The sequence below is a fragment of the Chiloscyllium plagiosum genome, chromosome 15, assembly GCF_004010195.1.
Source record: "Chiloscyllium plagiosum isolate BGI_BamShark_2017 chromosome 15, ASM401019v2, whole genome shotgun sequence".
Classification (NCBI taxonomy): Eukaryota; Metazoa; Chordata; class Chondrichthyes; order Orectolobiformes; family Hemiscylliidae; genus Chiloscyllium; species Chiloscyllium plagiosum.
The window spans coordinates 14,020,940-14,089,170 of record NC_057724.1 but is presented as its reverse complement, the minus strand read 5'-3'; the positions used below and the strand labels follow the sequence as shown (position 1 = coordinate 14,089,170).

Genomic DNA, 68,231 nt, shown 5'->3' with positions numbered 1-68,231 from the left:
AGATGTTGTGAAACTTGAAAGGGTTCAGAAAAGATTTACAAGGATGTTGCCAGGGTTGGAGGATTTGAGCTACAGGGAGAGGCTGAACAGGCTGGGGCTGTTTTCCCTGGAGGCTGAGGGGTGACCTTACAGAGGTATGTCATGAGGGGCATAGAAAGGATAAATAGACAAAGTCTTTTCCCTGGGGTCGGGGAGTCCAGAACTAGAGGGCATAGGTTTAGGGTGAGAGGGGAAAGATATAAAAGAGACCTAAGGGGCAACTTTTTCACACAGAGGGTGGTACGTGTATGGAATGAGCTGCCAGAGGAAGTGATGGAGGTTGGTACAAATGCAACATTTAAGAGGCATTTGGATTGGTATATGAATAGGAAGGGTTTGGAGGGATATGGGCCAGGTGCTGGCAGATGGGACTAGATTGGGTTGCGATATCTGGTCGGCATGGATGGGTTGGACTGAAGGGTCTGTTTCCATGCTGTACATCTCTATGAGTCTATGGCTATGACTCAATGCCCACATACCATGAAGGGACAAAGAAAGAGGAATTCCTCTGCTACTCCTAACATTGATGACATAGAGAAAATGGCTAGAGCATGTAAGCACACTAAAATGAATGAGAGGATTTTAATCTGAATAGCTCATGACTCAGTTCATCCTTCACATGCATTGATAGAATATCGCACAGAGGAGATGCTGGAGAAGGGATGGGTCTAACGGTGCCTTCTTCTCAGATCAGAACCTGCAAATATTGGTGGAAGATATGCAGAAGGGGAGAGTTGTCCTGAACCCTGCAAAAACGGTCTGGATTCAAACAACTATCGGGGTCAGCATAGCAGGAAGCCATGAGAGATTGTAGATACAGTCCTGGAAAAGATTCAATGACCTGCTTCACATTGGCTCATTCACAGAGAAATCCATGGAAATTGTTACATTCCAATTCTGAGCTAAGGTGAGAGATCTGACACATAATTTCCTATAGCATATCCCAGTCTGACCTAGTCCCATTTGTTAGCATTTAGCCCATATCCCTCTAAACCCATATTCACACACCCATCCAGATGTCTTTTAAATATCGTAATTGTATACACCTCCATCACTTTTTTTGGCAACTTCTCCTCAAGGTCCTGCCAATTTCAAGTACTGACAGTTTATTCAATGCCACCAACATATAAATTTTGAACACTTCACACGACCGACTTTCCTCCTTCACCTTGGTCAAAACAGCTGCAAAGAATTAATCAAACACCACAGCCAATACTGCCTGCCTCCACATGTAAATCCTCTTGTTGAAGATATGATGAGGAGATGCTGGTGTTGCACTGGGGTGAACAAAATCAAAGATCACACGACACTGGGTTATAGTCCAACAGGTTTATTTGAAACTGCAAGCTTTTGGAGCGCTGTCCCTCCCTCAGGCAGCTAGTGAGAGAGAATACATTGGACACAGAATTTATAGTAAAAGCTCAAAGGGTCATACGACTTATGCAAATGTATTGAACAAACCTAGATGGCTATTAAGTCTTTAATCAATTATAATGGAGGTGCAGGTTTCGATTGATTAATATGTAAATCTCTGCCCTTTGATAACTTTAGGTTTTATCGGAATAAAGGTGACACCTTCGGTCAGACAATACATTTTAGGTGTGAGGCCATGCGTCGAGTCTGTTTGTATTCAACCTGGAGTCAGACAGGTTTATATACAAAGAAGGAATTTATAAAATGCCACATTGAGTGACTATCTACAGATTGTGTGCTTTTTGAACAAAATAGAATGTACCTGAAAATTCAAATCCGCAGATGCGGATTTATATATGTGTGTATGTCTGTGAGGGAGAAGAGAGAGAGAGTGTGTGTGTGTATGTGTGTGTGTGTGCGTGTTTGTGTGTGTTCACGCATGCGCGTGCTTGAGAGGGAGTACATGTGTGTGTGAGGGAGTATATGTCTGTGAGAGCATGCATGTGAGTGTGTGCGAGAGTATGTGTGCTTGAGGGAGAGTGTGCGTGAGTGTATGCCTGTGAATGAATGTGTGTGTCTGAGAGAGGGTTTGTGTGGGTGTGATTGTGTGAGAGAGTGTGAGTGTGTGGGAGTTTGAGGGAATTTATGCATGTGAGTGAGTGTAAGTGTGTGTAAGAAAGAAAGAGAATGTATGAGAGAGGGTCTGTGGAAGTGTGAGAGTGTGTTTGTGTGAGTGTGTATATGCCGGTGTGTATGAGTGTGTTTGCGTGTGAGAGACAGTGTATAGTGTGGTGGGGTCACCTGTAGTATGACATGAACCCAAGATCCTGGTTGAGGCCATCCTCATGGGTACCGAACTTGGCTATCAGCCTCTGATAGGCCACTCTGTGTTGGTGCATATCCAAAAGTCTGCCTTGGAGGACGGTCACCCAAAGATCTGAGGTCGAATGTCTCTGACTGCTAAAGTGTTCCCCGACAGGGTGGGAACAGTCCTATCTGGCGATTGTTGCGCAGCAACCTTTCATCCGTTGTCATAGTGTCTGTTTGGTCTCATCAATGTACCACGCCTCTGGGCATCCTTTCGTACAATGTATGAGATAGACAACATTGGCCAAGTCACATGAGTACCTGCCGTGTACATGGTGGTTGGTGTCCTCATGTGTCAACACTCTGACATGTCTTGCAGTGGTTGCCATGACAAGGTCGTACTGTGTTGTGGTCGATGTTGTCCTGAAGGCTGGGCAGTTTGCTGTAAACAATGGTCTGTTTAAGGTTTGGAGGTTGTTTAAAGGTGAGAAGTGGAGGCCTAGGGCAGATCCTGACGAGGTGTTCATCCTCATCAATAAAATGTTGAAGGCTGTGAAGAACATGGTGTAGCCTCTCTGCTCCCGGAAAGTACTGGGCAATGAAGGGTATCCTATCGGTTGCATCCAGTGTCTGTGTCCTGAGGAGGTCATTATGGTTTCTCACTGTGGCACTTTGAAACTGGCGATCGATGAGTTGAGCATTGTGTCCTGTTCTTATGAGGTCATCCTTCAACACCTTCAGGTGTTCGTCGCATTCCCTCTCATTTGAGCAGATCCTGTGTATGGATAGGGCTATCTGTCAGGGGTGGCTATTTTAACATGTTTAGGATGGAAGCTCAAGAAGTGCATCATCGGGAGATTATTCACATTTGCTCTCTCTCTCTCTCACACACACACACTCACATACACTTACATACACACAGACACTCAGACAGGCAAGTACAGACATGCAAACACAGACATGCACACACAAACATGCACACATGAACACGCACATGCAGATGCTCATACATAGATATACACAGACACACACAGGTACGGACATGCATTTACAGGCATGCATACAGAGACATGCACACACAGATATGCAGTAACAGACATGCGCACACAGACACACACACAGGCACGCACACACAGACATGCACCGCACACATGAGAACACAGATATGCATACACGGGCAGGCACAAACAGACATGCACACACAGACACACCCACACATGGAAATGAAAAAACAGACATGCAAACACAGACAAGCCCACGCAGACATGCATACATGGACACATGTGCACACACACACACAGATATGCACACAGCCACACAGACGCACACACTCTCTCTCTCTCTCACACACGCATTTTTTCTCTCTCTCTCTCTCACCCAACTAGAACCACCCTCTACCTTATTTTTGCATTTCCAATGACTAATCACCTCGCCAGCACATCACTATGAGCAATTTAGCATGGCCAATCCACCTAACCTCTACATCTTTGGACTTTGTCGGAAGTGTTTCCAGGTGTGGTAGCACAGCTCCACCCTAACTCCCAGTGCACATACCACGTCCTCAACATAACCAAGATCCTGTTATGTCACTTTTCCTTGAGGAAGATTTAGTGTACTGGGAAGTTCCCCAACTCCAGTTTTGGAGCGAAAACTGAAGTTTATGTGTTATGAGCAGCTTATCAGCAAGAATAGAGATGCTAAAAATGATTGAACTCGAAAAGACCACAGAAAGCTGCGGAATAGTGTGATCTGGGAGTCCTCATCTATGAACCATAAAAAGCTAGCATCCAAGTTCAGTGGATAATAGGAAAGGCAAATGGAGTGTTGGACTTTATTTCAAAGAAAATGGACTGTAAAGTAGGGATGTTTTGCCAAAATTGTACAAGGCACTAATCGAAACACAGCTGGAATACTACAAGATACAAGACACTTAGGGGACTTGACAGGAGAGATGCAAAAAGGTTGTTTCCTCTTGTGGAAGAGTCTAGGACCAGAGGGCATAATCTCAACATAAAGGGCCACAAGTTTAAGACAGAGACTAGGAGGATTTCTTTTCTCTGAGACGGTATTGGATCTGTGGAATTCTTTACCACAGAGAGCTATGGAAGCTTGTTCATTAAGTACATACAAGGCTGCGGCAGACAGATTTTTAATCAGGAAGGGAATCATGATTAATGTGGAAAAGGCAGGAATTGGAATTGAGGATTATCAGATCAGTCATGACCTCATTGAATGGCACAGCAGACTCGATAGGTTGAGTGGCCTTTTCCTAAGTCTTATGATCTTATGGTCCCTGGAATTAGAAACAGCAAACAGTCAGTGGTAGGTTGTTGCCTGTGTTAAGTGTGGCCTGTGTATGTGATGGGCATTGTTCCCACTTACAAAATACCGTGGCCACTAAATTGCTTGTAGTGGCCAAATTAATGTCGCTTTGGATTCAAGAATCAGATTGAACAACAACTTTTAACATAATGAAACATCCCCAGATGCTTCACAGGAACATTATAAAACAAAATATTACACACAGCTACATAAGATAATAAAGATTTTGGCCCTGAACTCACAATGCACAGTTGTAGCATCTGAGGAGGAGCAGTACATCCACACAAAGCAAAGAATGTTCAAGTCTTATCTTGTTTTATTTTGTCTCATCTTGGCTATTTGTTCCATCTGAGCGAAAAGCATGATATATTTGCATAGGGTTTCATGACATCAGGATATCTTAAAGCCCTTTACAGTCAATGAAGTACTCATTGTGACATGTCATTACTGTTGTAGAGCAAAATACGTGGCAGCCAATTTCCGCACAGCAAGATTCTATAAAGAAGAATAATAAGCAGGTAATCCATAGCTGCGATATGGGTTGACTGTTAATTGTTGGCTCAGACACTGAGGAGAAAACACCATACTGTTCATTAAAATAGTGTCAGTGAGTATTTTAGGTTTAACTGAGAAGGCAAAGCAGGCAGTAGTGCAACATGCCTGTTCAAATGGCAGCACCTTCCCCTGTAATGAGCAAGAGTGTGAGCCGAGATTGCACATCCAAGCCACTGGAATCAAATTGGAACCCACAAGCGTCTGACTCAGAAGCAAGAGCACTCCCAGCTGAACAGTGGTTAGCAATGTGGCATAAATTAGATCTGTAGACATCCCACGTGATCACTGGCGCACGATGCCGTTAGTCCTGTGGTACACTGTCCCACTCACGATATGCAAACGGTTGCAGTTTCAATTAACAGCTCAGTTGAGAGCTGCCTTTGTGTTGTGAGCACCGATTGAGTAGGCTGGAGGAGGAGGTTTGAATTGCAACAAAAAAGCAGTTGGTTGATTATCATTTTTGCATATGCTGGGTCAACTAAATGACAGTCGTGAGTGTATTTAGTAAGGTTCTGAATCACAGATGTTTGTGATTTGGGAGATAAAAAAACTGTCAATAATTCTTGCTACTCTATTACAGTAATAGAGAATGAGGTTCACTACATTTTAAAAAAAACACACAGATTACAAATAAGGAACATCTTGTGCTTTACTTGGCCTGATATATCATGTTCCCTTACCAGAGATAAAGGCCCCTCTGCTAAAGAGTAAGGGGGGGCCCATTCAGTAATTGGGCCCCACTGTTGCCTCAGCTATAGGACAAGAGGTCGTCTTTAAATATAGAGTATGGTGGACATCAAAGACTTAATTTGTTGTCTGTCAGTAAAAAGTGTATAGATCTGAGCGGGTTCATTAACTGTCCATGTACCAAAGATTTATTTTCTATGAATAAAGTATATTTTTGAAATTTAAAAAAAGTTCCCATACCAGAGATTTGAACATAAAATTTCAGTTGACGCTGTTGTGCAGTACATAAACTAATGCTTCCCAGAATTCTTCCCACAATGACCCCCTTTTTAATTCTTTAAAACTAGCTCTAGAGTGAGAGCAATTGTTGGGAAGGGTGATTGAGTGGAGTGGGATGAGCAGGGTTGAGGAGTGTTGGTGCAAGAGGATTTGTTGAGTGAGAGGACTGGGTATTCTTAAGCAGAGGTATTTTCAGGCAGAGACAGTTGCTGAGTTGGGGAAAGTGGGGGAATTATTGAGGATGTTTAAGACAGAGATAGATCAGTTCTTGAGCAAGGGTTACAGGGAGAGTGGGGTTGAGAAACTTATCAGCCATGACTTAATGGCAGAGCAGACTCAATGGGCCGAATGGCCTAATTTATGCTCCCAAGTTTCGTGTTCTTGTACCCGGGCACCATTCTGAAAACAGTCACGGGGTATTGGGGCTAGGCATTGTGGCTAGGTTGTGATTGCAACGGAGTCTCAGTGTCCACCTCAGAGCTGACCCAATAAGGACATTGAAAAAAAAAGTGCAATCAGGGCAGCAGGATGCTATCTGTTGACTGGCTATTTGGGATAATATAACTGCATCCTGGCCACATTTTCTGGTCAACAGCTACCATTGCCGCGTCAGAACTCATGCCCTTAAATAATTGATAGACCTGTGACCCTAAGGGGGGAGTCCCAACTCACAGTTTGGAAACCCCTGCCTTACACTAGGGACCCATGTGCTCTCTCAGATGTATGCAGAAGATCCTGCCACCCTACCGAAGAAGAATAAATCTGTTTCCTGTCTCTTCAACCAGTGCCAGATGATCTGCTCAATGCCAAAGGACCGTGAACTGTACATGACAGAGATTACTCAGGAGGGGCACTGCTGATATGCCAGTTTAGGCACACCTCTGGAACAAATGGGTCTTGAACCAGGACCTCCTTGCCTCACTACCATTACGTCACTACAGCTCTTGAATTTGCTAATGTGGTGAGATTCAAACCTAGAACATTAACCTCCTGGATATTAGTCCCGCGACATTACCGCTATTTCTTCATCCCCCCCCCCCCCTACAGAGAGAAGCTATATCAATAGGCAGACTTTCACGCAAGCTCCCGCACTCATCTCTCCCCTTGGCTACTCTGTAGTGAGCTGAGTAGAGCTGATTTCTGCCTTTTCCAGGATAACGAGTTGCCACTTGGGGGTTAAAAGAATTAGATAATCTAAATCCAAGTCCTTTTCCCTCTCTCTCTCTCTCTCTCTGAGCGCCCATGTGTTCACAATGTGCCTTGAGGGAATTAATTGCCTTTTGGATTCAAAGAGGTCCATTTTAGCCCTCGTCTGAAACTTCCTCATTGCTTTTGATCAGAAGTTTGTTTGCTTACTGGCTGGCGGTTATCTAGTCCGCAGTAAATCCAGTTGGCGATTGACTGGAAGCGAGGGTTCTCTCCTGAGAGTAGGGTCTGAGCTACTGAGCAGGGACGCAGCAATGAGATATTGATCAGTCACAGTCTCGCACGCATTCACATGTGTGACACACACACACACAGAAAGAACAGAAAGCGTAAGGTGCCCACAAATATCAGATACTGGGGAAGTATGAAACACGTCACAGTCAATTTGACAGTTAATTTGTCAAAGCCCAATCGTGGTGCTTTATCGTTAGGCAACTTCCCCTTCTTTGATTAAGGAAATATGATCGTGTTGTGTGTGTGTGTGTCTGGGAATTCATTTGGTGATCAGCAGGGGAATCCGGACAACGCGTGGCCCGCAGGTAAGAATGCCACACTGTTCTCACAACATTTCCAGCGGCATGTTGCAGCAAGGCTGAATGGGGAGAGACTACCTGCAGAATTTGCAAATGCAGCATCTTCAGCCGTCAGTCGTAACGTGAGTGGGTATATATTATATATATGAAGTACATTCAGTATAAATGGTGACAGTAGTGGATAGATCTCCTTTTTGAATGTGAAATCGGGCGCAGTTCTCGAAGTGAATCAAGTGCCTTTTGTTTTCAAACGCACATCAGTTTTCGAAATCTCACTTTGCTAAAGGTTACACGTGAATGTGGAGCAGGGCGTGGTACAATAGGCGATAGATGAGGGTGGGGCGAAAGTGCAGTAAAATTAATACTGCAGAGAAATGGTGTCTGCGGCTTGTAACCAGACCCATCGTGAAGGATGCAAAGGGGATAGCTGAAGATCGCTCCAACGGTAAAGGTAGACAGGCAGGAGGCTGGAAGAACGCAGCAAGCCAGGCAGCCAGCGTCAGGAGCTGCAGAAGGCGACGTTACGGGTGTAGCCTGATGCTGCCTGGCTTGCCGTGTTCTTCCACCCCCCGCCTGTCTGCTCCGGATTCCAGCATCTGCCGTTTTCTTTGTTTGCCTCTAACCACGGTGAAAGTGGCGGGAAACTCCCTCAGTAGGGAAAAGTAGGAACTGAGTTGTCCGCAGGTGGAAAGCCTTGCAACAGATCGAAGCTGCCCGATAAAATTTCTTCCAGCTCTCAACAATGCAACTGGCGTCAATCTGAACTTTTAACAGCCCAACATACAGTACACAAGCCGAATACATTGTACACCTGCATCAGAGTTTTCTTTAGTCACCCCATGTCTGGCCTCCCCTTTGTACCCACGTGAATCACAAAATACATATCCCTGGTTCAGCTTGTAAAAGAACATTTGGAAAGGGGGGGGTGGAGGTGATGTTTTCGGGTGGGACTCTTCCTCAAGGAGCTGGTTACAAGAGTCCGAGACTGATATTGAGCTGGCTAATAGGTGTGCTGCCTGACTTGTCCTTCTTTTCCCGCGACTTTCTGTCTCTAAAGCTGCTCTTGAAGTATTTCTCTTTTATTTTCCTGTGTCACCGACTGTAATTGTCATCGGGGGTGGAGTAATCCTGCAATCTGACAGCTGGTAGTACCATCAACTTCTCCTGATGCATTTTCTATTTACACATTTATTTATATGGACCACACCCAGCGTCCTGCTCCCATTAGCCACCCTGTAATCACAGAGCGCCTTATTAGACGCTGGCTTTTCGCAGCCCAGGCTCCATATTTTTATTCAGTACATGGTTTGGAAATAACCGAAAGAAATGTTTATTCACTTTTTTGATTTGTGTTTAAGTTGACTATTTCTTGAGGAAACATTTAGTCTCTCTAAAAAAGCACAGAACTTTTCTCACAGAAATTTGTGTCTTTATATGCTTCTTGTAACTTCCACACATCCTACTGTGTGCAAACTAGAACCTAAATGGTTCGGTATTTACAAAGGTTTGAAGGCACCCAGTATTTTGCTTAAAAAAACATGCCCTTTACTCTCACAACACGTATACGTTCATTACTTCACTCTGGGTTGGAGAATATATTGCTTGTTTGCTGGATGGGATTGAGAGGGATACTAATTTGCTGTTGATTTCAACCATCATTGGATCCAGTCAGGAGAAGCTATGGTCCTGAAATTCTGCTGCTGACTCTCTGAAAGCCCTCTCCATGCTATTAAAGAGCATATCTTGGATATTTTAGATTATTCTTTGAGTGTGGGATGAGGGATTTACACAAACTCAATTTGTGTCACCATTGTGTCATCACACGCACTTACTGAGACAGAGGTCACAGCATGTTGAAGTTAAATGAATTAACACTCAATGAATGCATGGCCCATGTGTGCTCCCAGATTGGTTTGGATTGCCTGAGGGAGCTGGAGAGGAATTTTCAAGAGCTTCCAGAGTGTTGTCTTGTTGGGCATGGACTTTTTCTGTCATTTCTGTACCTCTACCAGAAGATTACATGGTTATGGGATGTGACAGGCTGGCAAGTTGGAGGAAATGTAATCACAATGCTCCAGCTATTATAAATGAAGGGCTGGTATGATGGAGCAGCTCGGTTCTTGCTGCCTGTCATTGTGCACATGAGAGTGATTGAACTGCAAGATAATTAAGTTACACATTTAATAAAGTGACTGTCTCTAACCAGCCAGCAAAAAAAAACAAGCGCCATAGTAAACTCACAACAAGGCAATTATGTCAGAGACAAAGCTTTAGTCTGGATTTATGTTGCACCTTGTTGCCATTATCTTCCTACCAGCTCTGTCTCCTGGAGTAAGTAATTAGGAATGCTAATAGAATATTATTATTAATTGCGGGATAATTGAATACAAAATTGGGAAGATTATGTTTCTGTTATGAAGGGTATTGGTGCAATCCCATCCAGAATATTTTGTAAAGTACTGGGTCACCTTATTTAAAGAAAGATGTAAATGAATTGGGAGCAGTTCTGCTTTGGTGACAAAGTTCACTAGACTAGTATCTGGAATGGAGAAAGTGAGGACTGCAGATGCTGGAGATCAGAGCTGAAAATGTGTTGCTGGAAAAGCGCAGCAGGTCAGGCAGCATCCAAGGAGCAGGAGAATCGACGTTTCGGGCATAAGACCTTCCTGAAGAAACGTCGATTCTCCTGCTCCTTGGATGCTGTCTGACCTGCTGCGCTTTTCCAGCAACACATTTTCAGCTAGTATCTGGAATGGGTGAGATGTCTTCTAAGGAAAGATTGGAGAGGCTAGGTTTATACCCACCAGAGGGCAGAAGTGTAAGAGGCAACTTGGTTGAAATATATAACATTTTGAGAGATATGAATGCAAAAACCAGGTGTCTGCCTTTTGGAGAATATAGAACTATGGGTAACTATTACAAAACAAAGAGTCACCCATATAGGGCTGAGACAAGGAGAATTTATTTCTTACAGTGGGTGGTGAATTTTTATAACTACTTCTGCAAAGGCAGTGGAAACAGAAACCAGGAACATTTTTGAGGCTGAGTTCAATAGATCTTTGCAAACAAAGAGGGCAAAGGTTATTGGAAGTATATGGAAATGTGTAATAACCAGCTCAGGTGACACAGGCTTAAAAGGCTGATTGCCTACTCCTGCTCCTAATTCATTGTTCATAAGTTTGATTCTGTTGTGCTGTAAGATATGTGATTTATAGATATTTTAATATCATTTAGAATTTGGATTTTTTTGCATTTGTGTTTTTGGCTGTGTTTGTGAAGTGGTTTAATGAATGAGTTGTCAGTGTTTCTGGAGTCATTGTTTTTCAATTGGTATGAGAGAGAGAGATGTCCTGGGATAGCAGTGGGAAAATTTTTGTATTCTCAGAGTTTTCTGATTTTTCAGAGTAAACATTGTAAAGAATTTATTTCTCTTCAGCTTAGAAGGATCGGGAATTGATTTTTTTTTTATTTTGCTGAGTGGACAAACCTACAGCTTAGTTTCAGTTTGAGAAGTCCTGGTTGAAGTTTGACATATGAACAGTTTCTCTGAGAGAAAGGAGTTAGTCAAGAACAGTTAGGAAATATGTTATCTCAGTGTAAGGGTTTCAGTTGGGAATTGCAGACCAGAAGTGTGTAATTAGAACCAGAATTGATTATATGAAGCTAAGAAAATTTAAGCTCAATTATGTGACTATTTCAAGAAAAGGCTATCTACCTTTAAGACCGGGAATTGGAAAAGAAGATAAATCAAACATATAGATGTGTTGAAGAAGAGAATCCTCGTTCTTATGTTTGAGTACTGTAAAGTGATGGCGTTGGGATAGGTGAGATTGTGTTTTTACTCTGATTCAAAATCTTGCAAATTGTGAAAAATGTAAATATTTGGTTTATTGTATTTTCTTTTCTGTGTCTTGTTTTAAAAAAGTAGCCAATATGTGGTGGCAATGGACATAAAGTGGCTGTATTGTGAAAATTATTTCATGGAATTTGAAGATGGCTTTGGAGTTTCCTAGAAGTGAAAGATTTAACAGTGGATTATTTGAAATCTTTGATTAAAACTAGAGAGAGATAGCAGGCAAATTGAAAGTTGGAGTAGAAGCAGGATTTCATAAGAGTCAGGTACTTAAAGTGATTATGTAATACAGAACAACCTCTGTTATCCGAATGTCAATTATCTGAATTTCAAATTATCCGTAAAAGATCTCAAGGTCCCTTAAAAATGTTATCCGTTATTTGAACAATCAGTTATCCAAACAAAAATACACTCCGCCTGTCTCATTCGGATAATTGAGGTTGTTCTGTATTTAGAACTGGAGAAAGGGAAATCTGAAATTCAGGTGTCAGAGCTGGAATTAGGAAAGATACAGTTAGAAATTAAAAACATAGACTTAGAGAGAGAGAGAGAGAGGAATGAAACAACTTAGAGTTATAGAGTCATAGAGATGTATAGCATGGAAACAGACCGGTCCAACTTGTCCACGTCAACCAGATATCCCAACCCAATCTAGTCCCACCTGCCAGCACCTGGCCCAATTCCTTCCAAACCCTTCCTATTCATATACCCATCCAGATGCCTTTTAAATGTTGCAATTGTACCAGCCTCTGTTAGAACAGAGATAAAAATGGACAGATAGGGATTTAAAGAATCTTGAAATGGAAATTGAGAAAAACAAGCAAGGGAGATGGAAAGTGAAGAAAATAAAAGCAGAGGGAGATGGATTTTCTTTTAAAAGCTTGAGCCTTTAAGAAGTTTGGGGTGTGTGTTGACCCAAAAGAGCTGACAGCAAGGAAAGAAGGAGGAGGTAGCAGTTTGAAGGATTATTTTGATTCCAAGGATAGATTTGATTTAACTAAGAATCTGCACTTGGTGCCAAAATTTATGGAGAATGGAGTTGAAAAGTGTTGCACATCATTTGAGGAGGTAGCATGACAGCTGATGCAGTCAAACAGTGATTAGACCTTAATGTTAGAATGTTTTGATGGGTATAGGTATAACAGTGTATATGTGGCAGTTTGGCAGGAAGATAATCTGTAGAGTACAAAGCTGACAAAAAGGCAGTTCTCAATGCTTTTGAGCTTGTGCTGAAGCTTACCAATTAAAATTTAGGACTGTAAGACAAAAACCTATGGACATTTGTAGAATTTGCAACGAAGGAAGAAATGCTGTGTCATCAGTGATTTAGATCACTAAAGATAGCGAATATTTCTGAGAATAGAGTCATAGAGGTGTACAGCGCAGAAACAGACTCTTAAGACCAACTCGTCCACGCCGACCAGATATTCTAAATTAATCTCGTCCCATTTGCCAGCATTTGGCCCATAATCCCTCGAAATCCTTCCTGTTCATAGACCCATCCAGGTGCCTTTTAAATGTACCCGAAATTCTGGTAACGGAGGAATTCAGAAGAAGCATTCCTCCAAACATAAAGGCTGAGTTAGATGAGCATCAGTTATTAAAGATGAGATAAACAGCAGCTCTGGCAAATACTGATCTTGCACACACAATGATAAGTGAGGAAATGCACAGGAAATTGGAGGAAGAGGATCTTTTCCACCCATGGAATTTCTAATGTTGGAGAATTGTTAGAAGGATGCTAAAATAATAAAGGAGAAAAGCTGGAGCCAAACAGTTGTAGAAAGAAAGTAATATACTTCTATTGTAATAAGATGCGACATACGAAACTCAGTAATTGCTCAAGTTTAGCGATTGTAAGGGAGATAAATGGAGACTAATTGCAGTAGTCGGAATATCTAAGGAATCTTCATAAAATGATGCATCAGAAAATGGGTATTAAAATTGTATGCAGAGAACATGTTTCCTTAGAATGCAGTAAGAAGGGAGAGATGACTCAGTCATTCTTTGAAAATTGACAAAGAGAATCAGACCATTTGAGTTTTTGAGTATTTTGACTCAGAAGAAGATGTACTTTCTTATGCTTTGAATTTAGGTGCTAAACCATTAAAGATATTGACAGACACTGGAGCAAATTGGTCACTGATGCTGGCTGGTATGATTTGTTCCAGTCAAGAGTGTGGTGTTGGAAAAGCACAGCAGGTCAGGCAGCATCCAAGGAGCTGAAAAATCGATGTTTTGGGCAAAAGGCCTTCATCAGGAGTGGCTTTTGCCAGAAACATTGATTTTCCTGCTCCTTGGATGCTGCCTGACCTGCTGTGCTTTTCCAGCAACACAGTCTTGACTCTAATCTCCAGCATCTGCAATACTCACTTTCGCCTGATTTGATTTGTTTTCCAGAGGGGTTAACAAAGGAGAAAATATTGACCAGAGGTAAACATGGAGGTCACAAACCTCTCATTATATGTACAGATTAAAGAATGTTTTAATAAATGGAGAAATTGTCATTAAGTGCCTTCCTATAGAAGGAATTGGTTTTATTTTGGAAATGATCTGGCAAGTGCAGGAATATTGGTTTTGCAAAGGATGCTGGAACAACTTGTGGAAGTAAAATAAACTGAAATTTTACAAAAGGAACATTCTGGGTTGTTCCCTGGCTCTGTTATGACTAGTCTCAGTCCCATTGAATTAGACAGGAAGAAACAATGTATAGAACAAGGGAAGTATTTAAAAATGCAGTTATCTGACACAATTTTCAGTGATATAACTAAAAAGGATGAAGATAAAGAGAATAAAAATGTAACAGAATTATTCAGAATGAAGAGTCATCCAAAGGCCTACTCTGAATCAGAACCAATGTCAGAGATATTGATTGAAAGACAAAACTTTTATGAGGAAATGGAGACCACCTTACATACCAACTAATGAAGAATGGGTAGTAGTCAATCAGGTGGAATTTTGTCTGAGTTTCACAACTACATTTGAGTTGCTCATTAAATTCCACTGGCAGGCAAATTGGGTATTAGGAAAATGGCAGCTATGGTATTAAAACATTTTATTATGCAGGATGAAACAAAGATATTGCCTTAAATGTCACATGTGTAGGCTAGTGGGGAAGCCCTCAACCCTCAATTAAACCTATGCTTTTACTTCCAGCTTTTTATTTGTTTTTAAAGAACCATTTGGCAGGGCCTTAACAGTTTGTGTGGGATGTAGACCTAAAACCAGCAATGTGAATCAATATCTTTTAGTGATTGTGGATGTTTCCACAGGATTACCTGAGGCAATGCCTCAAGGAAAAGTCACTGCAAAAGTGTCAGTGGAAAAGTTAATACAACTTGTTTACAAGATATAGATTACTAAGAGAAATACAACCAGATCAACGTTCACATTTTATATTGCAAATATACAAATAAATGATGTATAGTTTGGGAATAAACAATTTATATCTTCTGCTTATCACTCACAATCTCAAGATGCTATGGAAAGATGGTATTAAATGTTGAACACTGTGATTAGAGCTTTTTGTAGGTACTAATGATGGGGTAAGACAGTTTTTTTGTTGCTGTTTGCCTTTAGGGATAATCCTAATGAGGCCGCAAGGATTTAGTTCTTTTGAACTAATATATGCACAAGAGTTAGGAATATTAATTAAATTTAATTCATAATTAATTCTTCCAGCCAATGTTTTTAGTTTCAGAGAGAAACTAACAGCTGGCCAAAAAGCATTTGAATGATGCTCACCAAACAATGAAAACTAGAGCAGATAAAAAGTCAAAAAATTCAAAAAAATTGTTGCTGGGGACAAGGTGTTAGAGCTTTACCTATGGGGCACCATTAAAAGTAAGGTTCATTGAACTTAATCAAATCAAAAATAAATTCATTGATGTAAATTATATAGTGAGTACTCTAGACTGGAGAAATGAAACAGTGAATGAGTCTCATTGACATGTTAAATAGATATTGTGGAAGGGATGATAGTCGGGAGACAAGTATACTTACAGTGGCAAAATAAATAGGGAGGGAAATAGAAATATCAGAATATTGGAGAATGAAGCAGGAACTCAAAATTCAAAAGTTGAACCTCCCACAATTAAACTGGACAATGTGGACATGCTTAGATAGCACCATGATTTATCTTTCAAAAATATAAAGGTGACTTATAAAGGCTATTCCAGAATTATAAATTGACCTGTGGGAATGGGCCACGTTGTTCATGATGTTAAATTGGGTGATGGATTACCTATAACAGAGAGTTCTAGAGAGATTAGCTCATGTGGAGGAAGATGCTAAGTTGATGATGAACAGCAGCATTATTGAATTACATCTTGGCAACTGGAGCTCTGGATTGATCACAGGAATTCTGTATTTATTGCAAAGTCAACATGGTAATAACTTGGACTGGTATTCGCTTCTAAGTTTGGAGCACTGCTTTGAACAAATTAAACACACACAATTTGATATAGCTTGCAAAAGGGATACTGGCAAGTTCTGTTGATTGATAGAGCCCAAGAAATATTAGCTTTTGTCACACTGGATGCAAAGTTATGCTGTTTGGAATGAAAATGCACCAGCAACATTCTGATGATTAACCAAAAAGTCATTGAATGACTTTGTGCAGTTTACTTTCACAATTTGGTTATTTTAACCAAAGCTAAGGAGAACGTTTATATTAGTTGACTGAACTGTTTGATCAATTACCAATTCAACTATAAATCAAGCTAAAAGTAAATTTGCGAAAGTAAGAATGACTTAATGGTGTTATAGTGTGGGACAATTCTGTGTAGTGCCTCAAACACTGAAAGTAAGAGCTTTTTTGGATTTCCCCGTGATTCGGACATGATGTGCAGTGGATTTTATCACTAATTTTCTCCAAATGTCAACACTATCTTGACACTTTTTAATGAATTCCTTAAATGAAGGCAAAAAAAATTGGATAGATGCTAGAGCATTGGAACATTGAATCAATTTGAAAAATGGTCTGATAGCAACACCAGTTTGAGCTGCACTGAACTATCAGACCCTGGGTGAGACCAGCAACATTGGATGTTAATTGCAAGATGATGAGATATGGATCAATTGGCCTTTAATTTTCTTGGAAACATTTCAGGACAGAAATTAATGATTGTTTTGATGGAGCTTAATTCTCCAACCATATAATTTTCAAAGTTGTTCATGATGCTGAAACAGAAAATGTCATAGTGGACACCTTATCCAGAGCACTTCTGCATGATGCAGAGTTTTACAGAGCTCATTGACTAATGTAAAATGTGGTTGGTATGTAATTTGTAGTGTGTGAAATGTCCACTTATTACTACAATTAATACGATATAGAAATAGTGTTGAGATAATCTTTGACAAGTAATGAAAGGCCCTCTGGAATGTGCGTCAGTGTTGGTCATGGAACTGTCTGATGGAACAATTTGAAAATCACACCTTTATTAAAATGGATTGATCATTATTCTTATCTCATTTATAACAGAGTGACTGACACTCAATAAAAATTTGGGGATACAAAGAGTGAGATTTAAACTGTACCACATCTGCTTTGTAGGAAACACAGTCAACATTTATGTTTGAACATTTCACGTTGCTGTAAAATCTTTCATATCCTTCAGCTGATTATATGTTTTTGAAGGGCAATTAGCATTGTTTTATAAGCGTGGGTAGCCAGGATTTATTGAAAAGTAAGGTCCCACAATTAACAAGTGAGATCAAAATTGTAGATTTTCTAGGTAGATCTTCTAGGAAGAGATGAATAAGTGAGCTAATGGTTCGAACTTTGCAGGACCTTTTTAAATCAGCGGGTTGGTCAAATGGCATTGATAGGCACTGAGTGGCCTGTTTGTTGTTTTCTTAAGACCATGCCACTTTGGCAGAGATGTCAACTCACCCACCAAATCTCTATTGAACCACTAAAGTTAGGGGCTGCCTCCTGTCTCAGTGGAGATGGGAACTCCTGCCAGGTGAAGGATTTGCCTGGTAAGTTCCAAGTTGTTGGCAGTGACTACTTTTGTGGAAACTCTATGGTCTTGGGAAGGAGCACTGGTGCGGCCTACTGTCAGTGACCTGCCCTGGCTGACAAGCCTCAGAGCCTCCCCATTCCAGGTGCAATCTTACCAGCAACGACTTAACTAAGAATGGCGCTGATGAGGCTGCTGGCCAATTCCTATAGTTGGACTCATTTTGTGGGCAGGCTATGATCCATAACAGGATGGTAGCAGCAACTTAATTTTGTTGTCTCTCCTCTTTTAGTCCAGCAGTGGGACCTCTGGCAGTTTGCAAACATTGTGGACATTACATCAAATTTCTGACATTGGCAAACTTGAAGCATTAACTCTTGTTTTCTTTCTATAAATGTTGTCAAACCTGCTGAGTATTACCAGCATTTTCCCTTTTTATTTCCAATTTTCAACAGCTGCAGTATTTTGTTTTTGTAAATTAGGTCAACAATCAGTTTATCCAATTTTAATTGTTGCTTGAGAGAGAAACATTGACCAGGAAACAAGTTTTCACATTAACAACCGGTTGTGGCAGCTCCACTGAAAGATGCCTCCTCCAGCAACACAACATCAGTGCTGCACTGACAGCTGGTACAGAGTGTGAACTCTGACCTGCAGCTTGGTGACACAGGCAGAAATTGAGCTTCTAAACTGTTGCAACAAACTAATACTAAGCCTGTAGCCATGTGTTGGGTCAGTGAATGGAGCAGCCATTCTGTAGCAGTAATGTCCCATGGAGGGTCACAAGGAGAATTTCGAACTAGTAGCCTCCGGTTGGGTTCCCCTTCTAAAAGCTGTAATTAAACCAAAGTTATTTTCCCTTGGGATTTGGTAGGCTCTTGCATCTCATAGGATTATACTTCCCCATCAAAAGATTGTGTGTTTGGTCCTTCATTTGTGCAGCATTATCAACAGTGAAATCACGATGAGTAGAATCATAGAATCCCGACAGTAAGACTCAGATAAACCAAAACACTGGTTGTGTTCCTGCCAGCAGAATAGGAAATCTAGTAGATGGATGCCTGTGATGCACTGACTGGTAAATCTCCAATAGTTAAACTCATGGCACGCATATCATATACTATGCTAACCAAATGGAACAGAGTTTGACCATGCTAGAATTTGAAATCACAAGCAAGCCCACATTGAATGGTGCAAAAGAATTAGCGAGTTTTGAGAAGATTTGTAGCTCAGGTTGAGGTTCTGGGTGTAGTTTTGCTTGCTGAGCTGGAAGGTGCATTTATATCAGAAATTTATATCAGTGGGCCATTTATATCAGAAGATAATTCCAAATGTAGCTGTCTGGTATCTCTGTTCAAATGTCAGTGGAGGCCCACTGAAGATGTTACCTAGTAGAGTGACGAAACATCTGGAAATGAACCTTCCAGCTCAGTGAGCAAACCTACATCCGGTGCAAAAGAGTCTCCCACACATCCTGTATTGGCATGCATCAAGAGGTATTTTTAATGTGAATGAAGCTGAATTGTTTTTACCATCTTTTACCAGATCCCTCCTTAAGGATGAAATATGTAATTGTGGGAAGCAATGTACCACTGCCATGGTTTGCACCAACAAAGGTGGCATAGAAAACATGCCACTTCTTGTGATGGGAAATGTCCAAGAAACCATATTGCATGTTCAATATCAGGATACGACCCATGCAGCATGAGGGTAACAAAATCAGTTGGATACCTGTCAACATGTTTGAGGCATGGATTGGGAAATCAGACAGAATTTATCAAGTGGGGGGAATTGTGGGAGGGAGGTGAGAAGGAAAGGAAATGTCTGATGACTGATGCTCTTCCCACCTTCCTCACTGAAGCTGCATTGGGACTGTGGCGATTTTCTGCCATTTCTCCCTGCACCACAAAAACATGGTTGACTACATTTGCAACAAGGTGGACCCATACAAGCACACCAAGTCAGAAAAAAACACTACTGGGCTTTTCCAGAGCCAACTCCCAAAGTTCTTTTCCAATGCCTTTTTGTTGCATAATGTCAGACCACTATAAGAGGTGCACAAATTGAAAAATGAAGATTGTTTTTTTACATGTTTATTGCATCATTGTGTTTTCATTTGATTTTGTTGTTACATAGGGCATGCAACTTGGGTTATACCGGGGCTTCCTTGACCTAAAACAAATTTAGGAATGGGGCCCCCTATGATTTATTATTTGTAATTTCACCATAAATATATTTCTGCAAATAGCTTTAATACTCCTGAATTCCCTTCTTCTCGTTGCTATTTAATTATTCCTACTACATATTACACATTTACTTTCATCTGTGTGGTGAGGCATGATAGTATTTGTCGACAAGGCTGTCAAGTGACATTTGAATAGAGATACCAGCTATATTTGGAATTATCTTCTGATATAAATGGGCTATTGAGTTGGCGGCGGGGGTGGAGGTGAAAGAATACTGTTGTCTTATGTAACTTATAGAATAGTGTGAGGATAGATTGAAGAAGTTGGGACTGTTATCCCTGGAGAGAAGAGGGCTGAGAGGAGATATGATTGAGGTTTTCAAAATCATGAGCGATCTGGACAGAGTAGACAGGGGAAAGCTGTTTCTGCTTATAAAAGAAAGAAGATCAAGAGGGCATAGATTTAAAGTCAGCTGCAACGGAAGCAAGTGCGATGTGAGAATAAACCTTTTCACACAGCGAGTAGTTTGGGTGATTTAACCTGAGGGCCATCGCTTATCTGTAATAAGAGTGCAGCCCCTATGGTCTGGCAAGACTATGGCGACAACATTAGAACAGTTAGGGTATAGAATGCACTGTCTGGAAATGTGGGGGAGGCAGGTTCAGCTGAGGTCTTCAACAGGGCATTGGATGTATTTTTGGATTTTAATGATGCGCAGGAGTATGGGGTAAAGGCAAGAGATTGGCACAAGGTCATAGAGTGGGATGAGGAAATAGAGCTGGTATAGGCACAATGGGCCAATTGGCCTCCTCCTGCACCATAACAATTCTGTGACTTGGTGATACACCAACTTCTTGGAATTTGACATGCGAGGTTATTTTACTGAATTATATGTGCCAAGTTCCTCAAAAACAATTAAATTCACCTTTTGTGATTTGTGCAGACCTTTTGCTTTGGATCAAATCCGAAATGTGATGGTAACGTGCTTTTTGTTTGTTTACTTGCTCTTTCAAAGCTGTGAAATCCCTTATCTTACACACTGCTACTGCTAAAGCCTTTCCCATACCCAGACCAAACTGGAGAGTTCCTTGTGAGTAGCCACTGTTTCTGTGGCCAACAAGTGCTTTAACATCCTTGCAGGTAGGACACATGTTCCTAATTTTTCATGGTTTGTCTTCCCCATCAGGGCTGATGTTTGGATTGTCATCGTTGGCTATCACTTGCTCACAAGTATGATTTTCCTTGTGTGGTTGATGAGCACTATCCTAGAGCCACAACTCCAACCACACATTTGGCAAGTGTTTCTGGGAGGTGGAAGTAGTCTTTGCCCTTGAGATCATTGGCATTCCTTTTCCATACTCCCTCTTGTTGATGAGTGTACTCAAAAAATGTTGTCCCTTCATGCAGATTAGTTTCTTCGTAATGGGGATTTCTCATACATTAACATCTCTGTTGCATTTCTCAAAGAAAGCCTTCAGGAAGTCTTTGAAACATTTCCTTTGTCCTCCTCCCCTTCAAGTGCCTTTCTTGAGCTGGGTGAAAAAGATTTGTTTTGCCAGTTGGAACTCAGGCATAGCGGCCCCAGCAGAGTTGGTTTCATGGTCTTGATGCTGGATTACATTGTATCAAACAATGGATTAATCCCACTCTTCAAATGAAGTCCTGGGGGAGTAACAGATTTTAAATTCACCGGAATGACATTGTGGCTGCAAGGATGAAATTCTGTTATCAAGGATGGAGCACTGGCTAACCAACAGAAAACAGAGTTGGGATGAAGAGGGTATTTTCCTGATGGTAACCAGTAAACAGAGTGGCATAGTGATCAGAGCGAGGGCAATACAATTATTTACAATATTTATTATTGATTTGGATGAGGGACATGAAACTAATACAGTTGAGTTTGCAAATGACATAAAATCATCACTGGCGATCCCTCGCAGCCAAGGATGACTGGTTAAGTGAAGGGGCAAAAAGTTGGAAGATGGTACATTATTTGGGAAAATTAGATGTTACACACTTTGGCAGGAAAGAAGGAGGAAGTGGAAGTTACTTAACTGTTGAAAGATTGCAGAAAGCTGCATCATAGATGGATTTGGACAAGCTCATGCTAATCACTAAAATCACTAAAAGAGAGCATTAAAGTGCAGCAGGTAATAGAAAAGGCAAATGGACTGTTGATCTTTATTTGAAAAGGAATGGAGAATAAAAATAGGGCAGTCTTGCTAAAAAAAAGACCTACCCAGAATACTCATTGAATGGTGAGCAGGTTTGATGGGTGAAATGGCCAATGTCTGCTCCTATGTTCTTATGGTCAGACATGATCATAGGTAGTAAGTAGGTTGGGTCCCATGTCTAATGGAGTGTGGAGGCTGTGACACACTGGAGATCAGTGAGAGAACTTTAGAAGTTGAAGTAAGAGTTTTAATAATGATCAGGTGAATTATTCTAGCAGTGGAAGCCAGAAATCATGGCGCTGGCTGGGAAAGGAAAGGTTTGACACTTGGCTGGGAGTCCTGAGGATGAGGCCAAGGGTTGTGTAATACCGACTTGAACTTCTGCTTAGGAGCTTGGTGAAGTTGGTGGGAGCTGACAGAGGTGTTATCTTGATCTTGCGTTACCAGATGTTCCACACTTCTCAAGATCTGTTGCTTGGCAGAAGTAGTAAAAATATTCTGATATTTTTCTGTCTGAAAAAACAACATTTCAAACCATCTGCAAAAAGCAGTAGAAGCACAGCTGGCTGTGGGCTGTGTCCAGTCATCACAGGAGAATTGATCTTTTCACATACTCTTCATTAAAAGATAGTTGTCTGTCCAAATAACATGTTTTGTCAAGTACAAAGAAAAATAACATTGAGACTGATATTAATATATGGTTGTTAAGTCAGTTCTAAATGGTGAAAGTTGGTATAAAGTATACCTGAAAATTAATGCTTTAATAACGTTCAACTTTCATATGTTTACACAATTACTCTCAACTTTGCAGCAGGTTTTTGTTTTGGGTGCAGTGTGTCCTTTTGAATATCAATGAATTTTCAAGTGTTCATGCCAATTGAAAAACAAAGCTGAAGAATATGGAAACAGAAATGTCGACAAGCTCTTGAGAGACTGAAAAATCTTCTCTGTGCATTAAGTTGAAGGTCAGAAGAATTAAGGTATGACAGACAAGAGAGAACACAATGGAAAACTGATGTGCAGGATAATGGCTGGAAGGTGACACTGCTCAATATTGAACCTCATTTGGCTCTTACTGAAGCAGAGAGTGTGATACAAGGGGGTTAGTAGGAGAGCAACCCTATTTATTACACTGTGGTACCATATTTTAGTACTGCACCATGTCTGGAGGGAATTGAACATTCTAATCATTTAATGCACCAGTCCTGTGTTGCCCAATAATCATCATATCCTTATAGCATTGGCATGATTCTTTATCTCTTTTGTTGACCTGGATCCTGTGAAGTCAATTCCCCACTGTTGCTTAAGGTGGCATTGTCATTATGTTATTAGATCCAGTAACCAGGAAGCTTGGAGAAATAATCTTGAGAAGTATGTTTAAATCTAGTATGGCAGTGGGAAGTTTAAATTCAACTAATTGAGCAAAAGCGCGCACCAGGATTAGTGCCCATGTATCTACAACATGGTCACAATTTCCTGTTGTCTTTCCATTCTTGGTCTGGTCTTCATGTGACTCCAAAAGCACAGAAACCACTGTCCTCTGATATGATCTTGCAAGCTTGTGTTGCGTTCAAGAGCATGAAGACCACCACCTTCACCTTCTCAAGAGCAGTTGAGTATGAGTATGATTTAAGACGGCCAAATCTGGATGTATTCCTGCAGATTGATTCATATGACACCCCACCTTCAATCACCTTTGGCTGCCTGGAAAACCGATCTTTCATGTGCACTACATTCCCACACTAATTATAAAGCAAGCATGCTCCTCATTTCTTGGGTTTTGCTTGCGGTTGTCTGCTGGAGATTGGCAACGCTTGTGTGATTGTGACCGAATGCTCGACCAGATTTACCAGACAGAACATGACAATAGAGTGTGAGAGAAGCAGCTGTTGTACTAAAGAACAAAGTATCCTTGAGTATATTGCTAAAAATTTTTAACTTTGTGATTTTTAACTTTGTACACCCCAGTCCAACACTAGCATCTGCAAGTCATGAATATATTGCAGATGCAACCAGTATCAGAGTTGATCCACAGATGACAAAGGTATTTAAAGAGTTACCAACTCCTCACAAGCTGGGGTAGATTGTAGCTTGAGGTCAAGAGATTCACTGATACAGTAAGCCAGGTTACAAAGTTCCAAAAGATGTTTTGACTGAATAGTGCATTGTATTAGGAGGAAACACAACAGTTTTTTTTGAGATCAAAGTAATGTTGATATCCACCTGATGATCCAAAATTACCTACTGTCATCACAGCAGTTGTAACATATACAGGACTGGGAGCTATCAGATACTGATGGATGGACAGCACAGCTCAGTTTCCTGAAGAGGTCTGTAATGATAGGGAAAGAAGCTGTGACATGCGTTTGTGAAAAGTTTGCCAGTTAGGTTCTTGGTCTCTACTTCAGGATATAGATAGACCGCAAACACTTCGTGACAGTTTTGAATGCTAAGGAATGAGCAAAGATGTTTCCACAAGAACAATGATTCACACAGAGGACAATCAGGTTTAATGCAATAACGGGATGGGTGGAATTTTCTTCTTCCTGGACATTGCAAGACAGGTGATGAGAGAGGAAGTAATGAAGCATTTTTGCCTTTGTGAAAAATTCACTTTCTTCCCTCCATGAATATGATTGAGTGCTGGGTCAGAAGGTCTACAGGTAACTTTTTCAACTTGGCCAGCAATTAAGGACCTTAAGTGATCAATTAACTTGGGAGAGCTGTCCCATAGATTAGGGGAGAAAGTGAGGTCTGCAGATGCTGGAGATCAAAGTTGAAACTTTATTGCTGGAACAGCACAGCAGGTCGGGCAGCATCCAGGGAACAGGAGATTCGACGTTTCGGGCACAGATTAGTCAGGCAACAGGCTGTCATACCCATTCTTATGGAATCAGACTTTACAGACAATGCCATAGACACTGTCACCATCTGGAATGCCTCCGGGATGGAATTGTATTTGTATAAAGCTGGAGAGAGTTGCCCTGGGAGTCCTCAATATTGATCTAACTACCTACAAGTTCTCTTGGCATCAGGTCAAATTTGAGCAAGGAAATCTCCTGTTGACTCCCACCCACAGTTTCCTTCCTCCAACCCCACCCCTCAGCTGATGAATCAGTACAACTTCCACATTGAACACCACCTGGAGGTGGTGACAAAGGCACAGAGTGTACTTTATTCATCACCAAGCATAGCTCAGGCATAATAGCTTGTCTGGGCATGTGGCAAGCAGTGAGGGAACCAACAAGGGAGAAAAGCATACATGCCCTCATCCTCAGTGATCTACCTGTAACAGTTACATCTGTCAATGACAATATCAGTAGGAACAACCACTGTATTGTTGAGTTGTTTGGCACTGCCACCATACATAAATGGGACAGACTTTGAAAAGATCTAGCAACTCAAGTTTGGGCATCTATCAGATGCTGTGGGCCGGTTGCAGTAGTAGCAGAGTAGTATTCAACCACAATCTGCAAAGCCATGGCCCGGCGTATCCCCCACTCTACCATTATCCTTAGAGCCAGGGGATCAACCCTTGTTTAATGAGAGTGCAGGATGGCATGCTGGGAGCAGCACCAGGCATACCTAAAAATGAGATTTCAACCCGGTGAAGTTACCAAACAGGACTACTTGCATGCCAAACATCATAAACAGCAAGCGATAGACAGGACTAAGTGATCTCATAACTGACAGATTAGATCTAAGCTCGGCAGTCCTGCCACATCCAGTCAAGAATGGTAATGGACAATTAAACAACTCACCAAAGGAGGAGACTCCACAAATATCTCTATTCTCAATGATGGGGGAGCCCAATACACCAGTGCAAAAGGTAAGCCTGAAGTCTTCGCAAAAACCTTCAGTCACAAATGTTAAGAGGGTGATCCATCTTGGGCTTCTCTGGCAGTCCCTGGTATCACTGATGCCAGTCTTCAGCCAACTCATATGGAACCTATGAATCTGGAGCGGGAGTAGATCATTCAGTCTTGCCAGCTCTGCCATTTTCTAAGATTTTGGCTAATTTGATTTTAATCACAAATCCATATAACTACCAACTCCTTGCTTAACCCATATCGACCAAGCTCTGCCTTAAAAATATTTAGGAACTCTGCTTCCATTGCCTTTTCAAGGAATGAGTTCCAAAGACTCACGACAGAGAGAAAAAAGATAGTTGCCTAACTTAGTATTTAAAGGTTGAGCCCTGATTTTAAAACAACCAATCGTGTGATATCAGGGAATGGTTGAAGATACTCCAAAATGGCCCAGAACTATCTGAACTCCTCATTGGAGGAAGACGGAGACCTCCACCTCCTGCTCTGTCACACATACTCATCCTGTGAACGCAAGCTAATGACTTGGACAAAGTGAGGGAGAAAGAGGATGAATATCATTCCACTCTGATGTGGAACTACATTAAGTGCAAATCAAAAAGATCACAACATGCCAGAGCACCACTCACTTCGGATCTGAGATCAAGCTCACTTTGGATAAATGGCTGAACCATTTATAAGTTGCTGAATATCCACATTCCCAGTCCAAACAAACAGAAACTGTTAGGGTGAGTCAGGTGGGTGCTGTTACCACATTGGCAAATATCACCAGACAAATCACATTTCGAGGTGGGTCTATCTTTCAGAAATAAAAGATTACAGTTGCCTTTGTCTCACCATTCCACAAATTCATAAATTAATATTCTGGTCTCTGTTATCTTCCCAGATTCTTTTTAGGGTCTGGGGAAATCTTTCCTTGCGTCAGGAATTCGTTGGTGCCCAAATAATAATAGGACTAGTGGTAGTCACCAAAATGCTTGAATAGGAATAAAGCTGAGATGAAGGGTTAGATGTTTGACTAAATGCAGAAATCCAAATGTGTTTGCCTGTGATTGCTGTTCTGCAGTTAGCTTTGTCAGAACAATATCTCACTTTGATTCTGATTATGTCTTGGATCGTGTGAAAATAGGGAATATGCTTGAAGTTATCGTTAAATGTAATAAAGCAGAATAATTTTTAAAAATCAAGCAAATCCAATAGAATTAGCATGTGTTTTGCGAATGGGAAATAATGCTAACTAATTTATTTGAAAAAGTAATACTTATTGTGGATGATGAGGAATTTATGGATGTATTGTACTTAGATTTCCCAGGTGACATTTGGTGTCACATCAAAGATTATTGTTGAAAGTCCAGTTGATGGTGTAGGGTGTACATATTAGCAACCGAATATAGATTGGCTAGGTAACAAGTATTAGCATAGACATAGACAGTTCTTTCCTAATCGGTGTGCTACACAGTGAATGCTGGGGCTTTAACTCTTTACAATTTATGTAACTACATTTCACACTCAAATGATCAGAGTTGTGGTTGTGAAATTTGATGATGGCACCATGATATTTGGAAAAGTAAATTGTGAAGAGTACATAGGAGGCTACAAAAGATAAAGTTAGGTGAGATGAGTGGGCAAAAATCTGGAAAATGTGAAAGGTTTTTTTTAAGAGGAAGTGGTGACTTGATTGAAACATTTAAGATCCTGAAAGGTTTTGACAGAGTATCTATATTTTTAAATTTTTTTATTTTGTTTTATTTTCTGAGAGGATGTAGAACTATTGAAAAGTGAGGAGTGGTCTCTCAAAGATAAGGAGAAATTCTTAGAGGATTGAACGTCTTTGGAACTCTCTTCTTCAAGTGGTTGGAAGCAGAGTTTTTCCATATTTTTGTGGTGGAGATGGTTTGATTTTTGGTCAGCAAGAGGGCAAAATATTAACGGGCCAAAAGTGCAGAGTTGATATTGCAATTAGATCAAGTAAGGTTTTATTGAATGGTGACTTGGGCAGGCCCTATTCGACATTAACCTCGTAGCTAAAGGGATCTGTCGCTGTTGGTAAAACAGACTGAGCTAGCATTCTGAAAGAGCAGCATCAAGGGCCTGGATGATGTACTCCCACTCCTAACATGCATGTCTGTATGTATGTTTGTGCGAATGTTTTATTTGCATGATAGATTAAAAAAAACTGAACACTGCAGAGAAATTAAAACTGATCTATTTCAGTGAAAATTTCTTTTAATAATATGGTTAAGTGTCATTGCCAAACAACTGTTCTATCATGGACAGTCAATGGTTACAAATTCGATTCCTTCAGGTTTGCACAGAATTTTAAAAATGTAATTAAAATAAAAGCTACTTTTCCTTTCCGTCTGTATTTTTTCTCCTTAATCAAATCTTTTTTCCCCCTCTCTAATCCTTGCTTTGTACCTGGTTTGATATTGAACAATATTTTGTCCTTGCTACTAATTTCAAAATGCCTCAATGTTTTTTAGCTCAGGAAGAACACCGTTGATTGGCCTATTAACTCAAGTCACAAATCCTCTGCTTCTTCGCTGTGTCGTTATCTAATGGTACATTCATCAGCTTACCATTCAAAATAGAGTTTATACAGCCAATTATAGCACATCATATCATGAACTTGTGTTTCACACAGCATGTGCTTTAACAGACTGTCATAGTTCACATTGAACTAATGCTTCAGATCTACCCAAATCCATACCACCTCATATCGTTCATACTTCTGCAAGATTCCACCTTACTTACTGTCTCTCAATGAGGAAGAAAACAGCTTCTGAAACCTACATGTACATGGTGTGTGTAAATTTACTTTAGATTTCCCTAAATTAAAAGCATAGAGTGCTGAGTAAGTTAGAATCAGAAGAATAGGTTGGGGGGTGGATGTGGGGGAAGAAAATAGACTTATTACAGGAAGGTAGCAAACAGTTTCAGAAATACTATCTCTGGTGATATTTATAATGCTCTTTTGATAAGACCAGAGATATTTTCATTAAATATCGGGTTGTACAGGGTTGTACTGCATGTAATGCTAAATAGAGATATAGAGATATACAGCACGGAAACAGACCCTTTGGTCCAACCCGTTCATGCTGACCAGATATCCTAAATTAACTTAGTACCAACACTTGGCCCATATCCATTTGAACCTTTCCGATTCATGTACCTATCCAGGTGCCTTTTAAATGCTGTAATTGTACCCATCTCTACCACTTCCTCTGGCAGCTCGCTCCTTACATGCACTACCCTTTGCTAGAAAACGTTGCCCCTTAGGTCCCTTTTAAATTTTTCCCCTCTCATCTTAAACCTATGCCCTCTTGTTTTGGACTCTCCCACCCCAGGGAAAAGATCCTGTCTACTTACTCTATCCATGCTCCTAATGATTTTATAAACTTCTATAAGGTCACCCCTCAGCCTCTGACGCTCCAGAAAAAACAGCCCAGCCTTAATGATGTGGAGATTCAGCATCACGGACATAGCCCTGTATGAATCCAGAGTTAAAAGAATACATTAGAACTGCAGGCAGTGTTCATTGCACAGAAATCTTGAAAAAGAGAATTCTTTCTATCTTAGTATGACATAACTGACCTAGTTTGTGGTAGAAACACAGTCAAACACGGATTATGATCCAGTACAGGGCAAAAAAGAAAAACATGAAGAATTCCACAGGGAAGATTGTTGTTTAGTCGGGGTTTGATGCAGCAACTCCTTGCCTGATCAGTGTCTAAAACCTCTGCTGAGACTTTCTAGTACAGTTTTAAGAATTTGCTGTTTGCTGCCAAAATGTTATCTGGTTGGAATCTGTGTCAGTAGCTTGAAATAATGCCATGACATAAACAGAACTACGCAGCTCATCTTGCATTGGAAGCAATGGGCAAATGCTTGAATTTTCAATATGAATGTGGAGGCAGATCGAAAAGCGGGGTTAATTCTCTCATTCCGTTCAGCTCGTGTGGATGAGGGCTTTTCTGGTGCACTGACGGTGTCCCTACCTCTGAACCAGGAGTCTCAAGTTCAAGAGCCATTTGATTTAGAGGTGTATCATAAGATCCATGAACAGGTTGACTAGAAACTATCAAGTGCATATACATGAACAGGTCATAGATCAAACCTTAGGGGACAGTCAGTTCAGACATTGTGCCCCACCCCCACCCGGACCTTCTAGGCTTTGATTTGCAAATTATTTATAAGACATCTCCATCAGAAGCCCCAAGCACAGTTAATATCTATTGCTTCATTTCAGCCATTTGTGTAGCCCTACTGACACCACAGTGGTACTAGGAAACTAGGAAAACACACACATTTGATAGCCTGCCATCGAAGGCATTGTGTCCTGATGAAAGGTGCTGACCTGAAACGTCGACTCCCTTGCTCCTCTGATGCTGCTTGACCTGCTGTGGCTTTTTCCAGCTTCACACTCTATCGACCCTGACCTTCCAGCATCTTTCCAGTCCTCACTAGCTCCTATCAAAGGCTTGCCCGGAATGAAGGCACAACCACAAATGATGGCTTTGGGTTGAGTTTGTTTTGAGTATCTCACTATGCTGAAACCTTCCTTTCCAAACTCTTTAACTGACCCCATACAACATTCCTGCTCCTAGTAACACAAGTGGACCATGACAGCCCTGGGATTGACATCTCTATTGGTATCTATCAGTGTGGCCATAGTTGTCATGAATCCATGCTAATGCCTCTTAAAATTGCTTTCTTTCTGCTGGAGGAGAGGTACACAATAAGTGTGAATGTGCCCAGTTAGGGTAATGCCTGGCATAAGGCACCCTGGAGGAGCAGGCAGTAGAGTTGATAGGACAGCAAGGGGAATGTGCTGAAGGGGTGATTGGATATCTGAGCTGTCAGGTGAGAAAACCTCCAATCTGGCTCTGTCAGATGCTCGTCAAACAGTAATGTCTTAACAAACCCTCGGGTAAGGGTGGGGACTGTCAACACTAACACATCGCTGTTTTGTTTTAAATAAAAACTGAAAGAACTGCAGATGCTGTAAATCAGAAACAGAAACAAAAGTTGCTGGAAAAACTCAGCAGGTCTGGCAGCATCTGTGCCAGAGTTAATGCACCAGGGATATATTTCCGTCCCTACCCTTATCTGTGTTCCGCAGAGACCATTCCCTCTGCGACTCCCTTGTTAGGTCCATGACCCTCACCAACCCACCCTCCACTTCTGGCACCTTCCCTTGCCACCGCAATCCACATCTCCCCCCTCACCTCCATCCAAGGCCCCAAAGGATCATTCCACACCCAACAGTGATTTATCTGTACCTCCACACGTCATCTGCTGTGTCCATTGCTCTCAGCGTGGTCTCCTCTACATTGGGGAGACAGGATGCCAACTTGTGGAACATCTCTGGGAAACATGCACCAATCAAGCCCATGGCCCTGTGGTCAAACACTTCAACCCCCATCACCCCCTTCACTCCGCCAAGGACATGCAAATCCTCGGCCTCCTCCATTGCCAAACTCCAGCCTACTGATGTCTGGCGGAAGAATGCCTCATCTTCCACCTTGGGACCCACCAACCACACGGGATTTCATCAGTTTCCTCATTTCCCCTCCTCCCACCTTATCCCAGATCCAACCCTCCAACTCAGCACTGCCCTCTTGAACTATTCTACCTGTCCATCTCCCTTTCCAGCTATCTGCTCTACTCTGCACTCCGACCTATACCATCACCCTCCACCATCTACCTATGGCATTCCCAGCTACCTTCCCACCAGTTCCAACCCCCCCTTGGGGCTTCCTCTCATCCCTGATGAGGAGCTTATGCTTGAAACGTCAATTCTTCTGCTCCTCGGATGCTGCCTGACCAGCTTTTCCAGCACCACACTCTTCAACTCTGATCTCCAGCATCTGCAATGCTCACTTTCTCCTGATTGTTAACTGTGTCCATCCCAGACCAACACCCGCACCTCCACATTATTGAGCAAAGAAGGAGCTATGGACAAGAAAGGCAACACACACTGTCCCACTGACCTCCTGGCAGGACCTTCCCCTCTGACCTTCAGACATGCGGATTTTCAACTTCAGTCATCTGTGATACTGTGCTCTCCTTCACCACCTCCCCCATCGCCCCCACCACAACCCCCTCAGAAATGCTGCTTAGGCTTCAGAGCCAGTCAGGAGGTCAACTGTGGTAAAATTGCTGAGCATGTCTTGCTATTGGCAAAGATTGTCATGGGATCAACTTTCACCCCGAATATGGGATCCACAGTCAGTTGATAAAATTCACGTGTGTGATTGCTATAACTTTGCCTTCCCAGACTTTGCATAATTGAGAGAGAAAAATCTTTGCTTTTTACCAGCCAGACATTTGACTTATTGTAATGTGTACCTGACTAGTCACATACCAATGCATTACATGTTTAAATAATCTGTTTGGGTTTTCGGCAAGTTAACTGATTTCAATTCACTTGTAACTTGCAAATTAAAAAAAAAACTTCCAAAGTTCCTACTGGCCAATCAAGCTCAAACCATTGTAAAAGAATTTGGTTGAAACCAAGCATCCGGAGGATTGGTGAAATTAGAATGGCCACATGCTAGTTATAAGAAAGCCCAGCCTGTGTGAGATGCATATTAGAGGGAACTAACCATTATTCTACCCAACTAACTGAAATATAACAGCAGACTCTGATTCGATAGCACGTCTCAGGAAATGTCATGTTCTTTCTCATCATCATAGAATCCCTGCTGTGTGGAAACAGGCTATTTGACCCAACAAGTCCACACTAATCCTCCAAAGAGTAACCTACCCAGACCCATTCCCCCTGACTAATGCACCTAACCTACACACCCCTGAACACTATGGACAATTTATCATGGCCAATTCACCTAACCTGCACATCTTTTGGATTGTGGGAGGAAACCCATACAGACACTGGGTGAATGTGCAAACTCCACACAGACAGTCGCTCAAGGCTGGAATTGAACCTGGGTCCCTGGATCTGTGAGGTAGCAGTGCTAACCGCTGAGCCCCCGTGCCACCCAATGTGTTTTACTGGTCAATTTTAATAGAATAGATTCCCTATAGTGTGGGGACAGGCCCTTCGGCCCAACCAGTCCACACCAACCCTCTGAAGAGTAACCCACCCAGACCCACTTCCCTCTGATTAATGCAACTATGGGCAATTTAGCATGGCTAATTCACCCGACCTGCACATCTTTGGATTGTGGGAGGAAACCCACGAAGACACGGCAAGAATGTGCAAACTACACACAGACAGTTGCCTGTAGCTGGAATCAAACCTGGGACCCTGGCAGTGTGAGGCAGCAGTGCTAACCACTGAGCCACCGTGCCGCTTTACAGCTCCAAGAGACTTCTGCACTTCTTCAGTTCTAGCATCATGTTTCTCTCCATCACGACCTCTCTTCACTCTACCACTGACAGCCTCATCTTCAGCTCTCAAGGACCCAGGCTTTGGAAAGCTCTTATTAAACCACTTTGCCCTGCTACCACATTCTCTCTCTTCCTTTTAGATCTTTGAAGCCAACTTCTTTGACCAAGCCTTTGGTTACTTAATGTCAACTTCTTCCACTCAGTTTCATTATTTTTCATCTGCTTCCATTGTCTGGGAGATGACTTGGGATATTTTCATTACTTTAACAACAAATATAAATGCAAGCTTTTGTTCTAAATTGAGCATTGACTGTTAATACCAAAAAATATTTTTAACTCTGTATTCATTCTGATCAAAGGCTGAAGCACACTTTTTTTTCTCTATGATCAGCAACAGTTTATTTTCACATTAGCTTCCAGCTCATTCAGCTCTTGAAACCTGTTTGCAAATAAATTGTACTGAAACAACCCCCATTTTACCTATCTGCTCAAACAGGACATGCTTAAAATATTAATCATTCTCGATACTGTGTGGAATATAGCTCTTAACCACCAGCAGCGGTTAAATGTTATGCAATGTTCATGTTACAAAAGGGTCACAAAAAGATATGCATCATGCAAAATAATTATAATTCAACAAAGCTGCGGGAGAAGAGAATGGTCATTTTAAAAATGGCAGAACATGTAAAAGAGTTAGCAATATATGCAATGTTTTGGCTAAGTGTAAGTTATCTTTTAGAATCATGAATATGAGGGTTATTGCCATATATTCTTGTTCCAACTGCGAGACATTCTTTTGATACTGTATATGCAAATTGTCTCTATCTGGTGGAGATGGCGCTTGTGGGTGAAACTGACAGGAGCATATATATGTTTTTGCATGTTTCCAAATGATTACTGCTTAAGTGTTCAACATCTATCCTGAGAGTGGGCATTGACCGGTAAAGTGACTCATTGTTCATTGAATGATCAACATCAAATGAAATGTTAAAGAAACACTGTGTCTGCCAAAAAACCCACAGCGATGTTCAAGTGTCGGAGCTAGCAATGTATTTGTACAAAGTGTAGGGGAGGGAAGGGAAAGTGATGATTTCTCTTTGTTGGATCTCTCTAAATTCTCCTTCCCCTTCTTGAAGACTAAATCACTTTCATGGACACCAGCAATCCTCCAGAATCCAGCCCTACCTGCTGTCTCTGTGTGTGAGCCCAGACAGTCACAGCTGACACACTGAGATATCAGAGTCAAGGTATATTGTTTATTCATCTCAGTAGCCTTATACTGCACAAGTACATTTTCAAGGGGGACAAGAACAAAGCTATTTCAGTTTCTCCCTCTAGATGTTACCAGATTGAAAGAAAGGTTAGGTATTGCACCTATTCAGGAGCATCCAGGAGGATTTTCAACAGCAAAATGTAACTCGTGAAGGGACCATACTGGACCTGTTGTTAGGAAATTAGCTCGGCCAGGTGGTTGAAGTTTCAGTGGGGGATTACTTGGGGAATAGTGACCACAATTCCATACATTTTAGGATAATCATGGACAAAGGCGAGAGTGGTCTGAAAGGAAGAGTGCTAAATTGGGGGAAGGCCAACTATACCAAAATTCGGCAGAAGCTGGGGAATGCAGATTGGGAGCAGCTGTCTGAAGAGAAATCCACATCCGATATGTGGGAGGCTTTCAAAGAGAGGTTGATAAGAGTTCAGGAGAGATATATTCCTGTGAAAATGAGGGATAGAAATGGCAAGATTAGGGAAACATGGATGACAGGGGAAATTGTGAGACTAGCTCAGAGGAAAAAGGATATCTAATATCTAAGCGACTGAAGATAGATGAAGCTTTGGAAGAATATTAGGAATGTAGGAAATGAGGAATTAAGAGGGCTAAAAGAGGTCATGAGATATTCTTAGCGAGCAGGGTTAAGGAAAACCCTAAAGTCTTTTGTTCATATATATGGATCAAGAGGATAACCAGGGAAAGCGTTGGCCCACTCCAGGACAAAGGGGGAAAGATATGCATGGAGTCAGAGAAAATGACTGAGCTTCTTAATGAGTACATTGCATCAGTATTCATTGAGGAGAGGAACATGATGGATATTGTGGTTAGGGATAGATCTTCAATTACTCTAGGTCAAGTCGGCATAAGGAGGGAGGAAGTGTTGTGGATTCTAAAAGGCATAAAGGTGGACAAGTCCCCAAGTCTGGATGGGATCTATCCCAAGTTACTCAGGGAAGTGAGAGAGGAAATAATTGGGGTTTTAACAGATTTCTTTGCAGCATCCTTGAAAACAGGGGAGGTCCCGAGGATTGGAGAATTGCTAATGTTGTCCCCTTGTTTAAGAAGGGTAGCAGAGATAATCCAGGTAATTACAGACCAGTGAGCCTGATGTCAGTTGTAGGGAAGCTACTGGAGAAGGTACAAAGGGATAAGAGATATACCCTTTGGAAGAAAATGGGCTTATCAGTGATAGGCAGCATGGTTCTGTGCAGGAAAGTTCATGTCTTACAAACCAAATAGAATTATTTGAAGAAGTGACAAATTTGATTGATGAAGGAAGGGCTATAGATGTCATATACATGGACTTGAGTAAGGCATTTGATAAGGTTCCCCATGGTAAGCTGATGAAGAAGGTGAAGTCACATGGAGTCCAGGGTGTTCCAGCTGGATGGATAGAGAACTGGTTGGGCAACAGGAGACAGAGAGTTGTAGTAGAAGGGAGATTCTCAAAATGGAGACATGTGACCAGTGGTGTCCCACAGGGATCTGTGCTGAGACCACCGTTGTTTGTGATATACATAAATGACTTGGAGGAAGGTGTAGGTTGCCTCACTAGCAAGTTTGCAGATGACACTAAGATTGGTGGAGTAGCAGATAGTGAAGGGGACTGTCAGAGAATACTGCAGTATATAGTTAGATTGGAGAGTCAGGCAGAGAAATGGCAGATGGAGTTCAATCCGGACAAATGCAAGGTGATGTGTTTTGGAAGATGCAATTCCAGAGCGAGCTATACAGTAAATGGAAAAGTCCTGGGGAAAATTTATGTACAGGGCGATTGGGGTGTTCAGGTCCATTGTTCCCTGAAGGTGGCAACGCAGGTCAGTAGAATGGTCAAGAAGGCATATAGCCTACTTTCCTTCATCAGACAGGGTGTTGAGTACAAGAGTTGGCAGGTCATGTTACAGTTGTATAGCACTTTGGTTCAGCCACATTTGGAATACTGCGTACAGTTCTGGTCGCCACATTACCAAAAGGATGTGGATGCTTTGGAGAGGGTATAGAGGATGTTCACCAGGATGTTGCCTTGTATGGAGAATGCTACCTATGAGGAGACGTTGAGTAGAACAGGATTATTTTCATTGGAAAGAAGGCAGTTGAGGGGGGACCTGATTGAGGCCTACAAAATCATGAGGGTGAAGAGCAAGAAACTTTTTCCCAGAGTGGAGGACTCAATTACTAGGGGTCATGAATTCAAAGTGAGAGGGGAAACGTTTAGGGCCTGTTCCTGCACTGCAATGTTCTTTCTTCTGTTCAACAGTACATTATATGGTTAGGGCTGAACATTATTCAGGTTGAGATATCTGTTAATCGCCTAATCCTGTTTTATGTTCCAGAGGTGACTCTATAGAGTGGTTTCACAGAGAAGAAGTAAGAGGAATCCATTGTGAAAGGTACAGTTTAGTTTTAATCTTCTATTTCAAATGTCATATTTTTCACATGACCTATTTGGGATGGCGCGAGGACATGGCAGACGAACTAACTTCGTCTTGCAAAGAGCCATCACAGGGTCAAAGTGCCAAATAGCTTCTTTCTGTACCTATGACTGTCACCATGTGAACTTGTATACAGTGACATTCTGTGTGTCTGTATGTGTGTGTGTGTGTGTGAGAGAGAGAGAGAGAGAGAGACAGTTAAAACTGATGAAGTCTTACTCTGAAAAAACATATAATTCAGAATGAAGACATTTGAAGTTAACCGACTCAGCAATGGCTTGTCAGAGTATGTTCTAGATACCTGCATCTACTTGATTTGCAATTAGACGATCCCATAGTCTAATACACACTTTCTATTTTATATTTAACAAAACACACTTAAGCCACAATAGAGGTAGAAGTCAAGAAAAGTCTTCAACCATGCCATGAAAGCAAATTCGAAAGTCCTTCACACAAAAGGAAAGAAAGATTGCATTTCACAGACAACCTTTTTTTTGTTGTTATTCTGTTGTGGTCTGTTCAACTTTGACAGGTTCATGACAAATAAATTGTATAGCACCTTACTGACTTCATGAACTCTCAAAAAGCTTTGCAGCCAATGGGTTAGTTTTGAAGTGTAGTCAGTTTACTTATTCAGCAAATACCGCAGTCAATTTGCATTCAGCAAGGCCCTGACAAATAGTTTTAACAGTCACATGATTTTGATTTCCCATGATTTGTTGCGAATAAATATTGGTCAGGATTTTGGGTTCAGTTGTAAACCCATCAGATCTTCATTTCTAAAAATGGTCTGGGTTGTTAGGATCACCACCTCACTATCACTGAAGATGAAAACTAGCATCATTGGAAGATAATGTTTTCCTGAGTGCACTGAAGCTGGAGAAAAATAAAATGGTCTAGATTATAAAGTCTGGAAGTTATAAACCATTAGCAAAGGGAAGGTAATGTAACCCATGGCTATTTAAGGTTCAGGGCTGGTCAATGAAACATATTGAAAGCATTGCTTAGTTTGTACAAATTCCTTTATTACTCTCACATATTATAATCCCATTTAAAATGACTGGGATGATGCTTCCATCACAATAACCAGAAGTGATCCAGTTGGGACTTGGGGTTACACATTGATTATTCAACCTACTTTAAATTTTCTTTGTCTCCTGGCTCTAAGTGACTTTTGTGACCCATGGTCAGGCAGTGGCCAGTATCATTTGAGAGTGCAATACTGTTCTTTTGCCATTAGTTAGCAATCTGACTTAGTCCCCAGGGATGGTAGATATGGGACAAAATGCCACATTAAAGCAGTGAGGAATAGGCTGGCACATTGTCTGGGCAGAGAAAAGGTAGAAATGCTGTGCTCTAGCAAATACGGACTGAATCTAGTGAAATGTGCTCCATTCTCCAATGATCACAGCCTTGCTGCACATAGGATAGAATCATACAACATTAGCACAGAAGAAAGCTATTTGACCAATTGTGCCTTTACCAGCTCTTTGGTAGAGTTTTTAAATCCATTACATTGCACTGCACTTCCCTCTTGCTCTATCATTTTTTTTCACCTTCTAAATTTGTCCAGTTCCCAACTGGATATTACTATTGAGTCTTGATCCGCTATCAGCTCAAGTAGTTATTTCTAGTTTCGCACAAATCTGGACAATAAAATCTTACCTCTTCTTTAATTCCCTTGCCAGTTATGTCAAATCAATGCCCTGTGATTACTGACTGCTCTTCTAATGGAAACAATTTCTCTCTACCTACCCCACCAAAACCCTAAATACTTTTTAACACCTCTATCCAATCTCTCCTTAATTTCCTCCATTTTAACATGACCACTAAGTGTGCACTTTGCACTGTTGCGCTAAGGTGAAGACAGTGGAAATGTAAGCACATTCCGAAGTTTTGGTAACTGTGTGCTCTTTGACTATTTGATAGATGGTTAGTGTGAAAACTGCTATACTTTGAGGAAACAGCTGCATTCAATTTTGTCCCTGTCCTTTATATCTGTATTTTATACCACAGACTGCATTTCATGGTTAATCTCAAACAAAGTCAAGTTTCATCCAGTTAACCACCAGAACATGTAACCAACTCTCAATGGTTGCAGAAAGAAACTAGAAATTCTTAATTTATTATTAGCTACTAAACATCTCCGCTTCGCAAACTTTATTTGTGCTTCATGGAACCTCCACTGTAGTGAATCATTTTAAAGTGCTCTAAGTGGAGAAGACCCTGATCAAAGTAGGCACAGTTCCAGAAACCTCCTGTAAATAGTAGCAGGTTCTGGAGATCCCCGGCAAATATTGATCACATCCAACAACCCCCTATAAATATTGGTATACTCCAGAGACCACCTGTAAATATTGGAAACTCCCTAAGTCCCCATGCAAATGTTGACATGCTCCCAGGGGACTTCCAACAAATAGTTAGGGTGCATAATTCAGACCAATTGTGTCACTAGAGCCCCTGAACACCCTTCTGGGGCTGCGTATTTCACTACCAGGCATGACCTGCTGAGGTTTTGACAATGCACAGCCCTATCTGTTGACCATGACGTCTGTTTTCCAAATTTGGACCACTCCAGTCCTCTCAACGAATTTGTGTTTCACTCACAGAAGCTTAAGTGTTCTGCTGCAGTGTGTTGTCCCTACGCCACCATTTTATAAAATTGTCAAACAACAAGTTTATTTCCAGCTTGGGCTGGGTTTGCGTTTGCAGTTGGTTTTTGACAGTCTGCTAGTTAGGGAGGAATACCAGACCCCCAGAGGGTGGGTGTGTGGTATCACATGTCTGTAACATGACCAGGACGTGGGAACAAAGGATGCTAGGAAGGGAAGCAGGGGAAGGAGGAGGAGCAAGTCTATCCACTTGGGGTTTTCAAGAGCACTTGTCATAACTACCTTTACCCCAGGACTAGTGACTGAGAGGGCTAGAGTTTTAATTAGGAAGTGTTCACTGAACTGTACTCCTTACTTCAACGTGATTTCACAACATGATGAGGAAAGGCATGCTATTGGCTACACAGATTTTTGCTGCCCTCAGTTGTTATGGCTGCACACAGGAGTCAGTGCTTGTCACAATATTTCACAGTGTGCCATCCATTGCAGTATCTGGGATGTCTTAGAAGCCATTTAATCCAGATGAGTGCAGACCATTTTCTTCCTACTGATGAGAATAGGGAACATGACTTTGTGGGTTCCCAGTGGCATGGGACACCATCAAACTGTGATGGTGCACGTGACACTAAATTATGAAGTTCATATTTGTTATACTCAACACAGGGCACATTCCCTGTGTACACAGATCAGAGAATCCGGTGTAAAGGCTTCACCACGGCTTCTAATCAGCGAGATTCAACAGGAGCATCAAAGGCACATGAAATCAATAAAGCCCTGCAGAGAAAGGCCATTTGGCCCCCTGAGTCAGAACTAACTCATCCCATCCCTGTAACCCACATGAGTTTTTTACCAAGGTTAACTCATGTAACCTGCACACGATGAGCAATTTAGCATGGCCAATCCACCAGTCTTTGGACTGTGGGAGGAAACTGGAGCACCCAAAGGGAACCCGTACAGACACGGGGAGAATGTGCCAACGCCACATTGACATTTGCCCAAGGGTGGAATTGAACGCGGATCCCCGGTGCTGTGAGGCAGCAGTGCTAACTACTGAGTCACCATATCCCCCTCTGAGCTTCACATTCAGTTGCATGTGTTTTTTTTTCTTGGTGGGGGAGGGGGGTGAACCCTAAACAAATAAGGGACTTTTCTGGTACAGTGGTAGCATCCTTCCTATGTACCAGGAGGCTGTGTTTCAAGTCCCACCTGCATCAGAGGTACATAACAAACATCTCTGGACAGATTGATTCGAAAATATTGTTGAAAAGCAATTTAACATTTTGTTGATATTGAAAGCCACAAAAACTATTCATTTCCTCAGAATCTGAGCACTTTCCCCAGTATGTACAAAAGTACAATGATGTCACTGCAGTGTTATAAAGTAGAGTTCTGTGCGTGGAGCATGCAAAGTGGTTGCTATACCAGGTACCTGCTGATCGAAGGCTGATGACGCAGATGGCTGGTTGACTAAACCACAGCATAGATGTAAACTTAAGCAACCAGGAGCTAAAGCTACACTGTCTGCAGCTTGTTGGCCTCATTAAAAAACAAAAGTTATGCAAACGTCTGGAAATTTGCTCATTCATGCATTTGGGATGGCAAAGACATTAAACCAGGACTTACGTAAGAAATCTAAAGAAGCAATCTGCTATTGTGCTTGAGCTCTGATTGTCATCTATTCATTTTTTTCTTCAATCATCATGAGATCTGAGTGTCACTGACACTGAGGGCAATATTTGTGTCCTATTTTTAATGGCCCTGGAGAAAGTGGCATCGAACCACCTTTTCGGCTGTGGGACCGGATCGGAATCTGTCCTATGTAACATGGTGGTAGTGCCACACAACACAGTGGAGACAGTCCTCATTGTGAAGACTTTGTTTCAGAACAGGGCAAATGCTTCTGTGGCAGATAAACTGGTGAAGACAATGTCATGTAGAGTTATGATGTGTTCTTCAGGGTGTGGACATCTTGGTCAGTAGTGATGTTACTGAACCACTCTTGGTAAGAGAACATGAATTCCTCAGCCTCGCATATTCCTTGACCTTATCACTCTCAGTGCTCCTTTTATGTGATGTTTAACATTGAGCAGTACTGATTCACCAGGTGAGGGAGGCAGGGCAGGACATAGGAATCAGAAGGATGTTTTATTGTCCATGTTTTCCCCAGCAGGTTTCCTGGGAGCCAGAATCACTTTGCCACTTCCTCCCAGCTCTTTCCCACTGTGCCATCACATCAGGTGTTCTGATCTGCTGGTGGGACAGGACAGACCCAGCAACGGTAAGAGTGGGATTTGGGATATTGGCTGTAAGGTCGATTGCATGAGTATGGCACAGTCAGGTTGGTGCTTGAATAATCTACAGGGTGGCTTTCTCAACTTTGCAGAAAACCCCTGATGGTTTTTAATTCATTTGTGGGATGTGGGCATCGCTGGTTAGCCAGTATTTATTGCTCATCCCAAGATGCCCTTGAAGAGACTTTTGTAGCTCGTGGTACATCTGAATGGCTTGCTAGGCCATTTCGGGAGGTGATTGGGAGTCAACCACATAGCTGTAGGTCTGGAGTCACACGTAGGCCAGACCAGATGAGATTGGCAGATTTCCTTCCTGGAAGGACATTGATGAACCAGATGGCTTTACATGGTCTTTAGGCAGATGTACTGTTGTACTTCTAATGTTCAGTTAATATTGGGTAATCCATCCAGTTTAATTCTGTTTCAACATTTCTGTGGCAGTTTATGCTAAACATATTACAGACCAGTTTCGCATGGAGAATTTCTTCCCTCAAGGGCATTAATAAATCAAGTAGGTTTGTTATGAAAATCTGGTAGTTGTCATTATGGCACTACCTTTTTATTCCAGACTGATAGACAGAGTAATTAAATCTAAATTTTCCTGCTGCTGTGATGAGATTTGCACTCAAGCTATCAGACCAGGCCTTTAGCGTACAAGTTCAGTGACTGTACTACCATCTCAGTCCAGAGAAGGCGATAACAATGAAAGTACTTGCAGACTGCACAAAATTGAGTAAATGAAGAATTGGACCACCTTAGACCCTACGATTGTCAGACCTGAACAGATAAACACATCTACTGTTCTCACGTCTTTTAGAAAATAATTGGAAGCAAATTAAATGCAAAATGTTCTAAGAAAAACGATCAGAAGACAAGGGCAATCTTCTAAAGCCTGAACGTTAGGTGACTTTTCTTTTAATTGCTTCAAAACTGTACTTCAGTGACGACAGTTTTCAACACTGGATAAACCTGGGGAGCATGACACGTGCAGTGATGAATCATTGACATGAGGCATCATCAGAGACCAAACACAATTGTGGTTATAAAAGTGATAAACTCTAATCACACAATGAACCACAGCTTGTTGACAATATTTTGTTCTTCATTATCATCCTGCTCTCTCATTCTGCTGTCAAGCCTTTCCTTTCTCTTGTCTGCACTCCCGTTGTTAACATCCTGTCTGGATGGGATCCATCCCTCCAGAAAATTCTGAAACATTCCGGGGATTACTGGGCCTCAGGTATGAAAAATCCGAGGGAAATGTTTTAAGAGCATTAAAGTACGTATGGGCTTCATTTGCTTTTGAATGCCTGTTCGATTATCATTTCGGAAACATGTTAAAGTGGGAGGAAACTAACAGCATGACCTCGAGAACAGATATTATCTGAAAGCAATGATGTTATGGTGGCTCAGTGGTTAGCACTGTTGCCTAACAGTGCCAAGGACCCAGGTTCGATTCTAGCCTTGGGTGACTGTCTGTATGGAGTTTGTACGTTCTCCCATGACTGCATGGGTTTCCTCCAACAATCCAAAGTTGTGCAGGTTAGGTGAATTGGCCATGCTAAATTGCCCATAGTGTTCAAGGGTGTGTAGGTTAGATGCATTAGTCAGGGGTAAATGTAGAGTAATAGGGGAAGGGGGCTGGGTGGGATACTCTTCAGAGGGTTGGTATGGACTTGTTGGGCTAAATGGCCTGTTTCCACATTGTAGGGAATCTATGATCTGAATCTGATTGGATGGGTTGGGATGAAGTCAGTGGTTAAAATTCTAAACAATATCTGGAAAAGATAACAACTTGCATCAAGCTTCAGATATTAGTGGAGTTAGGGTGAGCAAATGATCCATTTGGAGGAGATGGATTTGTCATTTATAAAAATAATATGAGGGAGTCCAGTGGTCACCAGCAGTGTGTCATAAGGTTTGGTGCTGGGCCCACTGCTTTTTGTCACATATAAATGATTTGGATGTGAATATAGGAGGTATGGTTAGTAAGTTTGCATATGATACCAATATTGGCAGTGTAGTGGACAGCAAAGAGGATTATCTCAGAGTACAACAGTACCTTGATCAAATAGACCAATGGGCCGAGTCAGAGTCATAGAGATGTACAGCACAGAAACAGACCATTCAGTTCAACTCGTCCGTGCTGACCAGATATTCCAACCCAATCTAGTCCCACCTGCCTGCACCTGGTCCATTTCCCTCCAAACCCTTCCTATTCATATACCCATCCAAATGCCTTTTAAATATTGCAATTGTACCAGCCTCCACCACTTCTTCTGGCAGGTGATACCATACACATACCACTGTCTGCGTGAAAAAATTGCCCCTTAGGTCTCTTCTATATCTTTCCCCCCTCATCCTAAACCTATGCCCTCTAGTTCTGGAATCCCCCGCCCGAGGGAAGAGACTTTGTCTGTTTATCCTATCCATGCCCCTCATGATTTTATAAACTTCTATAAGGTCACCCCTCAGCCTCCGACGCTCCAGGGAAAATAGCCACAGCCTCTTCAACTTCTCCCTATAGCTCAAATCGTCCAACCCTGGCAACACCCTTGTAAATATTTTCTGAACCCTTTCAAGTTTCACAACATCTTTCTGTTAGGAAGGAGGCCAGAACAACATGACCTCCCAACTCCTGTACTCAATATTCTGACCAATAAAGGAAAGCATACCAAACACCTTCTTCACTATCCTATCTACCTGCGACTCCACTTTCAAGGAGCTATGAACCTGCACTCCAAGGTCTCTTTGTTCAGCAACACTCCCCAGGATCTTATCATTAAGTGTATAAGTCCTGCTAAGATTTGCTTTCCCAAAATGCAGCACCTTGCATTTATCTCAATTCAACTCCATCTGCCACTTCTCAGCCCATTGGCTCATTTGATCAAGATCCTGCTGTAATCTGAGGTAACCTTCTTCGCTGTTCACACCTTCAATTTTGGTGTCATCTGCAAACTTACTTAACTATACCTCTTATGCTCGCATCCAAATCATTTATATAAATGATAAAAAGTAGAGGACCCAGCACCGATCCTTGTGGCACTCAACTGGTCACAGGCCCCCAGTCTGAAAAACAACCCTCCACCACTACCCTCTGTCTTCTACCTTTGGCAGATGGAGTTTAATTTAGATAAATGTGAGATGCTGCAGTTTGGAAAGGTAAACTAGGGCAGGACTTAATGGTAAGGTCCTGGGGAGTGTTGCTGAACAAAGAGACCTTGGAGCGTATATTCATAGTTCCTTTAAAGCGGAGTCACAGGTAGATATGATAGTGAAGAAGGCATTTGGTATGCTTTCCTTTATTGATCAGTTCATTGAGTATAGGAGTTGGGATGTCATATTGTGGCTGTATAGGACATTGGTTAGGCCACTTTTGAAATATTGAATTCAATTGTAGTCTCTCTGCTGTAGGAAAGATGTTGTGAAACTTGAAAGGGTGCAGAAAAGATTTGAAAGATGGTTGCCAGGGTTGGAGGGTTTGAGCTATTGGGAGAGGCTGAATAGGCTGGGACTATTGTCCCTGCAGCATCGGAGACTGAGGTGTGATCTTATGGGGATTTATAAAATCATAAAAGGCATGGACAGAGTGAATAGTCAAGGTATTTTTCCCCAAGGTAGGGGAGTCCACAACTAGAGGGCATAGGTTTAAGGTGAGACGGGAAAGATTTAAAAGGGACCTAAGGGGCAACTTTGTTACGCAGAGGGAAGTACACGTACGGAATGAACTACCAAAGGAAGTGGTGGAGGCGAGTACAATTACAGCATTTAAAAGGCTTCTGGATGGAAACATGAAAAGGAAGTGTTTAGAGGGATATGGGCTAAATGCGACAAGATTAATTTGGGATGTACTATCAGCGTGAACAAGTCGGATTGAAGAGTCTGTTTCTGGGCTGTACAACTCCATGATTTTGAGTCACTGAAGTCATTCTATTTCTGACCCATGTTAGATCTCTGAGAGATTTGTGGATTTATGGTTTTACTCAATGCATGCAAAGCTCAACCTGCTGCCTTGGCAGAGGAAAGCTGTGTTCACCACAACTGGGCCAAAGTTAAAGCATGTGCCATTACATGTGAAGGCTTTCTGAGTCATCAGGAGGGTGTGCCATCTTGTATCATGCAGTTAGCCTGAGAAGGGAAAGCAAATTACAAGGTGCACCAGCCCAAGCTTCCTCTTTCATTCTGCCAAAGGTTATTTGTCCGTAAAAGGGAAGGACACTATCCTGACAGAGAGGGAGATTCCGATTTTCATTGTACTGAGATTTCGGAGTGACAGGGTGGAGATATGTTCAGGAAATTCTGATTTTGTGGATCGGGCGATCATTGTGGAAGAGTCAGAGGGAGACAGTACTCAATTAGAAATTCAGGGAGAGATTGAAGTGATGGCGGGCTGGAGTTAACAGGTTAGCTTTGTTGGTCTCAGAAGACCTGCTTCTCCCTGAAAGCTGTGCTGGAAATGCAGCAATCTGATGGATTTGTGCTTGATCTCACTGTCCGTCACTTGCCCGATTTTGTGAGTTTCCACAAGCTGTGGCCGATCAAACAGACTGCAGCGGTTCAACTTATGTCGCCCTATCACTTTCTCAAGAAAGTTGGAGGATAGAGCCATACAGTCACAGAGATGTACAGAAAGGACACAGACCCTTCGTCCAACCCGAGCATGCCGACCAGATATTCCAACCCAATCTAGTACCACCTGCCAGCACCCAGCCATTGTGCCTCCAAACCCTTCCTATTCATATACCCAACCAGATGACTTTTAAATGTTATAATTGTACCAGCCTTCACCACTTCCTCTGGCAGCTCATTCCATACACGTACCACCGTCTGCGTGAAAAAGTTGCCCCTTAGGTCTCTATTATATCTTTCCCCTCTCACCCTAAACCTATGCCCTCTAGTTCTGGACTCCCCCATCCCAGGAAATAAACTTTGTCTATTTATCTTATCCATGCCCCTCATGATTTTGTAAACCTCTACAAGGTCATCCCTCAGCCTCCAATGCTCCAGGGAAAATAGCCCTAGCTTATTCAGCCTCTCCCTATACCTCAAATCCTCCAACCCTGGCAATATCCTTGGAAATCTTTTCTGAATCTTTTCAAGTTTCACAACATCCTTTCGAAAGGAAGGAGACCAGAATTGCACGCAATTATCCAAAAATCGCCTAACCAATACTCTGTACAGCCGCAACATGATCTCCCAACTCCTGTACTCAATACTCTGACCAATAAAGGAAAGCATACCAAACACCTTCTTCACTATCCTATCTACCTGCAACTCCACATTCAAGGAGCTATGAACCTGCACTCCAAGGTCTCTTTGTTCAGCAGCACTCGTTAGGACTTTACCATTAAGAGTATAAGTCCTGTTAAGATTTGCTTTCCCAAAATGCAGCATCTTGCATTTATCTAAATTAATCTCCATGTGCCACTTCTCAGCCCATTGGCCCATCTGATCAAGATCCCATTGTAATCTGAGGTAACCTTCTTTGCTGTCGGTACACCTCCAATTTTGGTGTCATGTGCAAACTTACGAACTATACCTCTTATGCTCACATCCAAATCATTTATATAAGTGATGAAAAGCAGCGGACCCAGCACTGATCCTTGTGGCATTCCACTGATCACAGGCCTCCAGTCTGAAAAAAGCAACCCTCCACCGCCACCCTCTGTCTTCTACCTTTGAGCCAGTTCTGTATCCAAATGGTTAGTTCTCTCTGTATTCCATGAGATCTAACCTTGCTAATCAGTCTCCCATGGGGAACCTTGTCGAATGCCTTACTGAAGTCCATATAGATCACATTTACCGCTCTGCCCTCATCAGTCCTCTTTGTTACTTCCTCAAAAAACTCAATCAAGTTTGTGAGACATGATTTCCCACGCACAAAGCCATGTTGACTCTCCCTTATTAGTCCTTGTCTTTCCAAATACATGTACATTCTGTCCTTTAGAATTCCCTCCAATAACTTGCCCACCACCAATGTCAGGCTCACCGGTCTATAGTTACTGGCTTGTCCTTACCACCTTTCTTAAACAGTGGTGCCACGTTAGCCAACCACCAGTGTTCCGGCACCTCACCTGTGACTATCAATGATACAAATATCTCAGCAAGGGGCCCAGCAATCACTTCCCTAGCTTCCCTCAGATTTCCAAGGTACACCTGATCAGGTTCTGGGGATTTATCCACTTTTATGTGTTTCAAAATATCCAGCACCCTCCTCAGTAATATGGGCATTTTTCAAGATGTCACCATTTATTTCCCTACATTCTATATCTTCCACGTCCTATTCCAATAAGAATTGGGCCTGGCAAATGTTGTCCGCATTTCCCAAAAGAAAATACATTGGGTCACAAATGAAATCACTTTAAAGCAGATTATACAGTCTCCTTATAGTCTCAATGGTGTTCCCACCTCCTCAAGAGTGGATTGATCACTCACTCATTGATGCTTCTCATTTAAAATTAAAAGTAGGCATGTTCGAAGCAGGTTACATTCCTGTTGCAAACTTTTAAAACTTTAGCAGATAGCAATGACTCATGTTATGTCTGTTTTGAACTTACAAATGAACTGAAAGCTTGGATGAATTTCATGCAAATTGCTTTCTTCAACATCTCATTTTCCATTTCTAGGGATAGGCTGGCCACCAATATCCACTACAAACCGACCAACTCCCACAGTTACCTCAACTACATATCCTGCATCCTGTAAAGACTCGATTCCAATCTCCCAGTTCCTTCGTCTTCATCATATTTATTCTAATGAGGCCAATTTTGATAGGTGAGCCTCCAAAATGTCCACTTTCTTCATCAACCGAGGATTCCCCAGCACCATTGTTGACAGGGCCCTCAACCGGGTCCAACCCATCTCCACACTTCTGTCCTCACACATTCTCTTCCCTTCCGCAACAACAATAGGGTTCCCCTACCATCCGACCAGCATCCACGTTCAAAGGATCATTAGTCGCCATTTCTACCACCTCCAGTGAGATACCACCACCAGACACACATTTCCCCTCCCCTCCCTTGTAAGCCTTCCGCAGGGACTGTTCCCTCGGGGACACCCAGGTCCAGTCCTCCTTCACCCCGAACATCTAAACCGCCCCCTAACCTGCCAAAACCATGTGGCACCCTCCCCTGTAACCACCGAAGGTGTAACACTTGCCCATTTACCTCCTCCCTCCTCAGTATCCAAGGGCCCAAACACACCTTCCAGGTGAAGCAGCATTTTACCTGCACTTCACATAATCTATTGCATTTGCATCTCACAATGTGGTCTCCTCTGCACTCGCGAAATGAAGCAAAGACTGGGTGACCACTTTGTAGAACAACTAGGTTCTGTCTGCTAAAAACATTCGGGTTGCCTGCCACTTTAACACCCCACCCTGTTCCCTGGCCAACATCTCTATCTCAGGCTTGCTGCAGTGCTCCACTGAAGCTCAGTGCAAGCTGGAAGAACAGTACCTTATTTTCCACTTGGGGACCCTGCAGCCTTCTGGACTTAATATTGAGTTCAACAGCTTTACGGCTTGAGCTTCTCCCATGTCCTTAACCCAACCCCCATACCCCAGGCCTTGATATCACATAGTCTGCTATTACGCATAACCTATTGTTAGCCACTAACAGTTTCCATTAATAGCTTTTCATTCTTCGAGCATGGTGAATGTATCTCCACCACATTGACTATAGCATTCAAGAAGGTCACTTATCACCATGCTGTCAAGGGGCAGAAGGCAATTGTGGACCTTGCCAAGAGCGAATATATTTACAGTACTGCTAATAAACCAGCATTTGGGAGGTTTCCAAGTGTTACTAGTGCATATTGAAATTACTTTACTACTCTCCGCACAGGAGAATCTCAAAGTGTTTTAACTAGTATAGAACTCCCATTCTCAGGCAATCCTTATGGAAGTTTCAGTAAAAATGTTCACATTACAGCACAGAATCGAGTGCCTCCCCACAGTACTGTACTGCAGCATGGAGACTCTGCACATTTACACATCTTGAAATTCTTTTGGGCTTGGGTATAATTTTCTGCATTTTCTCTTCCTAAACACTTTTCTTTTTCTTATCCTTCACTGCTGCACAAACTCTAGGGGATGGCACGTTGTTTTGATGATATTCCAAAGTGTTTGGTTTTGTTTCTTGTTCTTTACTTCCTTTTTCGCTGACCCTTTATACACAGACCTTGACTCTCACTGAGCTGTGCCCAAAATTGGGAATCTCCCACTTTGCCCTGTCCCCTCAGGATGTTATTCTGAATTAATGGCCTTGGCATTATTTCCCAAGCAAAACGCTGCCAATCCTTTTACCACCAACTCCCATTAATGATGAAAGCAGGAAAGGATCTCGGTGCATTAAAAACTTGAAAACAGTTTTGTGATGTACACGTGTTTGATTTGAGAGAGGATGGAACACCCATTAATATAATTAAATCAGACACCCACAGTGTGGCTGGAAGCCTGCTTCAGCTTTGCTGGTTCTGCAGTTCTGCTTTTCCAGCGCTGGGGAGTAAATGGGAGGACATAGTGATCAGCTTGACAAGGTAAGTTCTTTTTACAGCACTGCTTGTGGGCCAGGAGGAGCAGGATTTTTTTCCCGCCAAGTCCCTGAACGAAACCTTCCCCTCAGCCAGTCACTGGCTTCTCTCTTCACCTTCAGCATTCACAGACTTCTGTCACCATCCCTGACCCCAAACCAAGCACCATTGTCCTCTCTATGTTGCAATCTTTAGCTGATGCTATCACCCACATACCTACCCCACCTCACATCTCCTGACCCTGATCTCTCACTTCGACATCCCGCCACAGTCTACCATTAAACGTCCTGCCTCTGGTTTCTCCTGCCCACTAACCTATCAATTTGCGTAGCTGCTGCACCAGAGATAGAAGGAAGAAATAATAACAATGCCCTGATGTTATATTCAACAGGAGCCTGGCACCCCTGGTTTCAAAGGATTTTCCAGGCATTTTAACCCTCCCAGCTCCCTAGAAGTACCTGAACAGAACACAAATGCTTGGCCAGAACACAATAAATTACACTCTCACTGTCAATAGTTGTGCTGAAATGAATTAGGAAGCAGGAAAATGCAGCAAATTATTTATAACATGAGACTGTTTCCTCACATTCTGTCAGAGTTCCAGTTCCTGCTCACAATTGCGTGTGTCCCTCCTGTTTGTGGTCTATCAAGCTTCAATCTTAACCATAATGGTCACAGCTTCAGACTGTTTCCAAGTTATCGACAGTCTGCTTTTTGGGGGTTTTCTTTACTCTGGCATTGTGGTAAACATCATAGATTCTGCTGATCTCTCTGTTGTGAGGAGGTTGTTGATTATGATATGGTGTAACCCAGCAGCAAGCACATTTGGGCGCAGGAGATCTCCAGAAGGAACTCACTTTTGCACATTTCAGATGCATCTGTGCAAATACTTCCAGTTTCATCACAACTCAACATTAAGTAATTGAGCTTGGTTCACATGATCTAGATCCTGAAAGAGATCCTCACCATTTTCATTCACCAACACATCTTCAGCATTTCTTCCATGAAAGAAAGAAATTACCTGCATAATATTGTGCCTTTGCTGATCTCAGGACATCAGGATGCAAGGAGACTTCAAGGTGACTTGACAGGCTAAGTGAATGGGCAAGAGTATGGCACAAGGAATATAATGTGAATAAGTGTGAAGTCATCCCACTTATAGAAAAATCAGAGAGTATTCCTAAAATAGTTGGAATTGATGTTAATTGGGTGGGATTTGTCAATAAAAGCTACCATGAAGGTACGGCAAGCAAATAGGAAGATAAATGATATGTTGGCCTTCATCACAAGAGGATTTGAGTATAGGAATAACAATGTCTTACTGCAATTGTACAGCCAACTAGGAGAAACTGAGGACTACAGATATTGGAGATCAGAGTCAAATAATGTGGTGCTGGCAAAGCACAGCCGGTCAGGCAGCATCCGAGGAGCAGGAGTGTCGACACTTTGAGCATAAGGTCTTAATTCCTGATGAAGAGACTATGCTCAAAACGTCGACTCTCCTGCTCCTCGGATGCTGCCTGTGTTTTTCCAGCACCACACTTTTTGATTACAATTGTATAGCGCCTAGAAAGATCAAAACCTAGAGTTTTGCGTATAGCTTTGGTCCCCTGAACTAAGGAAGGATATACTTGCCATAGAGAGGGTACTACCAGGGTTGACCAGATGAATCCCTGGTGAGCCCGCTCTCTATGGAGAATTTAAGAAAGGCAGATGTACAGTCTCTAGAGTTTCAGAGAATGAGAAATGTTCTCATTAAAACTTGCAAAATTCTTACACGGGACATCATAGTGAGTCCAGAACCGGGATACAAGCTCGGAGTAAGGACAGAGATGAGGGTGAATTTCATCACTTGAGAGGATGGTGAGTCTTTGGAATTCTCAATGGCAAAGGGCTATGGAAGTTCAATCATTGAACATGTACTGGCAGAAATCAATAGATTTCTGGTTGCTATCAACATCAAGAAATATGGGTTTAGTGCAGGAAAAAGGCAAAGAGATTGATGATTTCCTATTATCTAATTGACTAGCAGAGCAAGATTGATGGGCTGAATAGACTACTTCTCCATCTATATTCCAATGTTACAAACCACTTTGCAGCCAGTAGTCACCACTGTAATGTAGGAAACACAGCGACTAAATGATGTACAACAAGCTGTAAGATGATCATATTTAAATATTAATTGAAAGGTAAATGTTACCTGCAGAACATTGGGGGATCTTCTCTACTGACCTTCAAATTGTACCATGGAACCTTTTACATCTAATGGAGCACCCTGATGGCTTAGTAGTTTAAAGGGTTGATGAATGTTATAAGTAAATGTTGTACCTATGGGTTTTAAAGGACATTTGATAAAATACCAACTAACTGATATATACAGAAAATATAAGTACATTGTACTCAAGGGACATGGAGGCTTGGGTGCCCAACTGTAGAGATAGAAGGTAGTCAGTAATTGTGAACAGATTTTGTTGTGGTGAAGGGAAGTTTGCATTGGGGTTCCCCAAAAGTCAATAGCTATTTATACAGGGGAGTATTAACTCATAAAATTGTGGCTCGCTCAGAGTAGGGTGAGCTGCATCACCACCAAACCTTGCCTCAGTCTGTTTGCCAGACATCTCCCCTTCCACATCAGATCCGATCACCCTGAGATCATGGCTTCGAACACCTCTCTTCCATGATCTCGTTAAGACAGCCACGCATGTATCATGCAATGATTCAGGACAGCAAGAGGCCATTCTGCCCTTCCATCCCACCCACACCTTCCCCACACCCCAGTCCTACCTTTTTGAAGAGTAATCCAATGTGCCCAAATTTCATGCTTTTACCCTCCATTTTTTCTTTTACGCGTTCATTCATTCATTTCCCATCTCAAGCTGTTCTATCCACAACATCCATGCTGTGAGGGAACACATTCCAAATTCTAACCATTCAGTACATAGAAAAAGAGTTTATCTTCAAATCACATCTGGTTTTTCAGTCACCTTTCTGCCTGCACCCTCAGATTATAACTTCTATAGTTTCTCTTTATTTCCTTCCAAAGACACAGTCAGTCCAGAGTGTTGTTTAAGACGAGCAGGACATTCCTCTTCAGTTATCTGAATGAAGGCAAGTCCTTACCTGTTATGTACTGAACAAAAGGAGAGTTTTATTTTTGACTAAGAGCATTATGAAGGAACAGACCTGGGTCTTTTGCAGTGAGAGAGAGGAGTGAATCCCTGATGTTGGGAATTGATCTGATCCACATGTGAGTAACTGGGCTAACCAGTGCCCCTAGCATCACAACCTGGGAATAAGGAAGGAGCAAATTACTACAAATGCTGAATTCTGTACTGAAAATAAAAAAAATGCTGGAAATCACAGCGAGCCAGGCAGTATCCATGGAGAGAGAGCAAGTTAACTGGGAATAACAAATGCAGTTTTTATGTTTGAAGATGATTTAAGACTTGGCAATGATAGAAATATTAAAAGGGAGACAGGAGTGACACTATAGACTGGTGCAAATGGTAGTTTTGGCAGGATTTGGAAGGATTTTTGTTGTGCGGTCTAGCAAGTTCTCTCACCACATCTTACCAAATGCACCATATTAATTACCTGCCCTGCTCCTACGGTGTCTCTCATGAATGATTGCCACCATATGCCCTTCCCAGAACAGTTGCCAGTGAAGCATTGAAGTTCAGACGTGCCCTGTAAATGATTCGGAGATGTGCTGTGTGGGTTTTTTGAAGCTGGTCCATATCCTATGGTTGTTGGTAGATGGGATGCATAAGGCTAGTGCCCATGGATTTGCCCTGAGATTTTGGCATTCACTGTCTGACAGGGGTATCCTTTGGAGCAGGTGGCAAACTGAATCTGCCAAGCACCTGCTCTGCCGTCCACGTCGAGTGTTCTCTTAATGTCCAGCTTCCTTGGTGAGATGGGAAGCTGGGTATTAATGAGGTGGGTTGGGCTGTCAACAAGACATTTAACAAGTTCCTAATCCCTCTTAGCTGGCAACTCACTGCTGCCTCGTGAGAAACTCATCTCCCTGCTTATCAAGAACATAAAAGAGGAAGTTCCTGAAGTTGAGATGGGCCTTGCCAGATTTTTGCTCCAATTCTGCCACAAATCTCACCATAGCCCACCTCATTCAGGCCTCGATAAGATTCTATTCTGGAGGATAGAGCTGCGGATGCTGTTAATCAGGGGCAGAGGTTGCTGGGATGGGGGTTGAGCGGGTTTGGCGCCACCTGTGAAGAAAAATCAAGAGTTAATGTTTCGGGTCTGGTGACCCTTCCCCTTGGTTTTGCTTCACAGATGCTGCCGGACCTGCTGGGCTTTTCCAGCAGCTTCTGTTTGTGTTCCATGTTATTCCAGTCATTTGGTTTGTTTCCAGCACCACCTTATTTTTAATTTTTTTTATAATTATCTCTCTGCCTCCTTTACTGGCAGCTATTGACGTTTAACTCACACTGTCTAACACCCTTGGTCACCTACAGAGACTTATCATTTGACATTCCATTCCCCACATTTGTATGATCTTTTGATCTCTCTGCCCTTAGTCTCTTTGCCTATAAATTCTGTGTCTGTCTGCTTCTCTCTCACTTCACCTGATGAAGGGGCAGCACTCAAAAAGCTTGTGATTTTAAGTAAACCTGTTGGAGTATAACCTGGCATCCTGTGATTTCTGACTTTATCCTAGAAGAACTCCAGTGATTGGATTCTACAGTTCTGTGCTCAAATCACAAGACTGTAATGTCAAGGCTAGGCTGCCCCTCCTCTGAAAAATCAAATTTCCTATCTAATTAGTAAAACTATAATACTGTAGATGCTGAAAATCTGAAACAAACAGAGAGAGAATCCTGGAGAAACTCACCAGGCCTGGCAGCACCTGTGGAGAGAGAAACAGAGTTACCATTTTGAGTCTGGTATGACATTAAGGGGGACATATTGGCTCAATGGTTAGCACTACTGCCTCAGAGGGACCTGGGTTCGATTCCACCCTCAGGCACCTGTCTGTGTGGAGTTTGTACACTTTCCCCGCATCTACATGCGTTTCCTCCAGGTGCTCCGGTTTCTTCCTACAGTCCAAAGATGTGCAGGTGGATTGGCCATGCTAAATTGCCCATAGTGTCCAGGGATGTGTAGGCAAGGTGGATTAGCTGTGAGAAATGCAGCTTTAGAGGGATTGGGTGATGCTCTTTGGAGAGTCAGTGTGGACTCGATGGGCCGATTGGCCTGCTTCCATGCTGTAGGGATTCTATGAATCTTCAGAGCATTACCTCTGTCTCCCTCTCCACAGATGCTGCTTCAGTAGTCACACTGTCTTTCCTTTCTATTTTATCACTTGATCATCTCCCACATTTCACATGAAAGACACAGGCATATTCCATCCCAACATTCTTAGCAACATATTTAATGATTTCAGTTCATCCAACTCAGTGACCCTCCTGTGATGACAATTATATTTTACCCTCACATTTCAGTACATGGGGTCAATTTTCATGAACTTTGTTTCAGCTGGTATTCTACTTCAGGTTATAGCAGCACAGGTTGTCTCGTCATTAAATTTCAACCATTTGGGGGAACAAAGCAGGGAGACTGTGCCTTCTGCACAAACCGACAAATTCAGAATTTAGTCCAGATTTGTTAGCTAAAGTTCCTGCCACAACTTCAGTTTTGGTATTTTTACATAGGGGAAAGTAAAAGGGGCTTTCCTTTTTGCAACAAAAAAGAGAAATAGCAGATGCCAACTGCTTCTCCACTCAACAAATTGTCAACAAATTCAGGGTTGAACGGTAAATGATTTCAATCCATGGAGACAGCTATTTGCTGTACTGTTGCAAGTACTCAGAGGAATAGAAAATAACCCGAGGCCTGTTCTCTGGCTTAATTGGAGCAGCCTTTGTTAGGCCTGGAACTGTGGGCCTCAGGCTTCATCCACATCTTTTGAGTGAGTATCACAGGCCAGAATTTCACATGAGGAGTTCTCGGAGGAGATTTGGGTCAGGCGATATTTGGTCGAGGTGGGTGGCCTGTGAAAACACTCTGGCAGATGGTGGCTGTGAAAAATCCAAGCAGCCCCAGATTAATCAGGAACAAATCTACCACAGGGATCCCTCATCAGGCAGTGGACCACTAACAATGATGCTCTAAATTTAGAATAGGAGTGGCACCATGACAGTTGGTCCCCCACTGCTAAAGTTCCATTATTCAAAACCACAGAAAAAGGGATCAACCATATCAGTTTCTATCCCAGATTGTTTAATTGTCAAATATTACAAGCTCACCATTCGTAATTGAAACGTGAGGGTAAAATATAATTGGCATCACAGGAGGGTCACTGAGATGGATGAACTGAATTCATTAAATATGTTGCTAAGAATGTTGGGATGGAATATATCTGTGTTTTTCATGTGAAATGTGGGGGATGATCAATGAGCATGGTCTGATTATCAGGTGATCAACTGTTCTCAGTGGAAACATTCACTTTGAAACTTGTTTTGTTGAATAGATTTTAGAGAACTTGTCCAAGTTGCTAATTAGTATTGGTCAGGGATTCATGAAGCTTTGAAGTGTGAATGTTTCACATGGTCTTTTGAGCACAGAACTGGTCAGGGCCTAAAAGATGTGACCTGATATGAACTGATGAAACTGTACTGATACGGCAGTGCAGCTCAGCATCCAGTTTGCTTTGGTGAACCATTGCTCAGCAGTGACTCAAAATGCTTTGCTATTGCTCCCAGATCTCTTTCAGACTAATCTAGAGCCATTTATTAAAAATGCCCACAGTATTTTTTTCTTTCCAATTTGTAAAGCTTTGCAATTAACCTACTGAACTTCAACCCAGAGTTTTGATGACTTGAAAATTTGTCTGATTGTGCAGCTCCCTGAGGTTAGTCCCATTCCCAGTTTATATTGTATGTTTCAATCGAGGTGGTTTTTGATCAGCTGAATTGAGCAGACATCTGCGGGAAACTCATTCACTTCATCTTCCCATCCAACATCATTCCTCGAGTTAAACAATCATAATTTCTCTCCTACAGCCATTTCCCAACTATGTCAAGATGTTTCCTCAGTAACCTATTCTCCTGTTCATTAATTAATCTGCAACTCAACTAGTTCAGCCTTGTATTCAGAAAACAGGTGCCAACTTGTTTTTATCTCGAATGTATAAGTTCTCAGAAATCAACAGTATTTAGTAAATAAACTGCAGTAGATCAGCGCATAAAATTAATGGTTAAATTAATGCAAGCAAGTCATTAGAAGATTGCAGTAACGTTTTATTTAGGGCAGAAGTGAGGCAGCTCCAAATGTAGTATCCTGTGGAGGTATGGTGGGGAGGGTATGGTGCAGAAGGAGAGGAAGATCAGTCCCAAAAGGAGATGAGAAACTGCAGCATAGCTTAAGTGGTTCTTCCTGCGTGGTAGAAATGCCTGTAATTTATTGTATAGCCTTTAATTAGACATGTGTGTCCATTGTTGGTAGACTGCAACTCCTAGCTTCAATTTGACGATATCAGGCAAATGCTATTCAGGTATCTTCATTGAATTAATGGACTGGAAGTCAGCCTATTCATATGCACTGATTGAATTTTTGCTTGATTTTGCTGCTGTGAAGTACTCCACGTTGTTTCCTTTAACAAAACTACCACATAAATGTGTGTTGTTGTTGTTGATTCATTACACGGTGTCTGCCCTGTTAACCTGCTCCTTGGTCAGTCTTTATCATCTGTGCAGCTGTCAACTCTAATTCTCTTCATAAAACTTTCTTTGCCTGCTCCCGTCATCTCCTTCACCTTCAAAGTCTGACTAGCCTCTCCCCTCCCCCCAACAACTTCCTGCTCAAAATTCACTGCTCATCTCACGAAAGGGTTGTTTTTTTGATAGTTTGGTATGTGAGTGGTTAGGATGTGGAATGCCATTTCTGATGTTGCGGTGGAAGCAGATTCAATGATGGGTTTCGAAACACAATTGGATTTTGTCTAAACAGAAAATGTTTGCAGGGCAATGGGGAAAAGGGGCGATGGAGTGAGACTAGGTTGCTCTGGCTGAGGGCCACTACAGGGCTGAATGGCCTCTTTCTCTGTTGTAACCATTCTGTGATTGCATATAAATGGAGATGTGATGGTTTGGCCTGTAGTAAAAACAGGAGAAAGTGAGGTCTGCAGATGCTGGAGATCAGAGCTGAAAATGTGTTGCTGGTAAAGCACAGCAGGTCAGGCAGCATCCAAGGAACAGGAGAATCGACGTTTCAGGCATAAGCCCTTCTTCAGGAAAGTAAAAACATCTTCTTAGCAACTCCCCTCATGAACTTGTATGTAGTAAAAACAGACAACTCTTTCAAGGCCCTGCACACGGAGGAACGGGAAATAGAAAGGCCAGACAAACAATGTCTAGAGTGACTATAAAGAAATGTAGGTGGCTGAAGCAACCTTAAGAACATAGGAAATAGGAACAGTTCGAGGCCATTCAGCCCCTCACATCTTCCCCACCAGCAGCAAAGATCAAATTCTCTCTCGTGCCAACTCCTCATAGCCGATAAATCCCCAATATTTCAAACATCTATTTACCACCTCTTTAAGTAGTTTCAGTGACCTAGCCTCCAGACAGAGAGAATTCCAAACATTCACTATCCTCTGGGAGAAGAAATTCCTTCTCATCTCAGTCTTAAATGAGTATCACCTTCTTCTGTAACTAAGTTCTCGAAATCGAGTTTCACCTCACTATCAGAAACATCTTCTTAGCAACTCCCCTCATGAACTTGTATATTTTAATAAGATTTATGATTCAAGACTTTTCTAAACTCTGAAGGCCTAACCTGTTTGGCCATGCCCATCATCCCAGGATCAGCATAATGAATCCTTTTAGAATTGCCTCAAACATATCCTTTTGTAAATATGGCGAGATAAACTGTATTCAGTGTTCCAGGTAGAACCTTACCCATGCTCTGCACAGTTGTACCACGACATCCCTATTTTTAAGCTCCAATAAAAACCAAAACTTCAATTGCCTTCATAATTGCTGAATCTGCATGCTAAATTTCAAATATCTTAATTTTTGATTGGATACTCTATGTGAGTGCCTTTGTTAACCATCAGTGGTTCATCCTTCTCCTTGAGATAAATCTTTGTTGTGTTATGAAATTTTTGCTTAAATATAAGCCATTAGACATGAGCTGCCAGACGAGGTGGTAGAGACAGGTACAATTACAACATCTAAAAGGCAGCTGGATGGGTATATGAATAGGATGGGTTAAGAGGGATATGGGGCCAGGTGCTGGCAAATGGGACTAGATTAATTGAAGATATCTGGTTGGCATGGATGGGTTGGACCAAAGGGTCTCTAATGACTCTAAATGCCAGGTTAGTTAAGAATCAGCAACAATGTGAGGAACCAATACTGAGCTGACAGACAGGAATTTAACAGTTGGAGCTGTTTGAATGCTATTTATCTGAGAGAGAGAAAGAAACTGTTGACCTTACACACATGCCGTTTTCTTCTCTCGGCAGTTTGGAAAGGCATTCCTCTCAAAGAACAGAAACCCGCCGCCTTGGAAAGATGTCCCTTAATGCCAGCATGTGCCAAGATGAACAGGAGCACTGGAAAAGCGAGATAACTTTGTATGCAGTTGTCTACGGAATAATCCTTATCCCTGGCTTCTTTGGCAACAGCGTGGCCTTGTGGGTATTGATCGGAAACATCAAAAGGGAGAAGAAGGCAGTGATATTCATGACCAACCTAGCCCTGGCTGACTTGGCCCACGTTTTGAGCCTGCCCCTGAGGATCTTTTACTACATAACGCATAACTGGCCATTTGGAAAGTTCATGTGCTTGTTCTGTTTCTACCTGAAGTTTCTCAACATGTACGCCAGCATCTTGTTTTTAGTCTGCATCAGCGTCCAGCGTTGCGTTTTCCTCATCCACCCCTTCAAGTACAGTAGCTGGAGGCGCAGGTATGATGTGGCCCTGAGTATTATTGGATGGCTGGTCGTCATCCTGATGTGCCTTCCATTCCCCATCATGAGAAACACCGTGTCGTTCAACAGCTCGCAATGCTTTGCCGATCTCCCCATGAAGCAGGTCAACCTGGCATCTTCCATACTCATGCTTACAGTAGCAGAGCTCCTGGGCTTTGTGGGGCCCATCGCCATCATTCTCACCTGTACCTGGAAGACTGCACAGTCACTGAAAGAGAAGAGCACAGTCCCCAACAACCGAGGGGGAAGCAGGGCTTTGAAGCTCGTCTTGATGTGTGCAACCGTGTTCCTGATTTGCTTCGCTCCCTATCATATATTCTTCCTGTTAAACCAGCTGCGAAAGTTAAATCTCATTGCAGACTGCAGCGCACGGAAGAATATTGAGATCTTGCATTCAGTGACACTGTGCTTAGCCAGCATGAATGCCTGCTTGGACCCATTCATCTACTATTTTGTCACCGCCGAGTTCAGAGAGCAGCTTTCACGGACCAGCAGCTTCCTTGTAAGGAGCCGACACTTGAGCAGAGAAAGCACCACGAGTCGATAATCTCAAGCTTTGGACAAATTGTTTGGCGTTTCTCTTTTCCATCTTGCTCCACCTTGCAACGGAGATATCGTTGAGTCAGCAGTCACTGTATCGGTGCATCTTAGAGCGAGTTGATGTTTAAAGCACCATTTGTTTTCCAGCAAATGTTAACCCATTCCTGGTGAGCTACCAGAAATGGTAGCAACAAGGAATGTAGCAGTTAGCATAAGTCACCAGTGGTGTTTGAACAATTCTTTTTTACCTTCATTAATTGTGTTTCATGTACATTCTGCCCGCAAAGTAAAGACACAAGATTTTTTTTACAACGTTCATCCATAAAAAAATGTTTGCAATGTAGCTTTCATTTAAATGCCAGGACAGTGATTATACTCATTTAATAATATGCATGATAGGGGATTACCAGTGACTTTCTGAACACATTTTACTGTCCATAATCTACACACTGCCCTGTAAACCAAGAGTCACTTATTCTGGTTGGAAAATGATCAAAGTAATAATTAATGGTGAACTGCCGATCTTAACAGGGTGTTAATGCATAGTCATGATTTGGAGATGCCAGTGTTGGACTGGGGTGGACAAAGTTAAAAATCACACAACGCCAGGTTATAGTCCAACAGGCATGAGCTTTCGGAGCGCTGCTCCTTCATCAGGTGGTTGTGGAGTACACAATTGTAAGACACAGAATTTATAGCAAATGTTCACAATATGATGTAACTGAAATTATACATTGAAAAATACCTTGATTGTTTGTTAAGTATTTCATCTGTTAGAATGAGAGGTCATTCTAACAGATGAAATACTTAACAAACAATCAAGGTATTTTCCAATGTATAATTTCAGTTACATCACATTGTGAACTTTTGCTAAAAGTTCTGTATCTTACAACTGTGTACTCCACAACCACCTGATGAAGGAGCAGCGCTCCGAAAGCTCATGCCTGTTGGACTATAACCTGGCGTTGTGTGATTTTTAACTTAATGCACAGTGTGTGTGAACTGTAGGCTTTATGAACATTTGAACATACAAATTAGGAACAGGGTTTAGGCCATCTAGCTCTTGAGATTGCTGCGTCATTTAGTCTGATTGTGATGGATCTGATTATGATCTTAACTCCAGTTTCTTGCTGGCTTCCAATAAATTGCTGAGTCACTTATTAAGTTTTTACTTCTGTTCATAAGAAATTCCAAACTGATTGAGATCTGGTGACATTTACAGGGCAGGAGATGTAACACAAAATACTTGAAGCAGAGTTTTATTCAAATGTGCTGCAGATGCTGGAAATCTGAAAACTCAAATATCTCACTCATTCACAAAACTGTTTTTCCTGTGAGTTTAAGGTGAACTGTGTCTATGCAATCATCAGGAACTTCCCTTGAATTTCAGGGCAAATCGATATGGAAATTAAAATAGTCGTCCAACAATGGAGCAAACCAAAAGATGTAGCTATTTCTGCCTTATTTTGTGCTGTTATTTTGCCTCCAGTGTTCTTATCAACAAAACTGGCACCTGCTATTTTCCAACCGGGTGCAAAGAAATTCGAGTTGACCTCAATCAACAAGAAAAGCTGACTAAGGTTCAAATCCTAATTACTACTTAAGGACATTTGTTTTCCAACCTGCAACTGAATCCATCAATAATTTGAAAAACTCAAACTAATTGAAGTTGCAATCTAGCCAGAATTTGGTGACAGAGTGTGTATTGTAATGCTTCTACTTCAGTTTATAAAGCAGCAAGACCTGATTTGTTGGTGGCCTTACAATAAGACATGCATTGATGAGTATTATATTAGAAAAATTTAGGTTTGCTATGTTTTAGACATTACATGTGAATTGTTTGCATTTTAATATGGATTTTTACTGTTGATAATTATAGAAATAAACAATTGCCTTCCAGCTTGATGTCAGAATGTACTTATTTGCCTCAATTAGTCCAATGCTTCTGAGCTGACGTGCCCATTACTATTACTGCTAAAACATAACTCATGCCTGCAGCCCGGTGGTAACAGTGAAGCCTAGTCAATTCCCTGCCTTGTATTTGGTTCTCATCCAGCCTGGCTTCCCCAGTCATTGTATTGTCTGTCTTTGTGGTAAATATCCCTGTCTTCATGGTAAATATCCCTGTCTTCGTGACAAATACTCCTGTCTTTGTGGTAAATGCCCTGTCTTTGTGGTAAATGCCCCTGTCTTTGTGGTAAATACTCCTGTCTTTGTGGTAAGTACTCCGTCTTTGTGGTAAATACCCCTGTCTTTGTGGGAAATACCCCGTCTTTGTGATAAATACCCCTGTCTTTGTGGGAAAGACCCCTGTCTTTGTGGAAAAGACCCTATCTTTGTGATAAATACCCCTGTCTTTGTGGGAAAAACCCCTGTCTTTGTGGTAAATACCCCTGTCTTTGTGGTAAATACCACTGTCGTTGTGATAAATACCCCTGTCATTGTGGGAAAAACCCCATCTTTGTGATAAATGCCCCTGTCTTTGTGGGAAAGACCCCTGTCTTTGTGGTAAGTACCCCTGTCTTTAGGGAAATACCCCTATCTTTGTGGGAAAAAACCCATCTTTGTGGTAAATACCCCTGTCTTTGTGGTAAATACCCCTGTCTTTGTGGTAAATACCCCTGTCATTGTGATAAATACCCCTGTCGTGGTGGGAAAAACCCCATCTTTGTGATAAATGCCCCTGTCTTTGTGGGAAAGACCCCTGTCTTTGTGGTAAGTACCCCTGTCTTTAGGGAAATACCCCTATCTTTGTGGGAAAAAACCCACCTTTGTGGTAAATACTCCTGTCTTTGTGGTAAATACTCTGTCTTTGTGGGAAAGACCTCTGTCTTTGTCGTAAATCCCCTGTCTTTGTGGTAAATCATTGTGGACATTGTCCATCCAGTCTTGCTTCCTTGGTTTTCCTTGGAGACAGGGCCATGTAAGTTTTCCAGCTGTTGCCGTTACAAACATTGGCCCAAATCATCAGCATCACCTTCTTGAATCTGTTGTTCCTTGTCGAAACCATGTTTTGACTATATTGCCTTTTATTCCTTCCTTCAACCTACAGTCTTCCGAGTAATCATGTTAGAGTTAAGCCAAAGCCTGTTGTGAGGGCAGATCCTGTCAAGCAGTTCCCTGTGCAGACTATCAAAGTCATTTGGCAGAATGCCTCATCGCCAAAACTTTCCAACAAGCACCAGGACATGGCTTGCATGGTGGTGAGTGGGGGTCTGCCTGTGAGATCCTTTATGCACGCCCGGACTCTCTATGCCACCGCACGCTGCCCTTGAAGCTGTAGAGGGGATGGGATTGTCACACACCTCCTTCTGGAATGTGCCTACACAAAGGCAGTCTGGAGAGGAATGTGGTGGTGTTTGTCGAGGTTCGACCCGTGCCGCTCCATGCTGTATGGGTCTGTTCCCCGGGACGCACACTGAGATGAACATCAACTGTGCCTGGAGAACTATCAACTCGGTGAAAGACGCTCTTTGGTCTGCCTGAAACCTGCTGGTCTTCTAGCTGAAGGAGTTGACGCCGACTGAGTGTTGCAGACTGGGACATTCCAAGGTCCACTCCTACATGCTGAGGGATGCACCAAAGCTTGGGGCAGCTGCCATGGCGTGGTTGGGAAAGACCACCGCGTAAGGTAATTCTGCCAAAGAATAACTGGGGTCCATTCAGCAATTGGGCCCCACTGACTCTTCAGCTAAATGCCAAGAGATTGAGTGCAAATATAGAGAATGATAAACATCATGAATGGCTCCATTAACTGTACAGGTACCAAAGATTTCTTTCAATAAATAAAGTATATTTTTGCAATAAAAAAGAAATAGGCTCCTTTGGCTGTAGAGGCATTGGTCACAACCACAGCAACATGGTTACAAGGCATTATGTTCCAGTCTTTATAGGTTCTGTGTGAGGAAGCAGAATGTTGCATTCCTTATTCATTATTAGCCCAATACATAGTCATAGAAAATACATGGAACTTTCAGAAGCAGTTATTTCTAAAATATTTACAGAGAGACGCAACTGCCATAGGTCATGGTTAATAAATCAAGACATTTAAGAGGGCATTGGATGATTATTTGGACAAACATAATGTTCAAAGGGTGTGGGGAGAAAATAGGATATTGGCACAAGGTAATGATGCTCTTTTAGCAAGCTGATTCAGGTGTGATGGACCGAATGGCATCATCTGCATCATAGCAATTCTGTTCCACTCTCAGCCAGTTATGGAACCACTGAGTGTTTCCGACAGATGAGATAATAATCTACAGGTTAGGCTATTCCAGCTTTTTGAACTTTGATCCAGTGTACTAATTTCTGCAATCTGGCTTCACTTGCAAGGATGTGTATTCGTTGATGTTACCAAATTATTCCAGATATAGTAAGGAGAGATACATTTACTAATCTATGTATTGCAGTTAATTTTGGGACTTAAATTTCCCTGCACTGACAGATTTTCATTCATTACAACATATAATGCCTCTGCCCAAGTCCAGCTTGTTCACACTCACGGTTGATTGATTAAACCCTCCTGTTCATACCAAATAATACATCCTGTGATCCACCCGAGTATCATAAGCGTTCCTGGTGGTATAACTGGAAATCCCACTACCAATCACTTCAGGGAGATTCTGTGAAACCTGCAAGAGCAGGAGAATGTAGCAACTTAATGAGGCAGATTGTGAAATCTTAATTTGCTGACAGCAGTAGAGTTGCAGGATTAATGTCAGCTTGGTGTTAATTCTCATGCCAAGACAGTGGTGAGTTTATCCTGAAATGCATGTGCACGCCATGAATACTTATTTTTGCCAAACATTTTAGAATCACATTCCAACTTCGAGATAAAGCTGTGAGGCACACAAATCTGCTACCCAGCCATCTTAAAGATGGTGTGCACCAGTCGGCTTTGTGCAATTGGGGTAAGGTCACTAGCTTTCTTTATTTTACGGTATACCACAAGGAAGGAAATCAGAAGAATGGTAACTTCCGTGAAGGCTCAAGGATGAGTTAATGGTGAGGGAGAGGAGATGGAGTTAGGTCAATGGTATGTAAAAGGGGAGGACAGAGAATTGGATCAGAGGTAAGGAGGAGTGATATGGAGAAGGCTAGTGCCCTATGAGGGTGGAGATGGTTAAGGCTGTGTGATGTTCAGTCCATCTGAACTAGGGCAGAGGCTGTAAGAGGGATTTGAGTTCACTTACGACATTTCAGTTATTCCTGTGAAGAGTGATCTCAGACAATGTCCTTTATGATGCATTGAAGGAAGACCAGGTGAGCCTACAAATTCAGTCATGAACCAGAATGGTGAGTGCTACAATAGTAATGAATATTCAATAAAGTGTAAACAAAAAAAATCTATTGTTTCTTCCACAATAAAGGAAATTTCCCAAACTCCCCTGTCACCACCAATATATGCCAACCACAAGGTGTGCCAATACTTTTAGCTTTCTGGTTAAGCTAATCTCAATAAATCACAACACCAGGTTTTACTCCAACAGGTTGATTTGAAATTGCAAATTTTCGGAGTGCTGCTCCTTCATCAGGCATGATATGATAGAAAGGTATAAGACACAGTATTTAAAAGTAAAAAGTTAACAGCTTTAAAACTAGCTGCCCTTGTTAAATCCTTTAATCAGTTAGGAGATGCTGATGAAAGTGCAAAATCTAGATTCCTTTCAAGTTGTTGTCCCTCTGCAGACCATATTTGCACCCCAAAATGCCAACATTTTCATGCACAAGTTCAAACAAGACTTCTTTGCCATCCAGGACCTCCAATGAGATACATTGACGACATTTTCATTCTTTGGACTCATGGCGAGGAATCACTGAAACAACTACACAATGATATCAATAAGTTTCATCCCACCATCAGACTTGTCATGAACTATTCTTTAGAATCAGTCTCTTTCTTGGACACATGCATCTACATCAAAGATGACACCTCAACACCTCACTCTACTGCAAGCCCACGGATAACCTCACAACGCTTCACCTCTCGAGCTTCCACACGAAACATATTAAAACAGCCATCCCCTACAGACAAGCCCTATGCATACACAGGATCAGCTCTGATGAGGGGGTAAGTGATGGACACTTGAAGATGCTGAAAGATGTCCTCATAAGAACAGGATACAATACTCAACTCACCAATTGTCAATTCCATCATGCCACAGCGAAAAACGCAAGGACCTCCTCAGGAGACAGACACGGGATATGACCAATAGGATACCGCTCGTCATCCAGTACTTCCCAGGAGCAGAGAAACTACACCATGTTCTTTGCAGCCTTCAACACATCAGTGACAATGATGAATACCATTTTGCGAGCTTCCCTACACCTCCACTTCTCGCCTTTAAACAACCACAGAATCTTAAGCAGCCCATCGTTTGCAGTAAACTGCCCAGTCTTCAGGACAACATCGACCACAACACCGCACAATCCTGTCATGGCAACCTCTGCAAGACGTGTTAGATCATCGACATAGATACTACTGTCACATGTGGGAACACCACCCACCACATACACGATAGGTACTTATGTGACTTTGCTAATGTCGTCTATCTTATATAGCACAGGCAAGGATGCCCTGAAGCATGGTACATTGGCGAGACCATGAAGATGCTACAAAAACAGATGAGTGGACACCACACAATGATCAACACAAAGTAGGGCTCCTTCTCAGTGGGGGAACACTTCAGCGGTTTAGTACATTTAAGCCTCTGATCAACAATGCAAAACCACTGAGCAGAGGCTGATAGCTAAGTTCCGTATCCATGAGGACGGTTTCAACCGTGAGCTTGGGTTGATGTCACACTGCAGGTAACTCCACCACACTGTATATATATAAACAGACACACACACAGTCACGCTGTCGCATACTTACACGGACACTTTCTCACATACAAACACTTACATATGCAAACGCTCACACATGCACACACATGCACATATATGCATACACACTCACTCTCACACTCTCTCAAATGCACTCACACTCACAACACACACAAACTGTCTCACACACACACGCACCCACATACACTCTCTCTCTCACACACACACATGTACACAGACACACACACGCACGCACTGGGGGGAAATATTTCATTCAAGATTCTTTCCTGTCAAAAAAAAAGCTGGTCCTCAGCTTAAAATATAGATTCAAAGCAGAAGCTCACACCTAAATTCATTGTCTAATCTGAGATATCACCTATTGTGCATTGATAGACCCTTTAATTATTCTATGGACAAAGACTTGAAAGGATTCTGGATATTGCATTTTAATCAGCAGTTTACCTCCTAACTGTTTAAAGGATTCAAGAAGGCCAGTTATTTTTAAGCTGTTAACATGTTGCTCATAAATACCGTGTCTTAGACCTCCCTAAAGTACCATGCATGATGA

The 68,231-nt window shown here is 42.0% G+C and overlaps 1 protein-coding gene across 7 annotated transcripts; it reads left to right on the top strand.

The window, feature by feature from the left end:
* Positions 1–7,551: 7,551 nt before the first annotated feature.
* Positions 7,552–61,451, top strand: LOC122557120 (probable G-protein coupled receptor 174). Of its 7 annotated transcripts, none has more exons than XM_043704448.1 (4): positions 7,698–7,847; positions 36,807–36,863; positions 41,688–41,795; positions 59,831–61,451. In XM_043704448.1, the coding sequence occupies exon 4, from the start codon at positions 59,880–59,882 to the stop codon at positions 60,843–60,845; it is 966 nt and encodes a 321-aa protein (XP_043560383.1). In that variant the 5' UTR covers positions 7,698–7,847; positions 36,807–36,863; positions 41,688–41,795; positions 59,831–59,879; the 3' UTR covers positions 60,846–61,451. The 7 variants fall into 7 exon arrangements, with proteins under 7 accessions (XP_043560382.1, XP_043560388.1, XP_043560383.1 ...); XM_043704452.1 differs by having other exon boundaries at positions 41,685–41,795; XM_043704450.1 differs by lacking the exon at positions 7,698–7,847 and adding an exon at positions 28,388–28,405.
* The last annotated feature ends 6,780 nt before the right edge of the window (positions 61,452–68,231 follow it).

Coding starts and splice junctions, on each gene's coding strand:
- LOC122557120 (XM_043704447.1), top strand. CDS start 7,905: ATGGGGAGAGACTACCTGCAGAATTTGCAAATGCAGCATCTTCAGCCG. Junction 7,964..36,806: donor CTTCAGCCGTCAGTCGTAAC/GTGAGTGGGTAT, acceptor TTTATGTTCCAG/AGGTGACTCTATAGAGTGGT. Junction 36,864..59,830: donor AGAGGAATCCATTGTGAAAG/GTACAGTTTAGT, acceptor TTCTCTCGGCAG/TTTGGAAAGGCATTCCTCTC.